Below are 72,089 nucleotides of genomic sequence, written 5' to 3'. Positions count from 1 at the left end.
TACGAGGATTAGACAAACATTTGGTGGGAAAGACACTGTTTATTACTGATTTTGTCTTGGGGTAGGAGGGTGGGGTAAAGGACTCCTTGAGGTATATTTCAGCCTATTTTATATCATTTTTCATGCTCAGAGCAGAAGGTGGTGGTGGGACAGGCTGTATGCATCCAGGGAAAGAATTTTCTCTCCAAGACCTATGAAGTGTTAGCTGTCTCTCAATCTCTTTGCATGCAAATAATGGATTCTAACTTACAGGTACCACATGTACAGTGTGTTATGTAGTGAACAGTGTTTCAGAATGATGCAATGAAAGATGAACTCTTTTCCATACTAATAAGCTTCAGATGCTGCTTGTTGCGCTGCTTGCAACACATTCCAACTTTGAACTGCTGAGGTCTACATAAATTCAAGTTATCCCTACAGCCGTGCGGAAAACCTCCAAGATGAGTTCTGTATTAATAGTAAAAAGGGTGAGTCAGTCAGCTAACTTAAATCTGGCCCATAATTTGAATTCATTGTAAGTTGTCTGTAAGCACCTCTGGGAACAGAGATCAAGCATGACCTTGACTTATAGTAGTATGAATTAAATCATCTTGTAATATTTCTGACACTCACTGTTGTCACACAAACAGTTCAGATTAGCAGAACAGCACAGTCGTCATCTTGTAGTACACTCAAGGTTCCTTTCAGTGTAGTCTTTCATTTCTTTCAAAGGATGCTCTTACCACTGTTTTTGATTTCCAGCATTAAAGAACTTAGAAGACCCTCTTAACAATGTTAAAGCTCACACAAGGGCAATGCATTTCAGATGTATTACTGTACTTGCATGAGGACTTTCCTTTTTATTCTATTACATAAAGATGTTTTCTGGTTATAAGGGATAACATGTGGCCTTGACACAAAGGGGGTAGGCAGTACCCAGTCCAGTATTCAAATACAGTCAGTTGTCCAGTCCTGTATTCAAATACAAAGAAAAAAACTTGTCTCTTTCTCCACATCTTAGCATTTGCTATTTATCCCCTGGACCCTGGTCACTATGGACATTTATCTATGTGATATGTTGTTCCTGTGACTAGTTAGGTTAAATCCAACCTCCCTGTTTCACACAACCAGTTCTTTGATGTACCTTATTTTTGTCAAGACAGTAATATTTCTTTCGCTGTATTTTTCTCGGCTTTTGGTCTTTTCTTTTTTCTGTTAGGTTGGAAGGTAGCTTTCAATGCTCTTTGCTCTTCTGTATTGATAGTCTTTTATCCATTTACTTTCAGAGCAAAGAAATGAAAACAAATAGAAATAAGAAGCAGAGTCTACTCCTCCCTTTAGAAGTAGAGGCTATTTCCTCTTTGTGAAACAAAAGGGCAGAGAATTAGGAAAGATAAAGTTTATAAACACTGAATGCATCCCCTTTTTTGAGAATGGTGTTCTGTTTTGCCTTTTTTGAGTTGTTTCTCTGCCATCTTGCTTGAACTAGTAGAAGATCTCCACAAAAGGGGATGAATTACTATTTTTTAGACCTATGACATCATCATACTGTATTGTATCAGAAGCCAGCATAACCTAATGAGTCACAAATGGAAGAGGTTTAGCCAATAAGTTAAAAGAAAAAAAAAAAAAAAACAACCCTTCTCCATAAGCTGCTTGAGATAGTCAGGAGAACAGCATATATGGTGTAAGTGGGTAATTTCAGTCGATGTAAGCATGTAATTTAAATTAATTACGATTTCTTTCTGTCTGCAAACACCTCATAACCTACACATTTCAACCAATACATTTGCTTGGCTCCACACAGCACACAGTGATTTAATTTCATTGTACTGCCTCTCTTTTTATAGATGCTTAAGAATGGAAGTGACATTAGTTTTGAAGGTTGCATAGTACAGAATTATATTAAAATATTTGACTGTTTCTTAACTGTAGGAAATTTTCAGTCTTCCAAACTGAAATTACTGTGTTTCTCTTAGGAATTGAAAAGACTTCTTAATTTTTAACATTTTCTTCAAGTCAAAAGTTCAGCACCATGATTTGGAGAAATATATTCCCTCCTTCCATTTTCATGGGTTAGTAAATAATGTCTCAAATTGCTGAGGAGCAATGTGGTACAGTATTGTCACCCGTAGCACACAGTCATTTGCAAAGAATATGTCTTCCATGTGCTGTTTGCAAAGAGAACGGGAAAAGAAAAAAAAAAAAAACAAACCACAGTGCCTATATTTCGACAGACTTCAGGGAACATCAAGCCAAATCTCACTGTAAGTTGACATCACCTCAGTGAAGAAATCTAGCTTCATGTTACTGTCAATAGGTATTGTAGCATACTTGGTGTCAGCTTCTTCATGGAACAGAGGATTTTACTTGCCTCTTTCTTCCCATCGTAGCATGTTAGTTATTCCCTGCACTTTGTCTGCTATGGACATTTATCTGCATGATATGCTGTTTCTGTGGCACGTTAGGTTAAAGCCAACCTGTTGTATTATAGCATACTTGCTGTCAGCCTCCTAGCACAATAGGAGACTTTGCTTGTATGAGTTTTTATGTGCATGCACACACAGACACGCACAAGCAAGTAATGCCGCACACAGTATGTATAGTGCACTTGTCAAATGTATAAACACAGAGTGGATACAGCTATCTGAAAGAGATAGTGTCAATCAGATCTATTAGAAGGGGAGGGCATTGTAGTAGATGGCATATCTGCTGAAAGCAGGTAATTTTAATTATCTAAGATAGTTTGAAGCTATGAATAATTTATTACCCATAGAAGTCTTTTTTAAGGCTTCTAATCCTGGTGAGCCTCTGATATTCAGATCAGAGTCCCTGATGCTTCCCTATTTGAACTGTTACTCTGGAGGCACTGGATGGAAACTATGTTTCTCTGTAGCTAGTCAGCATAGATTGAGTTGTTTTGACAGCCCAGCATGAGATGGTAATAGTCCAGCTAAAGATCTGAAAAATACAACACGCAGTGGAAAACAAAACATTTCTTTGGACAGTGATAACCACATCGAAGAATACAACACATTCCAGCACAAATAAAGGAGAGTTTGGGGGTCAGCTTTGGTTGATTGGGGCAGCTTTTCTCACAGCTATGAACACAGCAATGTTTTCTTATATGTTGATAACAATTAAGAGGAAAAATACTATTAGAGTACACTAGTTAGGAGTTCAACCACACCATTGCTCTGTTTGAACTCTTTTGAAGCCTGCAGTTTGTGTGTTTCCTGCAGATTTGCTAGAATTTAGCAGCTAATTTTCACCAAAAAACCCCCCTGTTTCTCTCTAAGCTGCCTGTGCTGAGTGGGACAGGATTGCAGTGTTGGCACGAGGGCAGGCCAAAGGCTTGAAAGCAGAGGTACCCGCTCTGCCATGCACTTAATCCACTTTTTTTTTTTTTTTAACAATTGCCTAAGCAGCAAAGAAAGTGGGGAGAATAAATAAGAATGAGGAGCAGGTTCTTGGAGGAAGAGGTGGGAAGTGAAAGACAGGAAAGCATCCAAGAGATGGGAAATGTGCGTGGTGTGTGGAGCACGTGTGTGTTGTGAGGTAGGCAGGATGGATGCGGAAAGAGAGTAGCTGAGGGAGCAGAGGAGGCTGACTTCATCGGCGTGGTTAAAAATAGGGCAGGCCTCCCTAGAGCTGCTGAGATGTCTTTTATGCTCAAGTCTTAAGTTCACAATGAAAAGCCAGGGGCTCCATTAAGCAAGGCACTCAAGCAAAAGCCTAACACTGGTGACATACCTAGGGATCTTAGTGAACCATGTCTACAGGCGAACCATGGCTTAAGTTCGTCTGTAAGCCTCTGCTGCATTTTGAGAGGCTGATGCATATGACAGAGCAGGATTTTCTGTCTGTATGGGTCCTTTTGAGGTGATGAATCTAGAAGCCTGGAAGAAGGTGTTCAGACATGGGGTTTGAGAGCTTAGAGGAAACCAGTGTGGCATGGAAGGGGACTGAGGAAACCCTAAAGTCTGTCAGATTCCCTTCTCTGCCCCGAGCCCCCAGCCCAGCCACGAACAGACTCAGGAAATGGGGAAGGTCTTACATCAAATGAGCAGTTCTTAGATCAAAAGCAAGCACAGGATAAAGCTAGGCCACAAAAGGCAGAGGATGATAATACATGGAGCATGGAGGTTAGGTGGAGAAGCTAAAGGAAATCTGTCCTATGTAATGCAACACAATCTATTACTGCTTTCCTTGTTAGATATATTCTGCCCCTTGTTAACTGTATTACTTTATTGTCTAATGCATATTGTAAAATGTGCAGGATTCACAAAGTGGCTGAGGTAATTTTGCTGTCGTAACTGTAATTGCTGAATTGTTTGATTTTTGCATGCTGTATTTCTCTAAAGCAGTAATGCAGTGTTGCTGTGTTGTACAGGCAACATGTATGTAAAAAAGACACAGAAGCATGTATGTACATAAACATCCCTCCCTGCACAACCCTGGTGAGGATTTTGCTGAATTTCCAGTTTATAATCTGACTTCAGTGCCAGCCTTGCCACCAAATTATTTTAAAATGAGTTGTAGAGAAAAGCCTCTTGAGGCAGTGAAACAGCAGGTGGCCTGCTTAGTTTGTTATGGTGGCACCTTATGAATAACTCAATTGATCTCCATATGCTTCCATTCACTCTTGCTCACAGCAATACTACCTTGAACACTGAGCACTCCAGCATCTGATAGCAAAGGTTTTATTCACACAAAAAACGACATACTGGAAGGAAAACATATTTCACTACAGACATTGCTTTGTCATCCAAACCCATTTTCAGTGCCAAAAGCTGACGCAAAGCTCAGGTACTGGAGCAGTGAAAAATGAAAACTGTATGACTTGCTTTGCAATGATATATTAAAATAGGCTCTAAGATCACATAAGAGGTGTCTGGTAGAAAAATTTGAAATTCACCTATATAGAATGCTTTGCTCCAGTTAGTGGTTTGTGAAGTCTCTGAGGCTAATTTTTTAACCTTGGAAAATAAGCCTGGAAGTTTGCATGTGGCGGATGCCCGTGTATTGTCCCTGTCCACCCACATGCAGCAGACTGTCAGTTAGGTATTAAGAAAGTAGGATCTTGTATTACCTGTGCACTGGAGTGTGATCTAGGTTTCAAAGCTAATGCTGACAGGAACAAGCATGTTCGCATGTCATGGTGATACTAATGTGGTTCTGGTCTCAGTGTCTGATACCAGCGCAGTAGCAACCTGTCCTCCTGAGTGATATGCCTTCCTCTTAGCAGAGTGTGTTTTTTTCAGCGCAATGCCACACTAGTTCTCCTCTGTCTCCTTCAGTTCAGAGCTAATATGACCACCACTCATTTAAGTGTAGCGTAGACCTGGTGTACTGAGGTGGCTGTGTGTCAAGGAAAAAGTAAAAATTGAAAGATTAAACAAAGCAAGCTGTACATCCTGCTCTGAGAGGCAAGCACCCAAGGACAACATATAATGCTATATGTCTTACTAAGTTTCAGTCACCACCTGCCTATGGAATAGGATCATAATAAAAACTTGATGACGTACAAAAGGGGAGGGAGGGATTTATATTTCCTAGGTTTGAGATACTTAGATACTTAGATACTTAGATACTTAGATACTTAACTTAGATGGTGAGTTGTCTTAATCTCCCTAGGTAGTTAGATGAGAAAGAAACTTCCCCAAGAACTGAAGCTTAAGTTTCTGTCTGAAATAATCCTGTGGAGAAGCCTTTCTCTTTCTCTGTTGTTAAAGTTGTTTGAATACTCTCCACTCTCGTGGGGTGATCCCTCCAGACTGTATCCAGACAGTGTGCCCAGGCGGCCAAGAAGGCCAATGGCATCCTGGCCTGTATCAGAAATAGTGTGGCCAGCAGGAGTAGGGAAGTGATCGTGCCCCTGTACTCGGCACTGGTGAGGCCGCACCTCGAATACTGTGTTCAGTTTTGGGCCCCTCACTACAAGAAGGACGTTGAGGTGCTGGAGCGTGTCCAGAGAAGGGCAACGAGGCTGGTGAGGGGTCTGGAGAACAAGTCTTATGAGGAGCGGCTGAGGGAACTGGGACTGTTCAGCCTGGAGAAAAGGAGGCTGAGGGGAGACCTCATCGCTCTCTACAACTACCTGAAAGGAGGTTGTAGCGAGGTGGGTGTTGGTCTTTTCTCCGAAGTAACAAGCGATAGGACGAGAGGAAATGGCCTCAAGTTGCGGCAGGGGAGGTTTAGATTGGATGTAAGGAAAAATTTCTTTACTGAAAGAGTGGTGAAACATTGGAACAGGCTGCCCAGGGAAGTGGTTGAGTCCCCATCCCTGGAGGTTTTTAAAAGACGTGTAGATGAGGCACTTAGGGACATGGTTTAGTGGGCATGGTGGTGTTGGGTTGACGGTTGGACTCGATGATCTTAGAGGTCTTTTCCAACCTCAATGATTCTATGATTCTATCCAGCATGGCAGTCCAAAAAGTGGCAAGAGACTCTCAAGTGACATGCGTGGGAAGTAACTATACATCAGGAAGTAAGGACTTAGCACAGTGGAACTGGGATCATTATTTTTTAATTCACAGCACTGTGCACATGTAGTTATCCCCAACCCTTGCATGATAGTTCACACCCAAGAAAACTAAAAGTGTGTGCACACTGCTTTTGCACCAAGCAGATAAACCTGAACAAAGTCACATGGTGCTGTAGCTGAGATGCTTCTGGTATCAGGGGTGATTCTGGGCTGTCAATGCATGGTAGTGGAAGATGCCTGTTGGTTGCACAGAATAGGGCATTGAGCCTTGGAAACAGGTGATATTAAAGGTGCAATCTTGTTCCTGATGTTTCCCTGTTGGCTAGTTTAGCCAAGAGTCTTTTCTAACATCTGATTTACATATCTTTTTCTTCTCACAAGCTCGGCATTAACAATGTAGGTTATAAATGTGCTGGCACAATGGATACAAAAATAAATCGGCCTCTGCACATCCAGTAATCAAATTTCTTGAATAACTCAGTTTAGATCACTGCATGTCTATATCTTTGTTTTCATGCTATAGCTTGTTATTGAGAAACCCTCTCTTAGTGCAGCCTCCTTTAGTGAGTGTAGTCACAGAATTATTGCATTGCTGTCTTTATATGCTACCCTGTTGACTCAAATTAATTCCAGATACACTTAGAACACTGAATTAAGTACGAAAATGTAGTTTTAAGATTAACAGTCATCACTAGATCATTTTAATGATCTATTTATCCTTTAAAATAATCTGCTTAAGTTATTTTTGTCTAGCTATGAAGTGGCTGAGTGATGCACTGAGTCAAGACTGGCCAGTTATTGCTACATATTGCATCTCAGTCTGATTTGTTGATGGATATGAAAGATGACAGTTTTTAAAGGGAATGTAATATATATATTTAATGGGATTTTTAGCTTTAGTACATACTTTGGTTTCATGGTATTTTCTGTATTTATGACATGATTTTTTGTTTCGTCTAAAATACTGATATTGGCCTGCAGCTCAGCTATGATTCATGGTAGCAAAAATATTTATTTTCAGAAGAAAATGTTCTCTAGTACTAGTAGGATGTGCTACAGACTATATAATAACTTTAGGAGAAAAATTCTCAGCATGTATTTAATTGTTCAGTTGATGTTACTCAGCATGCATGCTCTTTTTTTTTTTAATACTGTGCTATATTTTTCTTATATTATCCCCAAACTATTTGCAATCCAACCTTCCTTAACGAATCTAGCTTTAGGATTATTTTACTGTGTTCTCTGGGGAGACATCTTTCTAGTTTGAATACATACAAGATTACACTTAGAAAACTGTGCTAGGTAGGGAAAGGTCTTTAAGAGATCTCATCAGTTTTATATCTGTATCTGTCTACACCTATATCTCTACTAGAAAACAATTAATTCCTTCAATGTCCCTTACAGAATAAGTACTATGAAAATATTTAAAATAACAAACACTGTTATGAACAATAAGTAATGAAGGATAGAATATTAACAATAATAAGTCAATTCACTCCAAATAATTTGGTGCTTGGCTCTTGGTTTCAGAAAAGGTATATCAAGGACAACTGCTCTGTCCTGATGTAGTTGTCTTTTACACGGCCAATGCACATGAGCAGCACTAATTTCACTTCCACCCTTGATCTGGGTGATGAGGCCCAGTTGTGAGGAGCAAGTAATGTTGCTACTGCTTGCCTTCAGATTCTGCAGTGAAAGTCACTTTAAAACTTGTCTAAGGCATCTTTGCAGCCCATCTTACAAATACCACTAGTAGTTGTGCAGAATTGCTACGATGGTTCAGAGTACATACTTTCTTGGCCTATCTCAACAGTTTGCTTTCTTATCCACTTTAGCTACCTAAGGTGAACTTATGTGTTGCTTTTATGCATGATTCAGTTAACAAAATTTAGTCATGTCAATGCAAGGTGTTTGCATGTTTGTTTTTTTTTTTTTTTATTTTCCCTGTAGCCTGGATGGGTAGGTTATAGGACTACATGTTAATGGTGTGTGTGCATGAATCACTGACTGTGTCTGCATGTTGGAGAGAAGAAATTTCTGAGTCCCACCGCTTCTGGAGACACATCAATAAGAAGTCTACATTATCTATGTCACCTTGATTCCCCAGTACACTCAGTCACAGCTTCAGTCAGTTATTGCAGTTACTAGTAAAAAGCATGAGAAATCCCACAAAATCGATAAAACTCATTAATGATTTTATGAACAAATAATAACTTTAGATTCAAGGTGTTTTGACTTTTCTATGTATTTGGAGTGGGTGGGATCTCAAAATTACCAGATCCTCTAATAGCTGTTAACTCTTTATTTCACCAAAACGCAGATGTGTTGTGAATCTTCCCATGGGAATATGTTATTCCATATTATTGGAGGTATTTCAAAGTCCCAATGAAACAGAAAACTATAGTGTTGAGCTCTTTCCAGACAACACTATCTCCTGCTTGTCCCACTGCAACAACCCTACACCTTTTTCAAAGATATGCAGAGCAACAGCGGCCACTGACAGCCTGAGGCTATTTGCGCCTACATATTGCCCATCTCGTCCTCGGCCTGAGTCAAATCCAAAGAAGCACCTACTGTTATTTCCTTTCTTGTTTTAACCTCAGATTCAGTCAAGGTGGCTGTAAGTCCAGTATTAGTTCTCCCATCACCTCTTCAGTTACCTAAAAGACCCAGCTCTTGTAATTTCTGTGAGTGGGACCACAGTTCAGAGGCTCATTGTCCCTCTCCCCCTCAATGCCTGACTAATGAGCTGTGCACCTTTATGTTTGCATATAATCTTGCAGAGGTTGATTGTCTATATACACTTAGCGTGGCAAGCAGCTTCCATTCTAACACACTATTTTATGTCTACCTATAGCTTTGTCTTGGAAAATTAGACAGTGAAAGCACTGAAGCACAAGCTTAAATCTGTCTCTATGGAGGAAAGCACTCAGACATGTGCTTAAATGTAAATATGTGCTTAGATCCTATCATTAAGTCAAAGAGACTCAAGTGCATGCTTCAAGTTAAGCATATGCTTACATCCTTTTTGAATAGTGATGCTTTCCTGAATTGGCACCTTAACTTGGCCAGAAAATTGCCACATTTCCTATGAAAGAAAGGGAATATTTCTGCAAAGTCTAAAGGCACGTTGTCAGACTTTTTGAGTTATAGGTCATTTAAAAATATGCTGATTTGAAATTTGCATTTCTGTCTTAGCTTTTCTTTTCATCTGCCTAGCATAAAAATGATTTGTTAGCACTCAAGATTTTGAGACCAGTCATTTACAAGGCTACAGTTAATACCTTGAACTGTTATAATGAATGCTGAGTAAGTTTCTGGAAAAGCTCTAAAATCTGATTTTCATGTTTGATACCAATTGCTGACTCTTAAAGATCATGTATGAACTCAGTGTGGAGGCACAGTTTATCTGACATTTGCTTGCCAGGAGGTACTCATGCATTTAATTGGTGCTGCTCTTTGATGGAGGCATAGGACTGGACTAGATAGAGCTCTTAGCAGATCAGATATAACATATTCTCAGTTCCCAATCAGTTACACCTCCTTCAAAATAAATTAATTATCTATATTTGGAGGAAGTAGATGGTGATGAGGTTACGATCACATTAGTACAGATATCTGGGAACAGATCCAATTCATATGGTTCTATGCTGTTCATATTCATGTTGTTTAATCACTCCTACCAACTTGTAACTGTGTCAAAAGAGGGGTTTTTTTTTAGCACTGAGTTTGATGAGGATCAAAGAAGTCATCTGCTGTAGGTGTGAATATGTTGATTTCTGCTAATGGTTAGTATTAGAAGTACTAGAAGGATACTTTTATAGTATAGTATTTAAGAGCAAAGAAAGCTTACTTTGGATTGAGCAGGCTAGAGCAAGGTGAGCATGACACATACATAAGGACCTGTTTTGCTTTGCAGGCATCTCTGTGCAAGAAGTCAATGATATATGTAGCCTTCATCGCTACATCTTCTCTAGTGAATTTAATGATTCTGGGAAAGTTCTGGACTAATGAGCCCAACCAGTATAGAAATATTTGCTTCCACATAAAGAAACTCTCCTAGCCTCCAAACTCAGGTAGCTACATGTAAACTGCATCTTATGAATGGTCCTTGCCCGAGTTTAACTCCTGAACTGTAACTGGGCATCATTTAAGAAGGTATTAGTTAACAGACGCCAGATGTGTGCCAGGCACTGCTCTAACAGTCTGACAGCATAGACAATCGTGTTTCAGTGACTGTAAGTACTGCCTAGCAGGGTTTAGTTTACTAGCATGTTTGTAGCCAATAGGGCCAATTTTGTTGTCATAGCAATGCAGGAGACAATCCTTGTACTTTCCCAGATCAAACTGAGTGGACAATAGACCCTTGGAATGAAAACATGGAGACAAAATTTATTTTAAGTCCTATAGACTGCATAATGCTCAGGGCTCTTCCTCCATGGAGGAAGGGAAGTTCATGGCAGCTGATAAACTGTTCCTGTTCCAGAGTAACATTTTCTCTATTTGCCAAGGGGAAAAATGCAAAAGTTTTGAGTGTTAAAACTTGGGATCTTCTATAGGTTGTTCAGGCATGGCAGGCTTCCTGCAATCTAGCTCTTGGTTTGGTATAATAGCTGAAAAACAAGGGCAAAAGGGAGAAGGTGATTTACACAGTCAGTGGGCCTTCTCTCTTTTTAAGGTTGCATAGTATCTTGCCTGGCTATCTTTTCAATCCTCTAATTTACGCTCAGACTGCAGTGACTGACTTTTAGCCTCTCAGCCCCAAATGACTGGACTTCAGAGAACTTCTCCCATATTCCCCATTCTCTGCATCCCCAACATTTTCCCTACAACTGGGGCTCCAAGAGGAAAGCAGGGTAAGGTAGCTTCCCCTTACATTGAAGGTGTTCAGCACTGAGGATTGCATCCCTGACACCGGAGGAGCCACAAAAGGACAGAGGTTTGGATCAGAGGTGGTGGAATAAGATGGTAATTCAATTGCTGAGCTGAGCTGAAGAGTTAGAAATTGCTCCTGAACTCTCTCAGTGAATCAGGGATGCTGCTACCTTGCTAATTCAGAGACTTTATATGAGATGAAGTTCATTAATGCATGAGAGGTGTTTAGACAACACTGTGGTGAGTGGCAATGTGAAGTCAATGCCTCTATCAATAGTAGCTTGTGAACTGTTTTACAGTCTCTCCTATAGTGTTTTCTCTGTCTCAAATTATGTCATGTTTTTCTTTTAGAGAGATACCATCAGCAGGAGGCTCAGAAATGTCAACTGTAATTAAAAATGTAATTTTCAAAGGCATTTTGCAGTTTATTCACATGGTAAATGGTTTCCTACCCTCTGAACTTTCAGCCTGCTGAGCTGAGCTGAAGAGTTAGACATTTTCTTAAAATCCTTACATTCTCTCACAAGTGTAACAAGGCACTTGTCAGCTGAACAAGTTGGCAATGAAGAGTTCAGCTAATGGTGTAGAGCTTGAAAACATAAAAAAGAGGTTTGTTTGTTCACCAGAGTTTTCATCCCTGTCAAATTACTTACTGAAACTTCCATTCTGCTCTATTTTAATATTTTAGTCCTTTGTTTCTTCTCTCACTCCTTTTGTACTTCAGACGTGACTTTCTTGTTTCTCTATCCAAATGAAAATATAATCCTATTAACCTCTAGTCCCATCTAAATCTGTCTTTTCTCTGGTCTCTGATGCCCTAGGCCTGTTGGATAGCTGATTATACTGTAGATGGTTTCCTTTGCCTGGTATCTGAGCACCTAACAATCTAAAATATTTTTTCCTTGTGACATGTCTGTGAGGAAAGGAAGTGCTATTATTAAATACTCATTAAACAAGAGAGAGGCTGATTCCACGGCCCAGTGATTAGGGCAGTCACCAGGTTCATGGTAGCCTCAAGTCACTTTTCTATCATTACTCATGCAAAGTAATTGAGCAGTTGGTGGAACTGCCCTACTCAAAGAGAAGATCTGGTTTTGAGCTCTTCTGTGGGATGTGGAAGGTCTCAGTTCCAGTTTCTGCCCCACATTGCGGTCTGAATCCTTATTTAGGACTTCTCATTTAGTGCTAACTCCATCCCTACCTATTTTCCCTGTACTCCCAGCTGCCTGCTTGTAGGTTCAGTAAGGCTTTGCTCCCTGTTGCTGGTCTATCCTAGCTCTGCTGCCTAGATTGACAGATGACAAGTTTTAGGATATTCTCCTGACCATTGCGAGAATCCCTCTGTGAAGCTTTAGTTTGAGCCAGAACACTGAGCTGCTTAAGAGTTGTTGGGTGGTGTCAGTGGTTAGGTGGATTTGGCAATGCAGACTGGCAGCAATGCAGAGGTTTATGAGATTAGGTGGGAGCTAAGCAATGGTTTTGAGACCTGCCAAGGATTTACATGATAAATGGAGGTGCCTGCTACCTTGGAAGTGTAAGGTAAGTCTATCAGGCTAAATCTCTTACCTATCCTGGGGATTTATCTCATGGGTGAATTGTACAGAGAGGAGTTTTACATTGGGGGAAGAGAGAAATAAATGCAGTGCATTGTAACTTGGAGTAGCTGTTAAAGACAGTCAATTTAGTGCATTAACTAAATTAAAAATTTCTTTACAAAAGGAGAGTGGAGGGAGAAAGTCTGTAATTAACAAGCGCTACTGGCTATTACCATTAGGATTATTTGTTTATTGTTTCTCTTTTTCAGACTGTAATTTATCTTTGTCTTTTTAGACTTTACATTCTAGAGCAAAGATTGTCTTCCTTGTGCTTAGAAAATACACCACTGTAATGTAAATGAGTTTCTGTGAAACACAGACCATACACTTCCCCCTATCCTTAGTTTTTCATGTGAAAGGTTAACTAATACTCAAACCTCAGACATATAGTTGAGCATTCCCTTCTTTACAGAATTGTTATGAAAATTGTATCAGGCTATTCTCACATCAAGTAGAAAGCTTGGTGCTTCTTACGTGTGAAGCTCAGACTTTTTGTGGGAATACAACCCTGAGACTCCACCCCTGCAGTGTGCTGCAGGTACATAGTTTTGTACCTGAAGTCATGAGGGCTGCCCACACATACTGGAATATGCAGTGAAAGACTGCAGCATCATTGGAGCCTAAAAGTCAAGTTCCTTCAGAAATTTAGTATCCTGAGTTTTTCATATATGTGTGCTCTATTGTCCTCTGGAAGGGCGCAGTGCTTGAGGTTCACATCAATCACTGACTTTGCAGAGTGATTCAGATTTGCTCTGTGGCTATCAATCACTGTGGAGGTACCACTGGGCAGGGGTGGTGCAACCCATCGGTCAATGAACAGCCTCAGTTCATTAGCATACTATGTTAATCCACTAAGAACAAATACCAGCTACCACCATATTGTCTACTACCTCAAAAGGTCTGAAATGTAGCAGGTCAGCTAATTTTACTTGCTTTTTTTCTCTGGCAGACTTCCTTCTATCCTCCAGAGTAGTTCTGCACGAGATGCACTTTTGAGTATTGCACTTGGGAACTAACAATGTACCAGCCTGATTTCATGACAGTGATTTCATGACACTCACTTGCAGTAGCAATAAGCTAGGTTAAAGAAAACGTTGACAGACCATTTTGCCTTGGAAAATACCTTTCCTTCAAATTAACGTATCTAATTATGTTTATTTTCCCAAAGATTAGAGAAAAAAATAATAAGGTGAATATCTTCATAGTACTGCAGTGTTTTCTTTTAAGTACAACGTTTTAATTTTTCTTTTTGAAATGACTTCTGATTTTAAATGAGAATATAGAATGGGGAAAAAACAAATTCCTGTCAGAATTTTCTTTGGGAGAGAATTCTGCAATGTTTGGAGCTTTTTTCCTTGTCAGGATGAATCTAACTTTTAAAATCTTGAAATCCTCCCCAAATTGAATTTGAATTCTCTGTGCAGTTCTCATTAGCAATAGATAATTGCCTAAAACCACAAAAGGCACAAAAGGAATCACAGTATTTACTAATTGCATCTCAGGCACTTCTCCTGCCCTAGTTGGCAATGGCAGAGCTCTGCTTCCTCTTCATCTGTAATTTTTCTGCCTCCTCTGCCCAACTCCTTTACCTGCTGCCTGTATTCATGCTTTGCAAACTGTTCTTGTAAATTGCTAAGACTATGACAACAAAGCTGAAAAAAATGGTGCAGTAAATATAAGAACTGGCTACAAAAAGGGAACATAAAGGAAAATGTTGCCATATATTTAACAATTGTCAATGCAGTTTTAAAGTGCACTGAGACTGATTTAGATTTTGCATTGTTTTTGCACTTTAGTGTTTTATTCTTTATTTACATCAATGTACCAGAGAGAAGAATCCATTCCAATCTTTCTCCTAATCTATCTCCTAATAATGACTAGCTAAGAGGGCCTTTGAGGGCTTATCTTACCTCCTGCAATACCTTATATTTGATGCTTCAGAGGTCATGAAATTATTAAAAATTCAGCCAAGTCTGTTGTTTCAATGACACCCTCTGGCAAGCTGACTAAAGTGCTAGGGAAATATTTTATTAATTTGAAGCGAACAAGCAATTAATTTAATGTGTAGAACCCTTTTAGTACTGTTTGATAACCCAGAGGCTGGACCAGATAGTTTTCCTATAGACCCTCCTAATTTGAGGTACTTCAGTTGAGTCTCTGTAACACCTCTTTCCAGGAGAAACAGTGCTCTGTCTCCCAGTAACCTTGAATCTAAGTATCCATAGCTGTCCTCATTTGGACACACCAGCAAAGAGTTTGGAGGCTTCCCGTCAAGCACAGGAATCATTCATGATGACTAGGCTCACTAGCTGGGTTGAACTGCTTGATCTCTTTCACGATACTCAGTCTCAATGCATTTACTGCTCAGCAGGAGTCCTCTAATTCCAGTGTAGATAGACCACAATAAACTTCCAGAGGAGAAAGTAATATACTGACTTTTAAAAACAGTATTGATGTTTAAAATCTCATAACTGCAAGGCATTTAGCAGTGTTTGAACAATGAGATTGCTTAATCGACTGATTGTACTGAAACGTGTATTTCTATAGATCTCTCATTCACATTTCAGTTTTAGCAACAGTAAAGTCAGTTGACTTTCACTCATGCAAAGCTCATTTAAGAGTCTAATCTAATGACCACTGCATTCCACTAGGAAGTTTTTTGCCAGATCTTGTTTTTTCAGTAAATAAAAAAAAACAACAACAAAAAAATCTGTGCTAGAGGATGAAAGTCTGATTGGATTTACAAAGTGTGCACACTTAATTTATCAAATCCTGTGTAAAGAGGCATTTCCTCTGTAGGTTTGAAGAGTCTGGCCCAACACACAGCATATAAATGATAAAATCTGTCCTGTATTGTTTCACATTGGTGAGCTCTCTGAATGGCTCAAAATTTTCCTGAGAGGGAAGAAAATCAAAATAAAACTAAATATAATTACATAATTTCTGTTAGTTTGTCAGCTCTGCAATTGGAAACACATTTATACCATGCTCCCAGAGAACTTTGTTTTGTAATGGGTGTCTTTCTTCATAGTCTATGATGATTATTTTTTTTATTTTTAATTTTTTTACGTGAACCTCTTGCCCAAACAGCTTTTGAGTCCCTGTCCAATTAAAAGAGAGACACCCTTAAGACATCATACAAATTTGTCAGCAATGCATTGTCACTAAAATGCTTCAGTGTTAATCATGCAGTCTTTGTCTTGGGTTCGTTCAAATCTAAAAATAATGAGAAGAAAGGTGAGAGTTGTGCTTTTAGTGGCCCTTCAGTGCTGTAGCAAATTGCAGTCTGGCATATTTCCCCTCACAGGTCACATCCCTCCTTTAAAAATGTCCTCATCACTGCCATTTTGGGAAATCTTTGAACGTCTCGGCACAGCGTGCCTGTCACTGCAGTGCTTTGCTGGAAGCATTAATTCCCTGAAGAACAGTCAATGATAAATTTGTGCATTTGATGTGGGAAAGGATGAACAAGAGGGAAGGAGCTGAGGAAAGGGGGGGAGGCCGTTTGTCTCTAAGAAAATATAGAAATTATGCCTGTGTATTGGTTCATATCCTTTACATCTTGAGGATGTCATCCTACATCAACACAAAGGTTTGTTTACAGCGATTTTCAGTGAAGCATGGCTGTCTTTAAACAGATTGCTGAGGCTGAGAAGTAGTTTGGAAACTGGAATAGGACCAACGCAAGGAAAGGTCTGGTTAGGGGTACTGATAGGGGTTCTTGCATCATGGTCATGACAAAACAGCCACCTTGGTGTCCCACAGTGGAGTTCACTGACCTCAGCTTGGCAGTTTACCAGAGGAGGAGCTGAATGGGCAGTCCTTGACACAAGACTGAGTGACTGTCACTAGCACAACAGCTTCGCCTCCTCAAGACCCCATGGACTAATGTACCAAACCCCTGAGGCTCAGGCTGTCCTGGGAAGAAAAGCACAGCCCCTCCAGCACCGTTAGACTTGTACAGCTAGTGCTGAGGTAACAACCTATGCCCCGCATAGAAATGGATTAGTGAGAGGCAGTGTCTAGTGGCACTGTGTAAGTGTATACCCGTGAATGCTCTGGCTCATTAGTTTATCTTTACAACAACAGTTAGCAATGTCTTTGGAGCTGAGCCTCACTTGAAAAAAGTGGTAGTTTTGCATGTCTTTCCAAGCTCATCAGCAGCTGAAAACTGCTTCTGCTGTGACCTTCCCTTTAGCCTTTGCTTCACCCAGCACCCTTTGGATATCTCACTGTTTCATTTTGCAGCACTGCAAGCTCCCGGCACATGGTGCAGGGAGCCCATGCTGGTTGGGAACAGAGCAAGCCCAAGGCCAGAAGAGCTGGTTCATGTGGGTCCTGTGTGGTCCTTTGGTCCCATACAGGACTCACTTATCTTCCACAAGTGACTGATTTGATGTAATGGTTTTCAAATGCAGTACTTGTGGGTATCACTCCTGTCTACCTGTCGCAACAGTCTCTATTTCTGTCCAGGTGTCCTTGCAAAGCTGGAAGTGGGAATTAACTGCTGTAGCTTCTCATGGTGCACTTTTCCGAGGACAGCAGTCAAATGCTGCATGAAAAGGCTCTTTCATGAAAAACTGCTTCTCCTTCTTTTGCCATAGAAATGTTGAGAGTGTGAACTGTAGATACTTGTATCTCTGTTAATTGTAAGTGCAGGGGGTTGGCTGAGTATGAGGTACTGGGTCTGCTAAAACACAACTAAAAATATGTTTTCCCATGAGAGGAATATCTGGAGGGTAACTGTCATTATCTGACTAGGAGCTGAAGGGCAAGTGATCCTTGGGGAGAACAGGGGAGAACAGTGGGGACTTTTCTGAGATGGCCAGCCTGACAAGACATGTTTCACTCTAAGAAAAAAAAAGTTTATGTCCTGTTTTATATGGATATGTGTTATTTTTTTTAATACCCTGCCTATGAATCGAAACTGTATACTGCCTTGCCTGCATTTCCTTTTCGGCATTGTTTTTGCATAAGAAATATTCTTGTAGTTAAAACTTGAATCTCTGACTTGAATAAACAAAAGCCACTAAATCATGTTACCTTCACTTTAAAATACTGCTTCAAAAAATAAGAAGCATCTCTTTTTACAGCTTGCTATTGTAAACTGGACATCAAAACCTGTCTGAAATTGTTGTCTAAGATTTACCAGAAAACTGCAATTCTAAACAGAGCTTAAGATTTCTGTCACTCATCTGAAGAGAAAGCCTTGTCCCAGATGCAGTACATATCCATCTCACTATGTATAGTGAAGCGATGTGTGTTTATGGTAGACAGAGAAAGAGAAAGAAAGTGCAAAGGAGTTGTAGTTCTTCAGTTATAAAAGTTTTAAAACATATCCATCTTTTTTCACATATCATATTTACTACTTAAAACTGTTCCACTGCATATCAGCACTAAGTTTTACACCTGAATTTCAAATATGGCCAGATATTCAGCCAGTAAATGATGTAGCTTTTTTATTTCAAAGGAACTATGCTGATAAATACAAACAGAGGGTTGCCTGCATAGTATAATATAAAGCCTTTTGTCTTGATTCCTTTATGAACAATAAAATTTAGTGTGTATCCCTTTACACAGAAAAGGTGCTGAACCTTTAGGAGAAGTAGAGTCAAGAATGCTGAACAGCTTATGCAAGGCAAAAGTGTGAAATGCAATTCCGAAGTACCCTGTAAGAAATGTGGGAGAAAACCTGTGTGGGTGCCTTTCCACACTCTCAGCTGGTCTTCTTTCAAAAAAAATATCGCAGTGGGGTCTTCTATGTCGGGCTGGAGCATCCAGCACCTCACCCACCCCTGGTGAGGAGAGGGGAAAACTTCTCTGAATCAGTGTCCATATGTGTGGGAGGGGTATTTTTGCCTTCTGTTACTGGCACTGACCTGTTTGTTCTGTCCCTGAGTAGATGATAAAATGATGGGCATTGAAAACTGCATCCTTCTCACGGTAGTGTTGTCTACTTGTCCAAGCAGCAGGATAGAATAAAATGATCTTTTAGGATGGATTTCTTAATGTTAACAAGTAGAAACTGGGGGGAGGTGAGAGGGTGGGGAGGGCTGTGGAGTACTCAAGCAATCATCCTCTGTCTGTGTAACTGTGTGTCTGTCTGTATGTAGGCATTCGTTCTATCATTCTCCATTATTTTGCCCAATAAGGAGAAAGAACCTTCCAGAGTGCCTCCCTTGTTAGGCAGAGCTACCTCTGTCATGTCAGTCCAAGGGCTGAGGGTCTGTGCAAATATGGGGGACTGAGAGAAAACTACTTTACATTTTAGGGATGAGATACAGTATTATCTTGTCACTTCCCCTGCTAGAGGGACTAACATCCATAAATACTCCAGTGAACCATACAGGCTTTTGGAGGTCCTGGCTCTTTACAAAGCTGGATCTCTTTCTACAAGCATGGCTTTTTCTGTGTTGTCTGGGTCAGTTTTAGGTGTTGAGCCACTGGTGCTTTCTCAGGAGTTCTCCCATAAAAGCCAGGAAATTACATGGCCCTTGGGCCAGCCCTTCTGAGCCTCAAATTAATTCACACAATAGAGGAAGGTAGGAGAAATAATAAGGCAGAAGAGAGTGATGTGGGCACTGCCTTTGGCAAAAACATCTCCAGTAGTTTTGATGTGCATTTTCTTCAACAGGACTGATTTTTCTCTTGCTGAATTTATTCTATTGTTGTAGCTCTTTCAAATTAAAAAAAAAAAAAAGGAGAAAAAATGAAGCCTTTGATTAATATCTGATTTGATTTGAGCTTTGTCAGTGATGGATGCATTTAAATATTCCTGTCAGGGTGAGCAAGAGTGAGGTATTTCTATTAGGAGCACAGCATGCAGCCTTTTAAGGAAACACAAACCTTGCATCTTGAGTTCCAGAGCTGCTGAACCAACAGTAAGACCGGACATGAAAGTTTCCATCAGCTGGGAACTGTAAAATGAAGTAAAAAGCAGAAAGAAATTGTTCAACCTCTGACAAACCAAGATCGTATACATTGGGGATATTACAATAGCCTTTCCCTACTTAATGTTGCTGCTTTTTTTCTTTCATGATAGAAAAAAAAGATCAAACCTAAAACACAAGCAGAACATTACAGAGGTAGACTCCTGGTTATGGCTCTTTAAAACTTATGTACTGTAAACAGGACCCCAGATCTACAGGTAGGGAAAATTGAAACAGTTCCTCTGAAGGCAAAATCTCTGATTAAAAACTGAAGTCAGCTGAGTTACACCTGTGAACTCAACCTGAAGACCTAAGGCTTCATCGGACATTTTAAAATCTATCTTTCTTACTAAAGTAGGTTTTCTTTTTCTTTGTTTTTTTCCCTACTCATAACACTTTTTTTTTAGGCTTTGCAGGCGTTGCTCACCATAAATACAAATCAACGGTTTGCCCATTCCCAATTTACTCATCCACACACCAGGACAGCAAGTTAATTGCAAGAGTTCCCCATGGGGAATGCTGAACTTAAATATGCCTGGTGCATGTTGTTTAAGCAGCAGAATGAAGAAAGGCAGAAGTCCTGAAGAAAGGCACAGGAGTGGAGCTGGGAATGAAAAAGGATATAAAAAAAATCCTTCCTGTCACGAGCCAATTGACTTTGTAAATAATTGCCTTGTCCCCCCAGGGGGCTCAGGGGTAGGAAGGAATTTAAAGACTGTTTATTGCTTTAGGGCACGATCCACAGAGGGATTCTGGTGTTTTAGTGCTTTTTAGTGGAATCCACAGTCACTTAGGGTGACTCATAAATGGTCTTTATCTCGTAAAATGCCATGCTAGGCTCCCAGATCCAAAATCTATATTCTCATAAATGATTGCAACTGCTCCAGCCTTGGAGGTATCTAAAGAACGTAGAAACCAAAATTCCTGCCAGTAAAACTCACATTTGCTCTGCAGCCTGTGCATAAGTGCTTTGGTCTTGACATCACTGAGTGGCCTGGCATTTTTCTCAGGACTGTTCACCTGGTTAGTGTCTTGTCATCTCCAAAGCACGGGGCTTTGATTTCACAGACGCTCTCAAAAACAGGCTGTGCATAAAACATGGCTAACAGAACAGGAGCAACATATCCTTTTTAGCTGACGGCATGCCACGTTTAGCTCCTCCCACAGCCTGAGGGCATTTGAACCCAGCAGAATAATCCTGCTAGTAGCAGCATAATGCTATAGAAGCAAAACCCTCAATCTGTCCTATCAATGCACTTCAGCATGGTATGGAGCAATAACTTTGTTGATCTAGACAGTACCAGCCCTAGTGACAGGGACACTCAGCACAAGGGGGGAGCTTTTTTTCCAGTTTCTGCTCTGGGGACTTTTCTATTAGGCACTCAGTGCAACAAGACCTGGAGAGTCACGGCTTCTCTTTCTTTCCCCCTTCCTTTCTGTTAAATAACCAGTTATCGCACGCAGGGGACAAATCTCTTTTTTACATTCTTGTACACATTGAATGGTCTATGTTCTAGCAGCTAGGCACTGTGGAGGAGATGGGTGGTCAAATCTCTTCAGCCAGAGGGTGAACGTCAGCTCCGTCCTTCACCTGCTGGACACCAGCTGTGGAGCATTCGGGATGCAGTAATCATATTTGGATCTGAAATTAAGCTTGGCATGTGACATAGGCGAATCGTACCGTATATGTGAGTAGCATAGGATGAGTCTTGGGATGCTCTCGATGTATTCAAGGTGTGTCTTGCTGCAGACACTTACAGGTCTGTATCAATAATAAATTACATAGTTTGAACTGTAGCTAGTTCTAGGGATAGCTGGAAAATAAATATTTTCAAGATTTCTGTTCTGACTTTGAAAGCCTAAAGTGGTGCTTGGCAGCAGGTGTCATTTCATACATCTCTCCTTTACTATATATCTCAGTTCTTGAGTTGTACCCAAATTGTTGGCCTGAACAGGAGATTTGTCTTCTTCATACAATGATGAGATATGAAGTAATGATCATTTACTGTCTTATTGGTATCAAAGCCGTGGGAGCTGGGTCCTCATTTTGTTAGACAACAGTCAGTAAGGGAATGGCCACCTATGCCGATTGTCAGTAGAGGAGAGTTTGTTAGCTGTTATCAAAGCCCTAATGGCATACACAAAACCTGTCAGTAGAAAGGATACCAGGAAGGAGTGATGCAACTAACTAGTCAGTCTCTAAACAAATCAAGGGTTCGCTTTAACAGTCAGGTGTATAAAGGTCTGTATCTTTTTAAAAAAACCTTTGGGATCTGTGTTTGCGTGATTACTTCCGCAACCATGGGGGTGCAACACCTAAGATGTTACATAAGAAGGCTTCATTGCATATCCAGCAGTCTGTAACATCAAATATCAAGAGGCTTTCAATAAAACTACTGAAGTTGATAACACACAAGGCCAAAAACTCTTCTCCTTCTTGTGCACTTGGTTGTTTCCTGTCTGCTGCCCTTTGCATTGCATCAGAATCAGGGAATCACAGCAGCAGCTTACTCCCTGCCTCAGGCTACCGAGATCCTGAGTCACAGAGCCAGCAGGGAATCATTTTTACCTCCTCTGTGCAGGGCAGCCCACAAGGAAGGGATGGTCCACTGCTTTTGGCCCCGTGCCACAGCTGAGCTGCTCCAGGGGCCACTGCTCAGACTGTCCGTGCTGAGAGCAGACACTCTGCCTGCCCAGGGTGCAACCTTCAGGAATGGGAATAACAGTGGCATGAGGACTTTTGTGATAAGGTGGAAACTGAGTGGGCACCGTGGGGTGCTGGAGAGATTTAACTGCTAAAATTATTAATGGATCTCATCCTGTATATCTTCATTTCTTGTCTGTAAACCATGGAAAGTGACACTTCCACGGCTCATCAGGGCTCCGTGAAGATAGGCAGACTCTATGGCTGTGCTCAGTGGGGCTGGTAATAAGACAGATGCACCTAAGATATATAGAGCATTGTGTCACAGAGTACATTTGGCCTCTTCTATTGATCATGATCTAATGTGGCATTTTTAACTTGTCTTTATAAGTTATGCAAGGAGCACTTTTTTAAAAGGAAATTGTATTGTCCAGTTACAGATTTTCTTGGTGTTTTCCTCTGTTCAGGATTTGAGCAGATTCTGAGATTATCAAGGGGACTCAATTCTGTTCTGCAACAGCTATGCCTGCCCATACACAGTACCCTTTTTTTTCCCCCACTCTTTTAGTCCGTGTCTAAATATGGATTTACATGACAAATTGTAATGGTGCACTGCAAGCTGTTATAGCCTGGTGGGTAAATGATTAACATTTCAAATATATTTATAATTTAATTTCTAAATACTTACTCAAAGGACTATAATGGCTCTATTCTAATTTATCTTATATTCAATCCAATTTTTGTAACATTTATTAATTCCTTTTATTCCTGATTCAGAAGTATAACATGCCAATTAGAAACAGATTAAAAAGCCTATTTACTCCAAAACATTGCATGCCATCAAGTAAATACAACATTGTAAAAAAATCCCTGATTATGCGTAGTGTAATAAGCATGCTTACAATTACATACTTCTGTAGTAGACCATAATATTTAGCACATTCTCAGCTGGATTCATCACTCACTGGCTTCAACTGTGTATTTACTTTCTTTTACGCAACTCAAAAACTTTCTCAGGTGTTTCTACCCCAGCTTCCTGCAGGATTTCTAGCAACATAGAGCAGCTATAATTTGTGCTACCAGACTCCTGGTAAGGAAATATGTTGAACAGCAGCTTCCAGTTGCTCTGGCAAGAAACTTGCTAGCTGTAGCTGCATGGATTTTTTCACATATTCCATTCAGATTAAGAGCTCTCAGCATATTAAAGGACGTACATTTCTTATTTTTGGTAACATCCATAGCCCTACCGCCAGTCAGATTTCCATATCTTGGTTTTTTTTCCTTACAAAGCAAGAGAGGGATAAATAGTTCTTTGGTTTCACCAGAGAACAATACCAGAAGATAGAGGCCTTTAAATCACCCTTGTATTCTGCTAAACCAGCAGCTGGAAGAAGATGACTCTTGTTCTGTCCATTAATTTACAGCAGCCACATGGATGATCCAGTGAATTTACACATGGCTGGGAATGGTCCTATTCTAACTTCCAGCAATCAAATTCCAACAATAAGTTCCAAGCACCTCTATTTCAACACCCAGGAGTGCATGCTCTGCTGGGATTTAAGGAGCTTGGGGTAATTCTGCTTTCCATAACTCCAGGATAATGACTCAATTTTTACTCAAGTCAGGAGAAGAAATAGACGCAGCCTTTCCTTTTCCCGTAGTGCAGTGGTTGTTGGCAAATGCTGCCTTTTCCATGTGAGCTAAGGCACGGAAATTAAGGCCTATGTACTCTGTCATAGGATTATATTGCATATCAAGGCTTATACGGAGAAAGTAAGAATGTGCACACTTGTAGAACAGGCATGATTCTCTCCAGAGAAAGGAAGGAGCATGCTTAGATTAACAATTCTGACTGCTGGCTGTAGTAACCAAGAAGGCAAAAAGAAACCTCTGTGTTTTTGACCAGATGTATCAGAGGCTTCTCTCATGACTCCACACAATCATCTAGCCAGCCCACATCTTCTGCTATGACACGCTATAGGATAGCAACCAAGTGGAAACGTGCATTATTATGACAATACAGGAATATGAAATAATGTTGGCTGCCAGAAGCACTGGGCAACACTGTGACCTAAATCAACTCAACCAGAATCCATTAAATGATTTAATTTTTGTCCATCCAGCTATTGATTGTACTTGTAGGGCAAGAACAGCAGTGACAGCAGCAGTGCTGAGAGTCTGAACAGAATTATTAAAAGACACAGCTTGGCAAAGTGAATGGATGTCTGATAGGAAGGACTTAAAACAATAAACCTTTGACAACGCTGATTCTGTCTTTGTGAAATAACTAACTGATTGCCAGAGACTTTTAATGTCAAAACATCAGATTGTGCAGGTGCCTGAAAATAAGCATGCATTGTAATACTGGCGTCTTTTATTTTTTTCCCGGCAGTGAAGAAATGCTTTCAGGTGTTACAAAAGAGGATGTGTGATATGAAAAATGGGGATAACACAGACTACTGCTCAAAGGGGAATGCTAATTTGTTATTACGGGAATGATGATATACTCACTGTGCATTTGTGGTGCACTGGGTTTCTATACGCAGGTAAATGGTTAATTTGTCTCTCTAACACATGACCTATATCAATGGCACAACAGCCTACTAGCCACTGAGGTTGCTTCATAACAGGACACAAATCTCTTTTCAGGAGTCTGGGGCCTGGAAGATGCATATATTTAGCTGTGGATGCCTTCACTTTTGTCTTGCAGACTTTCTGGAGCATGAGGCCATGAGAGAGTGAGTTTGCCTCCCTCAGTTTGCCAATGGCATCATAGGGTTTGCAGGTATGGTTCAACTGCCTGTAAGTAAAGCCTTGCTGGTAGGCAGAAGCAATGAGGTGAATAAAGCACATACTTGTGCCTAATTTCAGTCTAAACATGTAGATAAGTAAGTTCATGTGGCTGCCTTCATGATTCAGAGTGTGGGTGAAGAGCGAAGAGGAATAGATGGAAAATTTGAACTGATCAGAGTTGCTGTGTGTGGCCAGCATAGCTCAACTGGCACAAAGAAAAGCTGAAATCCACTAGTGAAAGACAGCTTTATCCCACAGATAGGGATAGCAGGACTGACCCGTAGAGAACCAGAGCACTTTGTCATGGCCCTGAGGGCACCACCACCCTGGCTGCTGGCCCTGACCTGCCTGCATGGTGCCTCCCACAGCCCTGCCCGCGGCCCAGGAGCCCCAGTTCTGCCCAGCCTGGGGTCACCCGTCCTGGTTGCTATCTCCAGGTGCTCAGGCAGTGCAAGAGAGTGCCCTGGCAGGAACGGCACTGCCTGTTCAGTGGTTGCCCTCAGCTCCTCGCTCATCCTTCCCTGCAGAGCAGCACTGTTCCTGCTGCTCCCTGGTGCATTTGTTGGAGCAGCCTCATCCTCTAGGAGCAGCAGGACTTGCACGTGGGCAATACATCAAATCTGGTTGGTGCAGACCATGGGGAAGAGGAGCGTAGGGCTGTATGCACCTGACTTTCTAAGCATGCAGTAAACTGTGCCAAAAGTTGCTGCAACTCTAAGACTATCAGATCTCAAGAGCTCAGGTGCCTGTAAGGTGTTGAAGAATCCTCTAGAATTATTGCAGAACAGGCTTGCAAAAGGCAGAAGAGAAATGAGCTGAAAGCTAATTTCCAGCTTTTGTTAGGATATAAACAGGGGAATAAAAACAATCACGTTACTGTACAATATGCCTTTGTCCTTAATGTTCTGTACCAATGCATAAGAAACATGTACTGCAGTGTCTTTGAGATGGATTGTTTGTACTAGATGTTAAGAAATTTCAGTGCAGGCTTACACGAAGAGCAGTGCTAGAGGTGGCCTGAGAGTTAGAGGTGGGAGTGGGGAAGCCCAAGAAGGCATGGGGCAAGAGAAGGAAGTAATTTGGGAACGGGCGAGGAGGTAGCTATTCTTCCAAAGAGGCTCTTCACCAAGCTGAGAGAGACAGAATAGTAAGGGCAAAATATAGTGAATACTGTTAAAATGTAAAAAACCTGTTAAAATGAATACTGTTAAAATGAATACTGTTAAAATGTAAAAATAACAAGATTCTTTATGAGCATGCTTGGACTTTCCCCTGTGCCAGCTTTCACTGCTCCTTAGCAGACCACGAAGGGCCTGCTTATGTCCTGATTTACTACAAGCATTTTGGGGAAAATTGCCAGCTGTATTCCTCAGAGGCAGAGGAGAGGAGCAGAGCAAAGAGACAATGGCAAGTTCACAGTTTGACAGAGTGTCCCTCTGGACATTAGTTAGTAGCAATGCCGATGCAGTCTTGATTGGGCTTTAATTGTCAGTCTTCAAAAGACTCTTTTGTGGTAGTGGGAAAACCACAAGACAGACCTCTCTCTCTTCCCTTACATGCTGCAGTAGCAGAGGTGGAGGAAGGGGTGTGTTCTTCCTTTTTCAGATCCCTTTTACCACATTCCAGAAACCATTAACAGAAGAGATGTAGACCCTTCCCTTCTCGATACCAGCCCCGTTGCATCAGATCCTGCTGCAGTAAGGAACATCTCTCTTGATCCTTGCTAGGTTCAAAGACTGTAAACAAAGGTTGATGTTCCTTTTCTGCCAAAAGGAAGTCCCATGTGGTTAGAGTACATTTTAGTGTACAAACCATAGTTACAGCACTAATGACTGGCTGTTTGAAACAGTGTTGTTTTTGCAAGAGGCTTGAAAGGTTTTGCACTGTATTTAGCATGCACAGTTGCCATGTAAGACGTTGCTAGTGCTATTTTTATACCTCTCCTTTGGAAGTGTGGCTTTACAATTTTGAATGCAGAAAGAAAATAAATGCTTCACCACAAGCTGTGGTTTACATTTTGCCTAACATTTTCTTGACAAATTTCATAAGACATGTTTGTGGGGAAAAAAAAAAAACAAACAAATGTCATGATCACTCCAAGGGAAATGCATAGTACTTATACATTACCTTAATAACAATTTATTTAAGGAAATATACAGGAAACAAATTTCTGTCACTTGGAGTAAGTTCTTTGCTCAGATGTTTCATTATCCACTCCCTCCACTGTACATAAATAAGCCTTGTTGAATAGCCACATCTGGCTCTTGTTACATTTACACAGTTATAGTAGTGTGTAAGGCTGGACCCAGACATCATAGATTCTGCTGAAATCCGGGTAGTTAGACTAAGGGGAAAAAAACTTCTTTTTTTATGTTACAATACATAAAAGAAAAACCTTTGTTAGAGCAGAAAACAAATATGAAAATGAGAATTAAGACTGTGTTTAAAATGCAGGATTTAATGTGTCTAAGAGTTATTACTGAAACTCCTGCTGAAATCAATAGCAAGATTTAGCAAGATTTAACTATCTGCAGCATTCATGTTTGATCAGATGCTGAAGTGGAGCTGTGCCTATTGCAAATTGTTCCTTTTATGCTCTGAAATCCAAGAAGATAAACTCTGTGACACAGAATAATATATGAATGTATGTTTTCTTCCATTGTTGGGGGGCTTCAAAGCAGCACAATACTGCACTGTCTAATCTTGAAATCCTTGTTTTAATGAAAGCTGTTCTGCCCTCTCAAAGATGTGCTCTTGTTAAAAGCACAGAAGAGAATCACAGTCATGAGCTTACACGTATATATACACACATATATACATATACACACACATATATATGTATGAATGTATATGGTTATCTATATGGGGGGCATTGGCTGTGATGGCAAACATACAATTTTAATCCTTTTCCACTTAGTTTTCATTATATAAAAATTCCAATGACATGATAATGAGTGCCATCTCTGGTCTTTGCAAGATAAAATCTCACCATTTTACAGTGCTGAGTTCCTCGATGGCAGTTGCCTGTGATTTAGAGGAAATGAGCAATTCTACCAAACTTGCTGTTTAAAATATTGTAGGTAGTGTGCAGTCCCTGTCTCAGATGTGGTAAGCATGATGACTAGGCTATGATACGTTATGTGGAAAGGCTGATGGAGGAAAGGTGAAGTCGTCTTGGTCCCTATCTGCAAAAACTGAACCCTTACATCTTGATAGAGTCATCTTCCAGGTATACTGTCAAACCATGGAGAAAAGCATGCCATGCTCTTGTAGCACATTCATACCTGGCACTTAGGAGGACATTAGAGCCCAAAAGCTAATAAATGGAATCATTTAATAGTGGAGGTACAACATGTTTTTCTGTCAAGCATCACTTTAGCATTTAGAAACACAGGGATGGCAATCCTGGGTCAGATGGATGGTCCATCTGGTCTGGTTACCCAGAGAAAGCTCAAAAAGTCAGTGAAGCAAAAATACCTGCTTCTGAAGAAGTTCCTCCTTGATTCCTTACTACCTTTTGCCCTTACATGTATTTGTTCTTATTCCTTCCAGAATCCTCTGTGTGTGCTTGCTCCAGGTGCTTCCTGAAGGTAGACCCAAGTACACCCTGTGGATGAGACTGACAGGCGACAGCCTGAGCTGGCACACATCCTTGGGGGCAAGGGTACTGGAGGTTTCCTTCAGCGTGACAGGTTCTAAGAGCCCAAGTGCGGCCAGCAGATTTGATGCCAATTGACATTTTCAAATAGACTGTTGAAAGGCAATGCAGTCATCAGCAAAGCAGGCATGTGCCTGGGCCATGGCTGGAGGGGAGGATGTGCTGGGCTCACAGACGCTCCAGGGTCTGCTGTTTCACCTTATTGGAACTGCAAGCGTTGTCATTATCTGTGGAAAAGTATAATCCCTGGCTGAATCTCAGTTTATTCTTGGTCTCCAGTAATCTCCTTTAGCAATAAATTCCATAGGTTATGTAGTTTGATATCTGTTATATATTCATGGTGTATTTCTGAACCTGTCATTGAATATCACTTGGTTCCTCTTTTAAGGAGGATAAATAAGAACTCTTCTTTCTTCACTCCTACTATTATTTTTTATACTCTTATCTAGTCCCTTCTGTAAGACTATTCCAGTCTGTTGAATTCAGCGACAGACTCCCAACAATGCAAATGATGTGAACTTTAAGGAAAGATCGAGTAGGGGATACTGTGAATAAAGGCTGCACATCAACCTAAGACGCCTACAGCAGTTTTTGTAAAGCTAAACAGGAACACTAAGGATGTGTAATATGTTCCTCCTTTGTTCTTGTCCACCTCCACTAAGAAGAACTTTGAGAGGAATGAGAATCATTGAACAGCCAAAACCACCAAATACTGTTGCAGCTCAGGATATCACCTGCTGCCTGTGAAATTCTCTCTGAAGGAAGTTTCATTTCTGAATCACCAGTTCAGAAGAAGCCAAAGTGATAGAATTTAGCACTAATGTTTAACTAAAAGATCTCTCCATGCTCAAATAGTGAGAAGCGTCAGTATTTATGTCCTTAATGTATCAGTATGAAATGAATATATGAACTGAAAAGTGGTGTTTTGTAAAAAAAAAAAAAAAAAAAAAAAAAAAAGAAAAGAAAAGAAAAGAAAAAAAGACTGCATGTTCTCAGGATGGACTTTGGTTTCAGAATCAGAATGGAGCTTTATGCCTTGCTTTACCCCTGGTCTGGCTAGCTTCTTAGGCTCAGTCGTTTCACATCTCTGTGTCTCAGTTCCTCAGCCTACCTTTCTCACGCTGGCAGTGTGTACTGTGGCAAGGTGAGGTAGCTTTCACATGTGTGTATATATGAAGTCAGAGCTTGACATTGGGCACTAGCATAAAAGAGTGTATATATTGTCTGAATGTTCTGAACAATCCCAAATCTTCAGATGTTGAGTTTGATGATAGGAAACCACAAGGTTTTCTGTGGACTACTTAAATATTTTGAGGTTCTTTTTTCTTCTGGGTTGTGAGACTTTAGAGTGTGTTTGCTTCTTTTTTTTGTCCTCTCCTTCTGAAAGATGAAGATGGAAAAATACTTAAGAAAATCTGGGATACCCACAGATTTAGTTGTTAAGGACGTAACATAAACCTCAAATATCACAATAAAATTGTGAGAGTTGCAAACACTGCATACAATTAAAATCATACTGAACAGTAGGAATTCAGAGTCATGGCATTAAGGGAATGACCATGAACAAACACATACTTGTTTTTCAGATGGTTCACCACCACTTAAACATATCAAGGGAAGGGGGTGAGGATTACCTAGTTAAAGTTTTCACAGTGGTTTGAAGAAAAGTGCTAGTTAACTTTTAATCTTTATTATTTTATTATGAAGTCCTCCAAATCTTGTCTAGTTTGGGACTTCATTACAAACTCCAAATTCAGCCCAGTTTCAGTGAAAGGTTTATGTACCTTTCAAGAGCTATTAGGTAATTTGCAGTTAGCAAATAATAGAAACTTTGTTAAGAATTTGCTGTTAATCCAGTTAGGACTAAATCACAGGAAATGTGATTTGCAAGATACTTAGGTTGGTCTTTTGTGTGTGTGTCTGTTGATTGCACTCAACTAAACTAAATCTTTCATATTTCTCATTAAATGGAAATTTCAGAAAATATATTTTGGAAACAGAAAAAAAATAATTAAAATAAAATATGCTCCCTGGGGCCTTAACGTTGCTGAGTAAAACAGAGGCATTCTTGCCAGTCTCACCTCTGATGGCAGGTTCTTTCAGCAGCTGGTGTGATCTCTGGATATGGGACAGCATAGCTTTGCTGAGGGCACTGTCCCAAGCCAGGGACCCAGATTCTCCACACTGCCCTTGACTCACTCAGTCCTTGTCAGGACTAATGCTATTTTTTTTTATTTTTTTTTTTTTAAGAATTCAGGGATGCCTCTTCCCTCATCCCATTGCAAAAAGGAAAAAAAAGATGAAGAGTGAGGAAAAGCCTCTGTCAGCTAAAATATTCAAGTTTGTAGACTGAGGCCAGAAGAGACCATTTGGAGGAGCTATTCTGACCTCTTGCATAACACAGGGCAAAAAGCCTCCACAAGTAATTTCTGCATTAAGCCTATTATTTCTGCTTGAACTGCAGCATGCTCTCCACTCTCATTAGTGGTGTCTCTTCCTAATTATTATAAGAAATGCTTTTATACTAATAAAGTTATTTATGTAGGTTGTAAATATTCAGCATTTAGCAGGATATAAAATATGATGCCAGCTTTGAACAATTTAGTGTCTAACCTTTCTTTGTTATGTTGTCTGACATTCTCTGGACTCTTTTCTGCAGTGTAATACTTTTTATTTAATGAATAACATTTGGCAACAGACTGTGTCTCTTTTTCCTCATTTTTCTTTATTTTTTTTCCTTTTTTCCAAGCTGTCTGGACTCATCTAGTGATCTTTGTTTGTTTGTTTCTTTTTGGGGGGGAGGGAGGGTTGTTTTTGTTTGGGGTTTTTTAATATATCTATAAACATTTGTATTATTTATAAGCTGTTTATCTCTTCCTTAACTTTTAAAATGATCCTTTGCTTTATAATAAGACTCACCTGGGACAGCGAGCCAAACAACTCAGAGCTCTTTCACTTAAAAAGAGAAGAAAAGCTCAGCATTTACTCTCTAGGCAGATTTCCTGGAGCTTGTCCAGCTCTAGCTTAAATTATCTTCATGAGGCTGTTGTTAGCAGTTGCACTGTTGCATTATGCATGATTCCTGACTGCTCCTAGTACGAACAAACCACACAGTGTTTGGTTAGTGGTTTTCAATTTTTATGCTAAGCTGTACAATTTGTTGGTGTTATTTAGGTTAATATGCTATTATTTTGCATATTTATAACTCTCCCATTACATTTTTATTAATAATGATGTCATGTTTGGTAGCAAGGATCAATAAGACTTCTAGTGTGTAATGTTTACATATTTATATTATTACAGTATAATAAGTCTCTTAGACAGCTCTCTGCATTGGAATCACTTTATAGATGCATCTTTCAGGTAATTTCATGTCTACAGTGGCTGCTTGAATAGCAGTGATACACTGTGCTGAGATGAAATCTAGCCCGCAACTAGTGTACAGGTATCAGAACAGGCAATCTATCTTCAATGTCTGCATCAGAAAATAAATGTTGATGCATTACATCCATTTCCACTTCCACTGGATGGATTCTCTTTTACCTGTTGTGTTGCTTTTGCCCTTCCACAAGTGGTATTTTCTTTGGCATAACTCTGAAGAGCACTTCTGCACTCTTTACCCCAGTCACCTCTTCTAGATAGATATATTGAGCTTGTGGATACAGCACCTCTTGGAGGAAAAACTTCAGGCTCTTCCTTATAAAATTTCCCTTTCTGCTCCCCAGATGCTTTATTTACTTCTCTTTGCACTGGCAGAAGGTTTCTTTCATTGATGCTATCCCCTGCAAAACAGCAGCAATACCATGAAGAAAATGTTTCCCCTGTTAGTAACTAAACCGCTTGCCTGATCCTTTTGCATACCAGAAGGCTCATCAGTGACCCTGACCCAGTGGTTGAAGTAAGGGGGTGCAGACCGGCAGCTGGCTGTCATGACTGAGACCCTTTGGGCAAAAAGGTTTGCTTGCCGATCTCCCACTATGCTGCTTATTCTCGCTAATAATAGTGATCACTGTAGCGTGAATGAGTATCACTGACAAATTATATAGAGCTAGATTACATCCTGTTAATTCCTTAATGGGTGCAAGAAGCACTCCCTCTCGCCTGTTCATCTGCCTGTGTGTTTGTGCAGGAGCATGCAAAAGCACAGTGGTGCACCGGAGCATGCAGAGACTTTTCCTGTGGTGCTGTCTAGGTGAAGGTGGCTGGGAAAAGCTGGAGTCACCTCTTCTTCAATGGTTCTCTACCCTGCCCTTTCCCCACAGGCACATCCTGACCCCCCTGACCCAAACTAGAGCCTCCTGAACAAGAACCTAACATCCTCTTTCAGGTTGTGGAGAGGATACACACTGGTATGCTGTGAAGTCTGCAACAGTGTCAAAAGATCATGCAATATAGATGACTGGCATTGCCAAATCAAGTGTCAGAAAGTGGCAGAATATCACAGGAAGCAGAGCAAGGTTGTAAAAAAAAAAAACAACCAAAAACCAAACCACTTGAATGTGATTGAAAAAAGCAAAATAGAAATAAGTTTTTTATTTAATATTGCAGAATAAGAAACAAGTCAATAAGGATAGCATTTCATAAAATTTCACTCTTGTATTCCTTCCAAAGGCATCATGCTGGATCACAACGGACTCCTATTTCTCTGTGAAAATGCTCCTGCTTTATGATGTTTTATCTCAAAGGAAGAAATGTTATACAGGTTGTTCTTACTCAGACCCCAGAGTAGGGGTGAAAAGCTGGAGCATAGGCAATTTATCTAACCAGATAGACTCTCCTCTTTCCACTCATCATTCTTTAGGTTCTTCCCTTTATTGCACTTAAATTTAAGATCTCATGGCTTGAAAATTATGAGAATAAAAATTAATCATTTTTTTCCCCTTTATGATTTTAAGCACTTAGTACTAGCAGTTTCTAGGCTTTTCCCTGTTACCAGAAACTTACTTTTTCCTTTCTTTAATAAAGGTAGAAACTATTCCTTGTTTAAGAAAGACATGGGGGAAGAGTGCCTGGAAAGCTGCCTGTCGGAAAAGGACCTGGGGGTGTTGGTCGACAGCCGGCTGAACATGAGCCGGCAGTGTGTCCAGGCGGCCAAGAAGGCCAATGGCATCCTGGCCTGTATCAGAACTAGTGTGGCCAGCAGGAGTAGGGAAGTGATCGTGCCCCTGTACTCGGCACTGGTGAGGCCGCACCTCGAATCCTGTGTTCAGTTTTGGGCCCCTCACTACAAGAAGGACGTTGAGGTGCTGGAGCGTGTCCAGAGAAGGGCAACGAGGCTGGTGAGGGGTCTGGAGAACAAGTCTTATGAGGAGCGGCTGAGGGAACTGGGACTGTTTGGCCTGGAGAAAAGGAGGCTGAGGGGAGACCTCATTGCTCTCTACGACTATCTGAAAGGAGGTTGTAGCAAGGTGGGTGTCGGTCTCTTCTCCCAAGTAACAAGTGATAGGACGAGAGGAAATGGCCTCAAGTTGCGGCAGGGGAGGTTTAGATTGGACATGAGGAAAAATTTCTTTACTGAAAGAGTGGTGAAACATTGGAACAGGCTGCCCAGGGAAGTGGTGGAGTCCCCATCCCTGGAGATATTTAAAAGACGTGTAGATGAGGCGCTTAGGGACATGGTTTAGTGGGCATGGTGGTGTTGGGTTGACGGTTGGACTCGATGATCTTAGAGGTCTCTTCCAACCTTAATGATTCTATGATTCTATGATTCTATGTCATAGCACAAGACTTACAACACAACTCTGAGCAAAGCTGAACTTAGTTCGGTGATCTGGCCCATGGCGAACAGCCTGAGCCACGTCCGACACAAATGCAGATCAAAAAACCTTCACCACTAGCAAAAGTCCACCAGGAATTGTACCTACAGATACATCAGTGCCTCCTGGAGCAATAACCTAAGCATACACATGAATCTGCTCTCTCTCCTCTACCCTTCTTCCTCCCAAAAGTCACCCTCCGATCAGAGCCGTGCCCTCTAGCAGAGACCTCACAGGAAGCCAGCGGTTCAGAAGGTCTCTGAAAGGCCGGGGTGTACATCCTCATCTAGCAAATGACAGTTCAGTGTCTGAGGTCATTTTTCAATTTCAATTCAAAGAAAAATCAAATTTACACAATGTTCTTAACATTTGTAACTGTTAGAGGGAAGAACAGCACACAAATAAACTATTACTGCAGGCTTTTTTTATGATGTGTTATTAATGAGTCAAACACCAGTGACTAATTCCTGCAAAGAATAAAAAAATGCTTGAATGTGGACTTGCATAAAGCTGTCCATTCACATGCACAAACTCTGAGTTTGGGTCTAAAATGCATTTCTCCCTTTCATTCCTGAAAAAGGCAATGCTCGTTGTAGTCAGCTGGTTTACTTCTTTCAAACTGTGTTGACATCTGCTGGTCCCCAGGCTTTAGGCTGGGACTTTGACTCTTTCCCATGGCACTTCACAATGACACGGTTCCGTTGGTTTGGTGTGGATGCTCGCATTTCTATTATTTATTATTAAAAAAGTAGGTTTGTGCTTATGGCATTAGGCTAAGGTTTGGCCACCATTCCCCACCAATGTCATTTCAGGGTGTTGTACACATATTGTTTAGGAAATGCTGTGGTATCCTTCAGGCTACAAATTCATAAAAACAGGCTACAAATTTTTAGCTCCATTTGGTGCTGCTGAGGAGCAAAGTAGTTTATAATTTGTCTCTGCACCTTTCTGCTTTTAATTACTGTACTGCTGGTTTATTTTTCTGCTGTTAGTGTGATTTAAGTAGCACAGCACCTAGTATTCATACCAATATCCTAAATATAAGGCTTTTTACAGAGCAGCAGGTCACATTTGAATCTGGTGCGTGAGTCTGGTCTTGAGTTTTAGCTTCATTTGAACCGACAAAGCTGCAGCTGTTTGCACCCTTGCTGAAGTTACCAGTTCCATAAATCATGTGAACTAATTGTTATAATACTAAAGTCATACGAAGAACTTGAATAAACAGTGTTCTTCCAATACCTAATCATGTGTATGTCTGAAGTCTCTGGTTAAGCATTTTCAGTACTGTATTTCTATTGCAGCTAGTACGCTCCACTCACAGAAGAATACCTACACGTAAGCAGCCATGACATACTTCAGTGGGTAAAACTAATACATATTGTTTTGCATTCAGATGGTCAGAGAAAGCAAAAAGCCTTAGATTGCGCATAGAGATGAAAAACCCTGCTCTCTGCTTTCTCTACAGTTCAGAAGTACACTTGCAATGCTCGGGAGACATGTACAAGTGAGCACAGGCACCAGAGGCACATATAGAGCCAGTTTCTTATTCTGATGAGGCCAAATGTCATTTTTCTGTATTCAGCCTCTGAGACTGGCTATAAAAACAGCAGACATTGATTCTGTTCTTATTTTGTTTACAGACCATAAGAGAAGCTTATGAAAATGTCAAGTTCAGATCACTGAAAAATGAAATCCTCTGTTTATTTTAATTTTGGCCTCATCCACACACTTTTATTCTGCCTACATCTCCATCTATATGGAAATTTTTTTCCTCATATTGCCATAGAGTGGATTCAAAATGAAAAAGATGTCTAGAATACTGTTTAAAAACTTGTGCGCAGAAACGTACATACAAAAATTCATACCTGTTTTAGCATCCATATTATAACCTCAGAGATTGTAAGCTAGGGACCTTATTCTCAAAAAAATCAGTTTACATGTGTGATTGTCCTATCTTTTACACCGGATCTATTTTGCTTTATCTGAGTTGTCCTGACTAGGATATGGCTGATGTAACAGAATGTGAAATCCAGTCAGTCAAACACATAAATACCCACTTTGGAAAGCCATTGTAGCAGCTGTGTGTTAAAATTAGGAATTTAAGTACTGTGACATTTTTTGTGTGAGCAATTGGATGACTGACCTTTTAAAAATGTGAGGCTCAGGCTAGCCCATTGCCTTCATCCTGCTTGTGAGACAGAAGTTACTGCTTAAAGTGTATTTATGAATGTCCTGAAACACTCACTTTTCTCATCCTTCTTACTGTTGCCAAATCCTGCTGTACTCGGCTGTCCATCACAATCAGTGCAGGCTGGTATCACAGTGCAGCTTTGGGCCTTGTGTTCCCAAAGACTCACCCTTTGGGGCTCCCACTATACTGGAAAGGATACTCTGCAGTCTGGACCACAGTGTTTAGACAGCTTACTGGTGTCCTGTTTATCCTAATTAAGACCCCCACAGTAATTATTTTCACACTGGGACATTTTGATAAAATGACACATTTGTTTTTAGAGACAAGTCCTGGTTTAGTCTACTCCTCCAAGTCTTGCTTTTAAGTGGGGTTTCTTCACAACTTTACTTTGGAACCTACAAAAATAATACAAATAGTTGTTTTTATTTTAATACTATACAGGCACACACAAATATATATTTCATATATATACACATCTATATTTTCACAGTATCTATTATACATAAAACATATGCAGTTGCTGGTTCAAGTTCTTATTTGCTGCATGGTCAAGAATCTGCTTAGCAACAAAATCTAGAGTGATATAATTTCAGTCTACTATTTCAGAAACATTTCAAGAAAGTAATTTCTAATCTTTTTTCTGTTTTGGGGTTGGGGTAGGGTGAGGTGGGGTGTGTTATTATACTGTATGCAATGAAACACCTCCTGGTTTAACCAGATTAACAAAACTGAGGCCACAGTATCTCCCAGGAAGATATTTAACAAAAATATTATCGGACATAACAGGGGAAGAATAAGAATCGAAGTTAATCCCACAAAGTTCAGAGATTCTTACTTCTTTTTTTTTTTTTTTTTTACAGGACCCATTTTTATAAAAATACCTTGTTGGTTTTAGAGGGACAGAGACAATTTCTGATGGATAGCACAGTGGTGTTTTACAGAAAAATTCTGCATGGGTGCTGAACTCTTCCTTCACCTTTCTCAATCACCCGAAAACAAATTGGAAAAGTGGAAATAGCAAGGTCAGGTCAGGTGAGTGCATACTTAAACATTTCATAGGGAGCAGGGTGCAGAGCAGTGATCTGCTCTCATGTTCCATTAATTCAGAGACAGCTGTCATTTATCTTTTGATGGAAGCTAGAGGTTGAAATGCTTGACACAACATATCAGGCCTAAAATGGCAAGATAAGAGCAATGTGGGCTCACTTCTGTAAGAGTGAGTTACCATGCAAAGAGGTTTTGTAATTCCCCTACTGACGTTTAACAGAGAACTTTGGCCACATTTCAGCAAATACAAATTGCCCAGCTATAGTTAAAAAAAAAAAAAGTCAAAGGATTGCATGGGGAATTAACCACATAATTTCTATTAGAGACTATATGAATTGCATGGCTAAATCCTTGTGAAGCTTCTCAAATGCTTAAGAGCTGTATGTCCATAAAAAATCTTAAAGATAGCTTTCGAAATGCAGGTAGGTAGGCAAAAGTTAAATAAATTGGTGGGGAAGCACTCCTTTTTGCCTCTGGAAAAACTGACTATACAATGACAACTCAGACATACCTGCTTCTTTAGTTGTCAAAGTATTAGCATCTGCAAGTCAATTTGGTGGGAAATACCATTAAGAAGATAAAAGAGAGCAAAACCAAAAACAATTTCAGTAAAGACTTGCTCAATAGTGCTGTAGATCCAAGAGAATAAAAGTGCTTTCTATAAAAATCAAAGTGTGTGTGGAGAGTTGACAGTAAGACACAAAAACGAACCTCTAAAAATCTCATTTAATACAAGAAACTACACTATATGCAATAGAAATAGCAGAGAAAATCAGCACAGCACGCTGCTGACTCAAGAAGAAATCTTATCTGTGGCACGGGGTTTAGGAGCTAGTGAGCTGATGCTTGTACAACCCTATATCTTACCCCTTTCTTGTTTTAAGAATGAAAAGGACTTTCCACCACCTCTCACAATTCAGGTGGGACTATTAAGGTGAACAGCGTTAAATCCAGTTGGCGGCCGGTCACAAGTGGTGTTCCCCAGGGCTCAGTATTGCAGCCAGACCTGTTCAATATCTTTATCAATGATCTGGATGAGGGGATCGAGTGCACCCTCAGTAAGTTTGCAGACGACACCAAGTTGGGCGGGAGTGTTGATCTGCTCGAGGGTAGGAAGGCTCTGCAGAGGGACCTGGACAGGCTGGATTGATGGGTCGAGGCCAATTGAATGAGGTTCAACAAGGCCAAGTGCCGGGTCCTGCACTTGGATCACAACAACGCCATGCAGCGCTACAGGCTTGGGGAAGAGTGGCTGGAAAGCTGCCTGTCGGAAAAGGACCTTGGGGTGTTGGTCGACAGCCGGCTGAACATGAGCCGGCAGTGTGCCCAGGCAGCCAAGAAGGCCAGTGGCATCCTGGCCTGTATCAGAAATAGTGTGGCCAGCAGGAGTAGGGAAGTGATCGTGCCCCTGTACTCGGCACTGGTGAGGCCGCACCTTGAATCCTGTGTTCAGTTTTGGGCCTCTCACTACAAGAAGGACATTGAGGTGCTGGAGCGTGTCCAGAGAAGGGCAACGAGGCTGGTGAGGGGTCTGGAGATCAAGTCTTATGAGGAGCAGCTGAGGGAACTGGGACTGTTTAGCCTGGAGAAAAGGAGGCTGAGGGGAGACCTCATCGCTCTCTACAACTACCTGAAAGGAGGTTGTAGCGAGGTGGGTGTTGGTCTCTTTTCCCAAGTAACAAGTGATAGGACGAGAGGAAATGGCCTCAAGTTGCACCAGGGGAGGTTTAGATTGGATATTAGAAAAAATGTCTTCACCAAGTGGGTTATCAAGCATTGGAACAGGCTGCCCAGGGAAGTCACCATCCCTGGAGGTATTTAAAAGATGTGTAGGTGTGGTGCTTAAGGACATGGTTCAGTGGTTTGCACTCGATGATCTTAAAGGTCTTTTCCAACCTAAATGATTCTATGATTCTGTGATTAAGGATACTGGGGCTAAGCATGTTCTTCATGCTTCTGGATGCTGAAAATTCACAGATTACACCACTATGAAGACAGTATCTCACCGGCACCTTTACCCTTCTATTTACAGTTGCGTGCATCTTACCCTTCCTCACATGTATGAATAGATAATATTAACAACTTGGAAAAGAGGTGTTGGGAAGATGTGTATGTGCCTTTGCACTGTTTATGGGTAATAGCAAACAGGCCAAAGCATCACCCTGTATTTTACAGCGGAAAGCTCCAGGGACCACCCGGTTTCACTGATCCAATTTTGGGAACCACAACTTTCTATTTACAGTGTGACACTTTGTTCTTGGTAATCTGTAGTGATACAGAGAATAGGTGAGTCCAGACTTTCAGTGGTCAGATATAGGTTATGAATTGCTGGTCCTAACTCCTCCTGCTCATGACTTGCACTTACAGTTTGTCCAGCCTGACATATTCTAATCATGTTGTCTTGATGAAGGTCTGAATTTAAATTTGGAATTGCTGCCTCCTGAACTGAAAAGCTCAAGGTCTAGATATTTTCATCCAGTCCTGTCTCTGGCAGGAGAGCAGGAGCAGCAGAAATTGCTGACATACTTTCAATTCAGCTTCTCATGACTTTTAGAAACTTATTCTGCCAAAGCAGAAAAGTTCTGTGCTTGTCATTGCCAGTGTGATTTTTTTTTTAACTTTGCTTGAGTGTAACCATTTTTGAGTCTGAAGAGAATAGAGGTAAAACGTTTTTCCCTTGATAAAGAAAAGTTGCTTAAAATATTTTCCTGCCAAAGCAAAAAAGAAATGAGAGTAGAAAACAAAAGAAAAGCTCTGTATCAAGAATTGCTTTGACTGCAATAGAGAAAAGTGGTTTTAATTGGTTCAAGATGCCTATCTTCTTTTTTTTTTTTTTCTTTTTTAAATCACATACTGAGGATTAATAGTTTGGTTGGCTTTCTGAGAAATTCTTCCCCTTTGGCTTTTTTTTTTAAGTATTATGAAATACATTGTTTCAAAATACTAGGGACATCCAGTGCTGTGGTAAAATGTCCTGTGATTCTTGTAAGATGTCAAGGAGCTGTAGAGAGCTTCAGTATACTCATAGGAAAAAAAAAAACACCCGTATGATTCAATATCACATTATTTGAGGAATGTGTCTTACTGGGCTATTTTGATGCTACTCGATGAAATATGATGTTACTTGGAGTAAGCAAGATAAATGAATCTGCCCATAACAGCTATTTCCCTTCAGCTGCAAAAAATCCTGGGTGGGGCATTCAGATTTTATGAGCTGTTTTCAGGTGGAAAAGTAATGGAAGGTGCTGAGAGGGAGGTGAGGGGCCAGGAGCCTCCTTTTCCCTGGACTCTGCACCTCATGTGTAAATTCTGTTACTCTACTCACGCGAAAGAAAGGAATATGCATTTATATATTTCAAAGACACAGGCAGCATCCTAAAACAATTAAGAAGGGAGAAACGAGAGAGGCTCTTTGTGTTCATTGCTATGGCTCAGTCACGCTGGGTTGCAGCATGGGGTCCCGGTGCGTTTGAGGGACGTAGCAGCAGGCATGGTATTAGGCGCCTGGAAAGGGCTGGACAGACTGCTGCTGGGTGCCCTTCCAGCGGGTCTGTTCCTCTACACAGCAGTGATGCCTTAGTGCCGTCACTGAATCTCCCTGTCTCTCAGAGCATCAGCCCGACTCTCCTCACCCGCAAAGCAGCTGCTGCCAGAGGCACACAGTGTTTTGCAGCACGGTGTGTTCAGTGATTCTGCGTTCACTGGTAACATGCCTCTGCAAAACAAACACGGCTCTGCTCTTGACATCGCTCCAGTTATGGAGTCAGTGTTGCAGTTTGAAGTGCTGAGCCAACCTGGTGTTTTAAATCAAATTTCATATGAGATGTCTTTGATCCTCCTTGGAAAGGAGGAGGCAAGGAAAATAATCACCATCTTTAGGGTTCCTTTACACTTCTTGAGAATATAGATCAAGGCTAGGGAGGCAACAGTTTTCTTGAGTAAAAATTAAAGTAAAAATGTGAAAAATGTAGATTTTCTTGGAACAATCTTAAGCCCTTTATGTAGGTCAAAGTCATGATGACTAAATAAACGAGATACAAAGTTCCCTGTGCTATTGTATGACCTCCTTAGATCTTTCTTAGGTTCACTCCACAGAGGAAAGCAGGAGCTTCCCACCCTGCTCTGAGCAGGAAGGGACTGCAGTGAGTAGGAAGTTACCAAGTGTTAACAACTGAACTGATGCAGAGGAGGTGGCGTGCATCCCACATTGTAAGGCTGGAGCAGATTGTGGCCTTCCTGTTCTAGGGGAGAAGTAATTCCTTTGCAATTATATTTGTTGGGTAGTCGCAAGACCTTTATCTAGAGGCATAATCTGTTCCTTAGGGCTTCTACTGAATTCAGTTAGAGCTGGGTTGTTGTTTTTTTCTGTCTGTTTTTCTAAAGCAAGCACTGAATAATGATCTGAGATCACCTCTAGACTGGGGGTTTGACAACAGTCCCATACTCCACTTTGGTAAAATAGAATTGGCACCTAGCGCAGGATATATACAATAGCTTTGAAATGTTTATAGTCATATTAGATTGGGTAGAGAGATATGACTTTGTCCTCCCCTTCCCCATACTTCTCTATTTTTCTCACCGCAAGAACAGTTATTTTTGTTTCAGACTGTTCAGGTTTAAGGAAACCACTAATTTATATAGGGCATGCTCAGAGGTTTAGCACAATCATTCCTGGAGTAACATGACTGTTTCCATTAGCATAATTATGCCCATACTCATTACATGATTCATATTCTTATAATTTTTTTAGGAGTCACAATTCCACACTTTATTAGATTTGTCTTTTCTGAATAATTGTTCAATTTTTTTAATCATCCCGTGTTTTTCAATTTAACTTTTAAAGGTGAAATGGGAAATTTCGTTTCTTTCTGAGTAACTTCCCTGAGCTGAGACTGTGACCTGAGTCACTATAAGTTATGTGAGGAGAAACTAGAACTGAATTCTATGGCTCTTAAAAGCTGTGCCTACCTGATTTTCCTATCACGTTTGCCTTTCATTTTTGGTTCCTAAGAGATAGGACTAGAGTTGCATTCTGTTCTGTACTCTGTGCACTCCCACTGTTTCCTTCTAGTTGTTAAAGGATCATATCACCCCTACACCTTCCTAACTGAATCAGGAAATACATATTCCAGTTTCAAATGCTGCAACGTGGGTGAGTGCGTATAGACCTAAACAGAAGCTGAATGGACCATTTAGCAGACAGCAGTTTCCTGTATCCAACTGCTTACACACAGAAACCCAATAGGACTTATCTGACACAAACTATGATGGGTTTCTTCAGACTTAAAGAGGTTGCCATATCCTATTTTAGAACAGCTGCTACATAACCCTTGGTCATATGGCAGCCTTTAGGAAACTGTCCTGTAAGGGAAAAAAACCCCATGTTTTAGAAGTCTCATATATATATATAAAATATATATTTTTTAAATCATTTGAGCTTTCAGGATGATTTCTCCAAAGAAATTCTCTTGATTTGCACGCCAATGAAAATCCTGTGTCCCAAGAAACAAAGTTAAACAATATGATTATGTTTCCTACACCCAAGACTGGATTTTTAAGGGGGAGGGAAGGAGGAGAGAGACAGTGGAAATGCAAAGCTGCGGTATTTCTTTAATTACTTCTTACTCGTGGGGAACTGATCCCAGGAAAACAATGTCCCACTTTCTATATTCCATATGCAAAATACCATTATGTTTGCAGCTTTGTGTCACTGAAATATGATGGATCTTCTTTTCCCCAGTGCTAGCACATTTCAGTGTGTTGCTCCTGTTTTTACATGGACAGAGACGTGACAGAGTTTTCACTTTCCCAGTTGGAATAATGCATGTTTTCTGGCAGTTCCCTGGTTAGGAGAAGGGGCTGGGAGCTGGGTTCCTCGGCTCAGAGTGACTCTCCGAGTGTGTTTTTTTGGTCAAAATCACCAGCTGATTTGAACATGGTCTGGAGAACTGGCCTCTGGTCTCAGGAAGTCCACATTAATACTCACTGATGCTGAATGACTGTCAACACTCAACTACAAGGGGAGAATGAAGATTCACGGTGTTTAACTTCAGACAACTAAGTCAGGTTGGAAATCTATACTCCATACAAAGGGATTCATTCATCTGGAGCTCTGAATTAACTAACTGAAAGGAGGATGCTTAGGTGGAGTGACTACTCTCCTTTGCCAAAACAATCCATACCTCTGCCTCAGTTGGTGAAAGTCCAAACAGTTCCACTGAAGCTGATGGATCCTCACTCCATCTTCACCATTGCACAACTCCTCGTATCCCTTTTTCCAACATGTTCAAAAAGCAGAAATACACCTACAAGGGTAAGAAGTGGCTTTTATCAGAAAGCTTGCGGTTTATTCCAGCTCAGTGTGACAAATTGCTGAGCAGATGTCTTTGAAGAGTTGGGCTTGGAGCTTCAAACTATTTCATCATCCAGCCATTTACTTTTTTTTTCCCCTCAGATTTTTTTGAAGTCTGTGAATGTATAATTTACGATGCTTCCCTCTGTCTTGTGACAATGAATGCCAATTGGCTTCTTGAAGCAGAAGCTTAATCTTTGAGAAGCACCTAACTGAAGAGCTCACTTAAACTGCAGTCATCCTCTATTCTACCTTCAGGATCCACAAATTTGGTGGCACCTGCAAAAATTTCCCTTATAGTGAAATTTTGGAGAAATACAGTCCTAGTGAAGCTGCTGATCTCTCTTTGAGTCCTTAAACTTTCTCACTATATGAGCTACTTCCTCCTGGCAATACTGTTTTGCTGACATTATCTTTTTCTTTGACATTCAGGCTGGCTACTTTTCTTGTCCATCAGAGCTAAACAGAGTTCATACACAGCAGCTGGGGTAACAATGCCAGGTTTTGTTCTTTGTTTCATTTTTTTCTGCCACCAGCACGGGTATCATTCTCTAGGATCTTTCCAGTCTCATCAGAAGGCCCTTCCCATGTAAAAAAATGGGGGTGAGAATGTCCCTATGTTGTGACACTCATGGCTTTAAAAAAACATTGTGTTGGGATTGAGGTGACTACTACTCCATGAGGAATTGCTCAAAGGTATGGCCTTGTTAAGTCCTTTGTATTACCTAAACATAACGAAGGTTGGGAATGTAGCCCTTCTAAGGTCCCTTCTATTGTCAGTTGAACAGAAACACACTGCTAGATAATGATGTAGTCCACCTAAAGTCTGGGGTTACATCTCTGTCCCTCCATGCATGATAAGAGAGAATACAGTTGTTTTAATTAAGTGAGACAACTCCAGGTCTGAGTATCGAGAACAGAATAAAAATTTGCTGAAGAACTAATACCCATCACTGACTCATACTGCTTCTCAGAAAGGACATTCAAAGTCTGTATGCTTGTTTCTTCTCTTTTTTTTTTTTTTTTTAATTCGGTAGTTTTTTCAAATAAACCCAAGAGTGCAATGGATTATGCATTATTCTCCCTTTGGAAAAATAAATAATTACTGCTTTATTTATCTTTATTTACTATTATATGGATGTTCAGGACCAGCTATAGTTTGATTTTCAAATGTTCTTTATGTTGAGGAGGATATTAAGAGTGAAGCTCCTCACAGAATCAAATAACGTAGGTTGGACTACAGGTCACCTATCCCAAATGCTTGCTCAAAGCAGCTCATCCAGTCAGATCAGATGCTCAGGGCCATGCCTAGTCAGGTTTTGAACATCTCCAAGGACGAAAATTCCACAGCCTCTCTGTGCAACCTGTTCCAGTGTTTGACCACCCTTTTGGCGGTTTGGGTTTTTTTTCCCCTTATACCAAATTGGAATTTCCCATGTTCCAGCTTATGTCTGTTGCCTTTCATCCTGCCCAGAGAAGTTGTGGGTGCCCCATCATTGGAAGTGTTCAAGGTCAGGTTGGATGGGGCTTTGAGCAACCCGATCTAGTGAAAGATGTGCCTGCCCATGGCAGGGGGTGGTTAGACTAGATGATCTTTAAAGGTCCCTTCCAACTCTTCCATACCACTCTGTGATTCTATGATTCTATGAACCTTCCTCTGTGCACTGCTGAGAAGAACCTGCCTTAGTCTTCTCTACCCCAACTTGTAACATTGTCACACATAGCAATAAGGTGTCTCCCCAGCCTTCCCTTCTTCAGGCTGGACAAACCCAGCTCTCCCAGCCTCTCTTTGCACACTATGGGCTTCAGCCTCCAACCACCTTGGTGGTCCTCTGATGGACTTGCTCCAAGTCTGTGGACAAGTGTCTGTCTTGTACTGTGGAGCTCAAAACTGGACACAGCAGCCCAGTACCCCCAGGTCCTTTTTTGCAAAGCTGCTTGCCAGCTGGTTGGACCTCTGCCTGTACTGATGCATGGGGTTATATCTCCTCAATAGAAGGACTTGGCATTTACTTTTGGTCATCTTCATGAGTTTCCCATCAGCCCATTTTTCCAGCTGGCCTATATCCCTTTGAATAGCAACCCTGTCCTTCAGGGATTGATCAGTTTGATATTGTCCAGAAGCTTGCTGAGAGTGTACTCTGTCCCGTCATCCAATGTCATTAATAAAGACACTGAATATTACTGGGGCTTGTATTAATCCCAGAAGGACACCACTGGTAACTGACTGTCAGTTGGACTTCATACTGCTTTGTACCATACTTTGAGCCCAATGATCCAGCCAACTTTCCAGCTATGTTTTTGTCCACTTCCCCAGTCACTTCCTAGGCCCATCTACCTGGAAAAAATATTTTGCACTGAGAAGGCAAAGTCTCTGCTTTGGTCATTCAGAAACTTTATGTACAATAAAAAACTTTATTTTGCTACTATTTCATGCAAAGTTTTCTTTATTAAATAAAAATCAACATCTGAAACATTTTTATTTTGGATTATTAGTATCTTTGATGCAAAGGGCCCATTTTAATATAGGTACGGTTTAACATTTCATGGAAACCCACAAAGGGAAGTAGATAAAGTTGAAAACTACATGGATTAAGCTTATTTTATTTTATTTTATTTTAAAATTATATTTTTTTTTCATGCATCTCTTGTAATAATATGTGCCATCTCCAAGGTGAAGCATATTTGAGATCTTTGGATGAAAAGTACTCAGTAGCAACAATGACCTCTTCCCAGTGTGATGAAGAAAATTATTTTTTTCCCTATGTTATTCTAATACTTCTTTAACAGAGAGAAAACAAATAAATAGCTGGACTCCTGAAAGGTTGCCTCTACTCTCATAAACTGAAAATCTCTTATTTCTTTTCTGTGACAAGTGCACTTTAAAAAAACCAAAGAACATGAGCTACTTTCCCATCCATTTAGCTGTGAACAAGTCCCATGACAAATGAATACCCTGGGGAGACTCTGGAGTTAGTCACCAGATGACTTCATTTTTATTATTGCATAGCAGGACTATAATGCCACAGTGACTGAGTAAAGCACACAACAAATTCTTTACTCCCCATACATACTGAGACAAAGTGTGATGTAACTCTGTTATGTATGAGATATCACTTGCTTGTGACCATGCTGAGGTACCTCCCTGGACTCCAGGCCTCTTATCCTTACAGTGCAAGTAACCCCTTTTTGGTCAGTGAAATGAATGAGTAAAATTCAGCCTACATATAAGTAAGTGCTTGCAGCACTGGGGCCTGACTCTGTAGTATTTGCAAGGAAGCACTTGATGACAAAGGTGCAGTTCATCTGATACCTGGCTAGGTCAAGGCTAAGCAATGATGTTATTTGAGTACATTTTGATCACTGCCACGTGAACATGAAAACATGTGGTGGTGTTGTATGCATGTTTATCATAATGTAACAAACAGAGCCACCCATTAATCAGCAAAATAGAGACTGCCATACTGAAACAGTTCAGAAGTCCTTGTCCCGTGTCCATTTCTTGTGTACGCTAATACTGGTTGCTTTGGAGGAAAGCAAAAGTAACCTTGCAGAACAATTATGCCATACATTGGCCTAGGAAATGTCCCTCTTAGTGACCACCAGATAGCTAGATTATTCCCTGAAATATGGTGGGGGGTAAATTCTAGAAAGCGGAATTTAATCTTAAAAATGTGGATTTGAGTACTGAGTATCTTTGCTGCCTACACTTTTGTGTAGCTTTTTCTGAGTCCTGTAACCTGCCTTGATGTTGCAACATGCTGATAATGAAAAACGTGGAGGGAGCAGAAGGAGAAGAGAGAGGGTATATTCACATCACTTACCTTCTAACTAGGTAATGGACTTGTATCAGTTAAGAGGTTTGTTTCCCTGGGCTCCCTGTATTGTTAATGGAGACAAATGAATTCCTCCAGAGAGGGGCTCATGGTGGAAGACCCACTTTCGTGCTCTGACTCCTAGGGTGGAGTTGTCCTTTCTCTCTCTCTGCTGATTGCACAGCCAGCACAGAAACTGCCTGAAGCTGTCACTCCCACAGGTGGCAACGGCTTCCACTGTGCAATATCCTTTTCCAGTTTCCTTTGTGTATGCGTAAGAACCAGGGCTATGGTCTGAATTTTTTCTATATCCACAAAGGGCCTTTGGAGGATGAGGAGTAAGGGTAGCAAGGTGAAGGGCAAATGCTAAGAAACAACATCTGGAAGTGAAGCCACATTGTACTTATTTGAGTTGACTGCTTACATTGCAACTCTGTTTTCCAGGTTTCAATAACAATCCCATATGGCTGTGGCTGAACCATCTCATGCTATACTTTTACTGACTTTTTACTATCTAACAAAATGCTTTGAATCAATATATCCAATAGGGTGTCTCGATGATGTTGTATAAGGTAATGAATGATTAAATAAATGTAGAGCTAAAAATGGATTTTTTAAAGATTTTTAATATTATCCCCTTTCTGTTGGTAGATTTGTGCTGTTACAGATTGAGCAGCCAGTGGCCGTTTAGAAGTATGGTGCATACAAGCCCATGTTATAGTGATAGCTGGGCCCACATATGCTCAGCTTTGTGTGTTGGCTTAGTATGATTAATAACAGCACAGAATACTTCCACAGCTGGAATCCTATGGATAACCCTGGCCGGTTGTATACCTGCCTTAACCTGTTGAAAATGACTGCAGAAAATGTTAGGTAATGGGCTTGTGAGCCCACAGTGTTTTGATTCATTTTAATAGCCGGATGTAGATGGATTGCTGAAAATGAGCTAAGTACAAAAATAAAGTAAGCAAGCCAGTCTGGGGCAGAGCCAGCATTTAACGGTCCTTATCTATATGAGCACATAATTGTTGGTGCTAATCTCAGCTCCTGCCTTAAGTAAAAGTGAGCTGTCAGAATTTTTCCAGGGGAAGTAGCCCTTGAAGAATTTATCCATTGCTAAGGGTGAAACAGTTACAAGTTCATTAATGGTGTGCTCATAGCTGCTTGTATTAAGACTGATGAATGTGAAAACCCTAGCTGCAGCTCCTGTGAGAATTGGAGGCAGACGGGGGACCTCAAAGAACGTAAAAGGATGTGTGATTCCTAACAAACAGCTTTCCCCATCACACCTGTTTTCGTGTTTATTCCTTCAACAGATTTGTATCCTCTTTGTCCATTCAGGGAAATTTGCCTGTTCTAGAGAATGTAAACCCAACCCTACTTGGTCATTTGGAAAAGTGCTGTTTCAATGGGGGAGTGCAGCCCACCAGCTAAATCAGAACCTCCATATTAAGCTCTGTCTTTCTGGATAACCTTCTGCTCAGTTTCAACCAATGCCAACCTGGCTTCACTAAACCCCTTAGTGAATTGTTTTCTATTTCTACATGTGCCATATTTAAGGAATGGGTGTAGAGAAGTCCAGAGAGCAAAGAAAAACACATATTTATTTGAATGTCTGCTCTTACAGCACATGGTGGCCACTACTTTTTTTGAGCTCCAGAGCCCTCTGCTTTTATCATCTTTCCTACTCCTGCTGTCCTTTTTAAGTGGCTTGCCTAACCAGCCAGCTTCCTCACCCTTTCTATAGCACCAGAATCCCCAGGGTCATCCGTGTCATTAGAAAGAAAGCACTCTCACCTTTTTCTCAGCATAAAAGGGGAACGCCTCTGTAGCCAAGCTTATCTTAAGGTCCAAAGGCACCCCACAAAAGCAGAGCCATAGAGGAGTTCAGTGGCTATAGTGCCTTATGTCTGCAGCCATTGAATTCCAACCTCCATTTCACCCTGTGAGCAATGCAGGGGAGGGGATATCTCTGTGCTCTCAAATCTCCATAAGTTTGTTTGGATGGCATTGTCTGTGAATATGACTACAAATGGCAGCATTTATGCAATTCTGATTGAACCGTAAGTATATTAGACTGAATCAGAAACATCCTGAGAAAAATGGAGAAATATTTATTTTCAAAGATACACATGAAACTTCTGTTCTGTAGAGCATTTTATGACTCATTCAGAGAGATCTTTTTTTCTCACACATCACCTCATTCTCTAACTTTCCAAGTTGTTTGCCGCCGTCTTGTTTTTCAGAAGATTTTCCTCTCTGAATTGTGATTAGGTTCCTCATCATCATCAATGCAAGAATCCAGACTGAATGGTGATGGAATTTTGCACAAACACAGATTTCTGTCTGAACCTTCACATTGTCTATGTTGCATTCAATTTTTTGAATAAAATAAGTGCAAAGAAACAGTAGTAAAGAATTTTCTTAAAAGTTGCTTTTGCTTTATAATTGTAAACCTTACTAACATTACTGTTGCCTGTTATACCAGAAAGGGTAGTCTTGGGCGAAGACTATAAAGAAAGTTGCTCCAGTAACAGATGCTTTCTTCTCTTCAAATTGCCTTGTGCTGTATTACGGTGTTTGTTCCTATAAATAGAAATCCAAATCTGTAGGACTACTTTCAAATACGATATTCCAGCACAGTAAGTTTTACTAGAAACTTTCTACTGGTGAAATGAGGTGAAGAATGAATGCCATTTGCCAAAAGTCAGCAGAGGGATTCAGTTCAGAAATTTGCAACTTCTAACTTGGATGACTGTGCTCACACCACACCTGTGTCTTAAGTTATGATAATAATAATGCCTTTTTTCCCCCCCCCAGTTGTGCCTTTGAGTAATTGCCAGGAATCTCACTCTGCGGTCTGGAGACAACAGAGACTGTGCTCTGCGATTAAAAGTTAGGGAGTTTTTAATGAGAGCTCCAAGGCTGATTCATAGTTCAAAGTTATGCAGAAGGTTTCTTCTTCTCTTTCTCTTTCTCTTTCTCTTTCTCTTTCTCTTTCTCTTTCTCTTTCTCTTTCTCTTTCTCTTTTTCTTTTTCTTTTTCTTTTTCTTTTTCTTTTTCTTTTTCTAATCAAAAGCAGATAATTCATTTTTATCTCAAAAATATGATAATGGCTAATTCATTGGAATTAGGGAGTTAATTCATAGGAATGTAGGGAGTTACTGATAGAGTTTAAATAAAAAAATTTTAGAGGTCTAATATTTTATTTCATTTCAGAAATGTAATAAATCTTATAAAAGGCCTTACACAACTTCTCCTTGAAGATATTGCACTGTGATAATGATACCATGCCCTTGCCAGCCAATTTTGTGATTTGTTCAGGTTATTCCAATAATATCTACATTTCATGGGAGAGTATTTACATTCAAATCTTCCCTGAGATTTGTCATGCCCTGTTGTCATCATGTTTTCTCCTGTGTCACCTTCAAGGACTGATAGGGCATGAGAATCCGTAGGAATAAACAGGACTTGAAATCCCCAGTGAAAGAAGCTGTGCCTTAGCCCTGTGGGGAACTGAGCTTCTTCACTCCCACTGATGTCATTAGCGCTCCAGGAGACTCAGCGTTTTGGAGAGGATGCTCAGTGCCTAGCAGAATTAGGATGTAATTAATTGCCAATTTCAAGCCTATGTACAGAACCGTGTCTCGGGCCAGGAGATGGGAAGAAAGTAGCAAGCTGGTTACAGAAAGTCATACGTAAACATCACTGGTTGCTTTTGTAGAAGTAGTTGTCCCTTTGGAGAGATACTTTTTCATTTCTAAAGACTCCTACACTGTAGTAATATACTGAAGGTTACTGAAAAAGAAGCACAGCTAATCTCCAAGAAACACATATTCTCTCTAGCTAACGTGTTTGATTCCTGGAAATGGGAGTGCAGGAAATAAAAATGGCTGTGTTTAACCAGTTTAAATGGATATCTTATTAGTTATTCCACCTAACCGGAATCTTTCACAGACTGAAAGAATTGACCTCTAGAATAACGGGGAAACTGGGAGTTTGTTGCTGAGATTGGGGCTAATGGGGAAAATTTACATGATAAAGACAGGTTTGGGACAGGTATGAGAGACTAAGAAGACAGTGATTGGAAATTACAGCGTAACGGATCCACTGACAAGGGATAAATAATTTAGGTCTGTCTTTATAGTCAGGGGCAGTTGCATTCAGGACAGTTTTTGTTTGCTTATTAACCAGCCAGATCAGACCATGGACTGGCAAGATGCCTGAAATATCTTTTAAAGAAAATGTAAACTTTAAGGAAACTATTTTGCAACCTGAATACTCAGTTTGTGGGGGTGGGAGATAAGTGTGTAGGCGTGATAGGCTATGAAAGTGGAGAAATAGATCCTTAAAGGGGTGGGTTTTTTTCTGAGTTGGGCTTTTTTGTTTCAGAATCTTAAAAAATATTTTATATTTGAAAGCAAAACCATTTCTGGTCAAAGCAAAACATGTGGAGATAAAAATACGTAGGATTTCCTCATTCCCTCAAATAATCTTATAAATTTATCATGCTTTCAAGATAGCAATAGTATACAGAAGGATGGGGTATGTGCCTAGTTTTGTGGTTAATCGGCGTTTTCCATTCGTAATAGTGTAATGAATGTGCTTTGTTTATAATTAATGCACGATAAATCACCCCCCATCTATCACTGAACAAGAGTTGAAACAACTGTTAAAACATATAGTGGTTTAGACATCCAAAAAGTACTGTCTTCAACAGCAATGCTCATTAGAGCTGTGCTGTGGCCCACACGTAGCACTGACCTCCATCCATAGCCATAACTCTCACTGACATCACTCTGAGTATTGCTGCACATTTGGGCATAACCTTACACTATGTCTGCATGGAGAATGCAAGTGTATTTTTTTGATGAATGCCAGAGTCCATCAGGAAATAACTACATGGACTTACATGAAATTGTGACAAGTGTAACCACAGGCAAGGAAAGATCCCTGAGTCGAGCCCTGTGATTTTTTCCATTCTTAGTTTGCAAGCCTGGTTTCCCTGCTGCTCCTCATAAACTGTGCTCAGCGCAAAGTTGCCACTATGAGAAAGGAGGGACTCAGTACCCTACAGACAACAGCCACCCCTTCCCAGCTAGCCCCCCGCCCCAGAAGGAAAAGATGTTGTCATTGTAATGTCGTCATGGCAGTGACAAACATTGTGAGTGCAAGTACAGCTATATGGGCTGTTCACACTGCCTGCAGCTGTCTGTGCATACATCTGGGCACTAAGGCTGGTCTGTACTGCTAAGTGGTGCGCAAGTCCTGGAGCAGACCTACGAACATGGAGCCCCCCTTGACGTGCACATTTTCCTTCCTTTCTAGGCAGCTGGATGCAGTACGGCTTGATCCAGAAGCATGCTGGAGGTCCTTGCGAAGTTGGGTCCTACAACGTGAGCTTTCCACTGCAGGAGCGCTCAAGGACAGACCCCCCCCGTCTGTGTCTGAGTGGGCACCCGGGCACCAACACTGAGGGCGGGTGGTAGGCTGAGTCGCTGCAGATACCTGAACCATGCTCGTTTCTTGATGGCACCGTACAAGACGGTGTTTAAAAGTAACCTATGGTCAGAATTAGCAAATGCAATTTACACAGCCCCAGCACCGGACTGCTTGTCAAAAATTCCCTCTGGTGGGCATTCCTTGCTCAATTTGTTCAAAGAGACAGAGCCAGTCTTTGCCAGCTAGGTGGTGTTACACATCCCAACATTAGTATATTTCTATTAAAACATATGTTATTTTGTTCAATTATGACATGTTTCTTTGTTCTTAGCCTGAAGCGATATTTGAGGTATCACCCCAATACTCCGTAATTATAAAGATATATCCTATACATTGCACTGAAAAATGGTATAGACTTGAAGAGCATACAGACTACTCAGGCATTCTATTCTTTGAATACAGTATAGAGAATAATTATGGTTTCTCATATTCTCCGAGTAATTAATTTGAAGAATTTAATTATATTTTTCATATTAATTATTAATGTATTATTCACCCAGCATAGTCAGTTCATAATTCATAGATGTATTAGTCAAGTAATTTAGTTGATGAATTTCATAGTTTTGAATAAGTTATTCAATTTTTTTTTAATTATTCACTCAGCTCTAGGAGTATCTTTTGACTCTTGAATATTAGCTGTAGTATGGTAACTTCTTTTTTTGCGGGGTCTTGTGAAAACCTGATATTAAAACCAAAAGCTGGTGAAATGCTGTCCAGCCCTGAAATGGGTATTTATGTAAGCCTGCTTTACAAATAAATGGCAGTTTAATCTGATTAGCAAATTCAGATTTGGGATCTTTATGCCTATTTAAATGTAAACTTCAGTTTTCTTACAGTATTTTCTCATAAATGAAGGGGTTTTTTTGCTGCATTTTCCCCTCATTTAAACTTATAGAGGAACCTATGGCAAAATCCAGTCCTCACATTTACCTTTCACTAATGCTAGAATTACATCCATGATGATGCACCTATTCATTAGTCTATGAGTTTTGTCATCGGTTTTATGCTCGGATAATTCTGTTTATATCAGGAAACTTCTAACCAGGGTAGAAGAGAATAGAAATAAGGTTTCTACAGTATGCTGCCAGTTCATTAGGATACTTTAGCTTAGCCTAAACAATAAGTATATAAGTGGCCTAGACAATTTCCAAGGAAAATAATCTCATCATACTGGGAGCAGCACCGCCGGATGTATATCAGGTAAAAATTTTGTTATGGCAGAGGAATAACACACAGGATGAGTTATCAAATCTTTCCATATCTAGATTTAGTGATTGTATCACATAACTGGGGTCCATAATGCTGGTGGAAAACCAGAGGAGAATGCATATACATATGTGTGGTTTTATGTGTTTTTTTAGACAGAGGATGTCGTGTGTGTGAGTATATAACATAATAGTCAATACTGGGAAATAAGAGCAAGTGAAAAGCTCTGAGTGAAATATACTTTATTCATAACGTTTCTGGGTCCCTTATTCTGCTAAACAAAGTGATTTCCATTAATTATTTTTTTTTACAATCACATCTTTTTGTCTAAGAAAAAGTTGTCCTGTACTCTAAAAAAAATTGCAATAACTTTAATAATGTAATCAAATGATGCTTGGAAAGGTTTTAATGGTAAGCATAACACTGTAACACTGATCTTTGGAATGCAATGCATAGTTTGAGATTTTCTTCCCTGTACAGACCTCAGGGAGGTTTCTTTTTAGCAGCTCTAAAAACAATAAAATCAGTTTTTCAAAAGAACCCTGTATTTAGAATACATTGGTTCCAAGTTCTCTGCATATTAATGTTATCACATTTACCATTTGTGTATTGCTGTTTCATACAGCCTCAGGGTCCATGTTAAATCCAAAACACAGAGGTATATGCCAAATCTTTCATGATTTCCAAATCCGTGATTACGATACAATATTCTAAAAGAAAAGTCTCCAGCTACAGGTTGCTTCTTTCACTGCGGAAGGTGTTTCTGTTTTGGGTTGTTACCTCACTAGCAGGCAGTCCATATGGTGCTAAATCCTGTAAACTAACTATAACTAGGTATAAAATTCATAGGGAAAAAATGTAATTTATCACAAGTGCACAGCTGGTGTCTGCTTCTAAGTGGTTGTTTCCTAATCTGATACCAACCTGTTCACAGCTCTAGTATGTTATTGAGCTATAAAACCAATAACAAATAGCATGCATGATCCCCTGAGCGATTAACCATTTATTCCAGCTGTGAAGAACAAATGAAGGTTAAAGCAAAGGAGCTGCTTTAAGAAAGGTGCGTGCATGTTTATAGATGTGTGTGCGCGTGAAATGAAACAAAATAAGCCTCTTTTAGATTAATTGATAACTACAGTAACAACATAGAGTGGTTTGTTTGTTTTTTATTATGGTGGTTGTTTTAAGCAGCTGATTTTCAAGCTCAGATTTACATGCAGTTTGCTTTCTGTGTGCTCCCAAAAGTGCTTGATATGTGATTTATGTTTGTTCTTTTCCCCAAATGCTTTGGTATTATTTTGCTCTTTAATCACAACTAATATCTCAGGGAGTACTGCCTGGGGCAAACTGAGCATAAGCACCGAAAGCTGCAATGGTAAAAAATATAGTGGACAAAATTGTCATGCCCTTTCTTCCTGGCTCACAGCTGTAAAAGCTGTGGATGTTTTAATGTGTGCATGTGCAACGGGAAGCAAGTGAGAGATCAGTCGTGGTGAGCAGCGGCAAGGGTGAGAAATGAGTAGAAGGAGGGAAAGGGGGGAGCTGACCAGCTCCGGGTGGACAGAGGGGCACAGGGGGTGACCAAGGGACCTGGTGGGGCATTGGGGGAGAGATGCAGGTGGTGTGTGTGGCATGCTGGCCTGTGAAAAGGGGACCGGGGACAAGTGGAACTGCCACAGGATTTTGCAGTATTCCTAGGGAATGGTTGTGCTGGCAGCATCTAAAACCTCATTCTTTGAGTAAAATACAGGTCTTAGCCTTAGATGTGGCAGAGCCAAACTGAAAGCAGCAGTTCCAAAGGGAAAAAAGCCTCCTTCTGAGTCAAATTCCTTGCTGTTTGATGTGCAAAGATATCTGATATAATCTTAACACCAAGAGTCTGTCTGTATCCCTGCACAGCAGATAGAAAGATGCTATTACCATTTTAATCAAATTAAGCATTCCTCCTGTGATCCTTGGATTTTTTCAACCCTCTGCATGACAGTGCTTAGCCCTTGTACCAGTTGGTCTGCCTCCCTTATCTCTGAGTTGGTTGCAATTCATCGTTTTGCATTGTATATAGTTTGTAAGCACTTTACAATGAAAGACGCTTGCGGTGATTTTACTTTAGCCTAATTCCATCAACTGCAGAAGTGCTGTTCCTAGTTTTGCCGAAACAAGGTCAGGATTAGACCCCAGTGAGAACAGTATTATTTATACTTATTTTGTAGCAGGATAAATTGAAACACTGGGTTTAAGTGACTTGCCTGAAGGCATGAAGCTTCTCAGTGCCATAGCAGAGACTCGAACGCATGAATCCAGATGCCAATGTCCTTGCTCTAAATGACAGATGAACTCTGCAATCAGGATTGTGCTCAGATGGAAAAATCTACTAACATCCATGGACTTATAAAACCAATTTAAGCCAGGGAAGAGTCAGACCTCTGCCTACTTTCCAGGAGCAGAAAAGCAGTGCTGGACCGCTTCTTTTCCTGCAAGTGTGACAGCTGCTTATGGGATGGGGAAAATCCTCTTTGAAAAGCTGAGTTCTGCAGGTTTGGAGACTGTCCTGTAACAGAAAGCAAATTCTTTCCTTCTCAACTCTGTGGAGAGTACAGTTTAAAAAAAAAAAGAAATAAAAGAGAACTCCCAAAGAAAAACATATGCCAAGTTTAATTTCATAATTTTCTTTTTTTCACTATTTGTAATTTAATGCTTTAATTAAAAAGGTTTATTATAACATTGTAATTGTTTATTCATCGATCTGAGACACTCAGTGGAATTCCTTCACTGGGAACATTGCAGTAAAATTACAACACACAGGAGACAGATCAAGCTTGTAACATTGGCAGTCTCGTGGGTACTAAATATCTTCAAAGTCAACACATTTGCTGATGGGCAATAAGAGAGAAGACAAAAAGTAACTTCTTCTCCAGCCCTCTGCTATTTTTAGTGCCTCTGTGGCTGTCTATATACTTTTTTTTTTTTTGTGTAGTCTGCTCTATCATTCATGAAACTAACTCAGCTCAGCTCCAGCCTTGGTGGCATTATCTCAGGCTGTCATATGGATACACTGTCATCAGAAATGCTGCATACCCATTGTGAATGATGGGCAGCAGAGACAGAGCAATATGGGGGTAATACCATGTCTGAGTTTTATACTGCTTATTCCCTTTACAGATGTAACATCAGAAGTTTGATGCACTTTAAAGATTATGCTGGATTTTGTGAACTGTTTTGCAGTAAGAAATTTGATGCAGTGGATACTGAGAAGAGCTGACAAAGAAATTATTTGATGTTCCTTTTAAGCCTGTGGAAAGCCTGCTCTCAGACTGTAATTTCCTGGAATTTATTACTCACAATTATTCACTGTATTTTGTTTTGGCAAATCTTTTTAACTCTGTTTTGATCATGCACAGTCTTCCATGAATAATCATCATTTCAGACTGGAGCTGTTGTGATAGGTCAAAAGAGAGATATGGCACTGTCATGTTTGTGACTGGAAATGGAAGAAACCACTTCTAGTGCAGCATTTGCAAATGTGGATATAAAATTTGGCACCTGTAAATATTGATGTACATACACTTGAAACTATGCTCTGGGCTTGATCCAAAGACACTAGAGGTAACAGAAAGAATGAATATTCATCTTAGTAAAACTTAATTCCTAGATGGTTCACTGAAAGCAAACATAAAGAGAAAGTAATATACGCAAAAATGCATTAATGCCACTAAGTATTCACGGGAAAAAAGGTCCTACTTATTACATTCAAATACTGGTGGGGTTTTTTTTTTGCATATATGTTAATGAAATAACACACATGCACACAAACATGATTATGGTCTCCCTTTTAGCACTGTCTTTCCAAACCACAGAAGCTCTGCCATTTAACAAAGAGAGGCTAGGAAAAAGCTAGAAGTTCAAAACATGTGAAACTGGTTCAGCAGAAAGGAAGCACATCTTTTTTTTTTTTTTTTTTTTTTTCCTTTCTGTATATAACAGGAAACTGAAACAGTTGGAAAGTTTTATTTGATTTAGCATACTTTTCCACAAGGCTTAATACACAATACAAGCAGGAGCTAGCAGTTTCACTGTGGACTTGTGAAGCTTTCATTTTCTCTTAGGACATGCACCTAATTTTCCACATATGTGAAATTTCAGTCCCCCAAACTGAGCAACAGAGCAGAGCAACATAAACAAAGAGGGCATCTGATAGGTTTGAGTCAGCTGTTACTATTTTGTTTATTTTTTAATACTTTTTTTCTCTAACAGAAAGGTAGAAAATTATTTTAAGAGAGAAATTATCTTGAATGAGTCTAAAGAGGCAAATGCACACCTAGAATGCAGAAATTTCCCAGCCAGGCAGAGGCTGAATGTGGGAGATGCAGTCATTTGAAGCTGACATTGGTTTTGCTTGAATTGTGTTCATTTGATGGCATATAGTCAACTTCACGCAACACTGCTATGGGGAAGGCTTCAGCTGTCAGCCTCCCAAACTCTACCCGTAAGTCAAGCTCAGGTCATTCATGAGTAAATAAGGTGTTATATATAATATGACTCATAGTAGACCATAGATCTTTATACTTTACAAAAATCTATCACCCATGTGATTAGACAATTAACAGAATTGGTGCTTATAGTGTTATACATCCTCATAATTTGCACAATATCAAGCTGAATGGATGGGTTCACGTGTTTGCATTTGCCTGTCTAGCAAAACATCACTATGTACAGTCAGGACAATACATTTTTAATGCAGAATAACCTGTCATTCTGTAGTCCAAACGTATGGGTTCTATTGTCAGCTGGTATAAATGTCCCACTGCCACTTAAAAAGAGCTGTGTTGCCTTAGCCTGAGCTCTCATTTCTTTACAGGCTGCTTAGAGCATGAGAATAACCAGCAAGGTAAGTAACAGGGCACCATTTCATACCCTTTGCTTTCAAAGTCCAAGGGTACTTAATGGTACACTGGTATGTACAGGGAGGGTTTGCCTGGTGTTATAAAAGAAGAGACTGAACACCAAATACCTCAAAAAATTCTATCGCAAAAATGATCAATCTCCTGCTGTAAGGAAAGGAAACATCCATGAATGAGGGAAAAAAATAGATACAAAACTAATTCTTCTGCCAATGGGATAGTTTGTACTCAGCACAGAGTATTCAGAGTCTCTAAGTCAGACTCCACAAGACTGAGCTTTGCACCTGAGCCACCCTGTTTCAACTTCCAGATGTGAAGAATAATGTCCAATGTTGCCACAGGATCAGATGGCTGCAATTAGACAGTGACAGTAGCTCTGCAAGTCTGGAGGAACAGTCTCCTCATTTGCACTCCAGCTGTAGGGCTCTGGAAGTGTTTAGAGAAGAAGGCAGATTTTCTTTTCCCTGTCACTACATCCACCACTAGCTTTATAAATTGGCTGACAGCATTTTTTCAGAATATTTTGGTAGCTTCTCTTCAAACAGGTGTTGTTTTGCCTTGGTAAATCTGAAGGTCAGCACTGGGCAGGTGTGAAACTGCAAGGGGAATAATTGCTGTAACTGTCAGCAAGGAAAGCAGCTCTTCAGTATGGATCCTGATTAGAAAGAAACATTTTGTATAAACCATGAACAATTGTAATGAATTCTAAATAACACGAAATGAATTTTTGGTTCTCCTAAAGCCCTTGGAGTTTGAGGTGAGAGGAAGAGCTACCTGGAATTCCTAGTCTTCATTCTAGTTCAGAAACATCTTTCATCTCAAATTGGGACAAAATGATGCAATTGCTTACAAGATGCCATTTCCAAATCATTTCACTTCAGAAATATCTAAGTAGCCCCATGACTTGCTTCATTTTATTAAGAGTAAAGCATTTCTTTTTGACTTGTTCTGACTTTTCTATTATTAACTACGGGATAATAAGGTTTTTGTTGGATGTGATAAATGTTCATAAAATCACAAATCAAAACAGTCACTGAAACAAGGTTCTTTGACCTTGTCAAAATGAAGTATTTCAAAAAACTTGTGTAAAAATTTTTTGTTTATCTCTACATTCCAGAAAATATTTAATGTAACTGAACCAGCATTCTCCAACGGAAAACTGTTCTATCTGTAAAAATAGTAGATCAGCTTTAATCACAAGGCAAAAGCAAAGAAATAAGGAGATGGTGAAAAAAACCTTAAGTGAAAAACAGTCATTGTGCAAGATATTCAGAGGGCCTGAGAGATACAGGAGGTCAAACTAGAATATCACTGAAACTGGTGGGAATTCTGTCAATTACTTTAACGTGACTAGTGTTCTACCTTGTATCTTACGAAAATTCAACATTATCTACTTGAAGGCCCGGAGAACAGCAGACGTTTCTTGAGACTGTAACTGTCAGAAGCCAGTCCCTTTGATTTCTTTGGTGAATAAATAGGGGTGTGTGTGTGTGTGTGTGGGTGTGTGTGTGTGTATGTATATATAAATGTACATAGTCAACTGGGGATGCCGTACACCGAAGTGCAGCAGCTGAGACTGTGGATATTGGAGTCCAAACACATAATGAAACTCCAGTATTTGTATTTGAAGCCCATCATGATAAACTATAAACTAAGTCTGATGGGCAATGCCCCTTTATGGGTACTTTGGATGCACAGTGGGTGGATCAGAATGAGATGCTGATTTCTTTGGATTTCTGCCCTTACGTCCACAGGACTGCAGTTTTGGCATTGTTTGCCTTTGCTGCAAAGTTCATTTCTGTTTCAGCATCTGTTCATGGACAGGAGTCTGCTTCTGCTTCTTTTATGGTGCATCTATTGCTGTTTCACCACTATACATTGCTTGTTTGTTTGCTGCTCCTGCTTGTTTTCTGCAACAGCTACGCTCTTTCTTCTCATGTCTGCTGTGCCAAACCCCTATCAACATGTAGCCAGACCTCCGCCTCAAGCCTTTGATTTGTCCTAGCAAGGATGGTCTTCATTTCGATTCTAAATTAATCTACTTCTCACACAGATCTATTGTGATAATCCTACATTTTCTGCTGTAACGTATTTAAATCACAAATGCAGGACCAGGAAAATAAGGTAAGAAGAAAGGTTACATACAATAAGATAAATTAATTTCCTAGCATTTTAAGACTTTTTTTTTTTTTTTTTTAATCTACTTTTGGGGAGAGGAAGGTTGAGGGGGGAAGTTTCTTGTTTCCTATTTAATGTCCATTCATCTGGCATTTGTAAGTATTTGTAAAGGTTTTCACAAGGATTTAGCTGCATATCACAAATCCTACTGATAATAATAAGAATTATATAATTAAATCTTTGCACAAATATTTGAAAATATAAGAACAAAATATCTATTTTTCAGTGTCATTTTCCCTCCTTTTTACTCTTTTTTTTTTTTTTTTACTTGTTCATTTTGTGATTAGAAATTATCTCCTACAGCTTCCAGATCAATATCAGAGAATTAAGAGTTTTTCTGTAGGAAACATTCTGTAAACTGCTCAAAGACAACTTTTAAGTCTTTCCAGAATACTTTCTCCAGGGTTTTGTTGCTAGAGAAGCTGTTTGTTACTGCAAGGTGCTATGCTGTTGAACAGGTAAGCTTTCATCCAGTATCAGATGCTTCAAGTGTACCTGCAACTCCAAGTGCATCTGAGGTTAGCTCCAAGAGATGATAGAAGTGCACCAACCATGATCATCTCTTTCAACAGCCCCTGCTCACAGATAACATCTGAGATAACAAATCAGTGTCAGAGATCACATTGTAAACCAAAGAAATAACCTCTTGGGTTGAAAGCTGCTTAGTCATGCAAAGCATGATGTTCAGATAAATTCCTGAGTCATCTGCTGACCTTATTGGCACTAAAAAACCATGTTGGGATGTTGTGGCTACATCTATGCTAGTAAACTGAACAGTGCTAGGGCTTGTTTTCTTGTTCTCAGGTTAGCTGGCACAGTCTGAATCCCTTCCTATTGCTAAGTTCTCTTGTTTTGAAGGCAGGCTGCTAACAACTAAGCTACCAACTGGGGACAAGTGGAGAACACTCCTTGCTTTGTGTTGACTCTCAATTTGTGCCCAAGAAATCTTTGGGAAAGGCCTCATTTGCTGGGTCAAAACTATGCTGATGACTGGTCAATTCTGAACAGAATATGAACAATGAAATTCCTAAGAGCATTATTTAGTTTACTAGTATATATGTTCCCTATGATTATATCCTAAATTAAAAGGTATGTTTTCAAGGAAGAAGGTGTTATTTAGCATAAGCACTCCTTTCCAAAACTCACCTTTTACAGTAGCATTTTCCTCTTTATATGGTGTCCGCAGAGAGCAAATAGCAATAAGTTCACTGTGAAGAACATTGCACTTACTATTCCTTATAATATGCTATATGAAATGTGCAATTTTACCTATGCATCTTTAGAGGCTTCTGCAAAAGAAAAGCAGCCTGAAGTCTATGCTGGGAATATGTTAATTAAGAGATGTGATTGAAATGTTAATCAAGATATTCTAAAGCTGACAAAGGAAGGAGATGTCTTAATCTTCCACATTGCCATGAGGTCTTCCATTACCCAGTCACAGCAGAGAAAAGCAAAAGAAATTGAGGTGGAGGGAGACCCCGCCCATCGTAGGCTAAGAGTTTGCTCTGCATCTCTAATATTTGCAGTCAACAATGGCAGAAAGCTAAAACACAGCTCTGAGATTTCTTCTGAGCATGCCAGATCAGGGACAGACTTTCGAGGCTAATTAGTGAACCTCAAACTCTTGCAAAGATTAATTGTTAGCACCAGCCTTAGTAATTTATTTTTCATTTAAGCTGTTTGTAGCTTTGTTCTGCTACTGCAGATCTCTGTTTTAAGTAAACATGACATTTAACTCTTGTCTAGTAATAAAGTGGATGCTGAATAACCTGACAAGACATTGCACTTTTAACAATATGTTGAACTCAAAACTGTCTGAAAGGATTAGACCTCTTTTGTGGTGTCCAGTACCTGAAAGCATTTATGCACAGCAGTCATGGCAAAAAAGATGCACCTCCACTGAGTTACACGAGTTTAGGAGCTGATAATGTGGTTTTGTGGTAGAGGATCTGCTTGAAATCAGTGCTAGCCAGGCAAGTTTCTTTGGCAGCAGGATCTTAGTGAGAGTTTTCAGATATATTGATGGCTTAAAAAAATGCACTTAAGTTAATTTGTCTGTGCAACAGCTGTTCTTGCAAATATTATGTATTGGGTTGCTATGTGGCTTTGGGAGGACTTGCCATTTTGTATTCATGAAATTTGAGGAAGACAAAAGTTTATTTGCTGCTGGTGAGCTCCTGAAGTTGTTTTAAAGATCCCTTTTTTTCCTTTGCTCTTTTTTCCTCTGAGCCATGTCAACAAATACTTTCCTGTCCTAGCAGTCTTCAACTACATCTTTATAGATTGGATCTCTGAAGAGAACCTGTTAGTGTTGAGAATTCAAGGTCCATACTACACATGTTTTTTAGGGAAGGAATGTTATTTCAGACTACACCTAGTGTGGTCCCATGGACTAAAAGCCCACTAGCATTTGGACCAGTTTAGTTGTGCTCTTGGTGTTCATCTTCCAGTTTAATTTCATCCAAAAAGGATATTGTTCATGCACTCTTAGACTGCTACATGGTGTGAAAAAAATTATGTGGTACGTGGGAATGATTGAGCTATTTGCTTCAAAAGCACACTCCTGATCTGGACTAAAACACCAATATGAACACATTGTGTTCTGGAAGTGTTGTGAAAATAGAGTTTCAAAACTTATCAGAGATATCAGGGTGATTTTGATGGCACTATTCATTGAAATGAACAGGAAGAGGGCATCTAAATCCTTTAGAAAATCATCCTGAACCATAATGTCCTTTGCAGTTTTAAATCTCTCTTTGGAACACTCCAAATATCAAGTAAAATATGAACAGAAAAAAAATCCAACGATGCAGTACTACAATTACAGAAAAAACATTAAAAGCAAATACAGTCAAACTAATATGCATATACATGTCATTTAAAATTAGTTGGCACTGGTACTTGTTTGGAGCATTGGGATTTTTGGTTCATTGAGTTGAGTGTAAATTTTTGTTGCTCTTCTTTGCTTTTAATTCTTTATGTAGTTGACCTTTCTGGCACAGCAGTTTGGGACCACCACTGATGAAAAGTTATTAATATCTTAGCACAGCTACATTAATAATCCAAAGGAAACACAGCGAAACATGCTCTTTCCAACTTGCTCAGTGACTTAGCACCAATGGTGTGCACAGCTGGTGCAGGTGACCTGTTTTCAGCAGGAGCCCTGGATACCCTCATTCCCTGTGGTGAAGAGAAGGTGATCCTGTTGGCTGCATCATCTTGGACTGACACTGTATTCAAAGCAGAAGCTGTTTCTTAGTACAACTTTTGTGAGCTCAGGGTAGCTGACTTTGCTGGAACACCGGTTGCAGTGGATGCTCAGTGCTTCTGAAAACTCAGTGTTAGATTTATTCGGACCCCAGAACCAAAACACAGACATCTGAGTGACTAGGCAGTTTAGAAGATGCAACGAAAGAGATCTGCTTAAAACTGCATGCAGATTCTCTGGCAAGGCCGGGAAGACAGCGCTGAGCTTTCTGCCTTCCAGTCCTCTGTCCAGATAACAGGACGGATTGCTTCATCTGAATAGCTCATATGAACTCTTAATATTATTAGCATTTATTAACCCCTCCTGCAGACTGTTAATTAAATAATGCAGTCAAACCTTAATTCCTTTGGTGTGGACTAGATACCTCTTCCACTTGACACAATTTCATTTACCATTACCCTGTGTCCCTTGTGTTTAATTTTCAGATGAACTAAATGCCTGCATTTGATATTTAAGATACCACATTAAAAGTGGCTGCAAACATAACAAACATAAGCAGTGTTACCAGAAGTTGGCATGGTGAAGCCAATAAACAAACGTGACTGTAGGAAATTGCATCCTCAAAAGTGTGAGGAAAGAACCTTGAGTAAGTCTGTCTTTTATTTTACACTTATGAAGAATAGTAGTTAATAAGCCTTTGCTGAAATGTGACAATGTTCTCCACGTGTGACAGGTTTAAGTTTACACATAAATGCTGGAGGGAGTGGATGAGCTGATTGCCCAAAATGTGATCCTAAGTTATGGTTACCCTTTACCCCAGCTTGACTTTTTATTATATCATGTGGCTGTGAGGCATACCAGAACTAAAGGAATGACTTGATGAATGTGCTTTTAAAGCAGTTAAGCTAACACTCCCATAAAACTCCGGGAAGTATGCAAATTAATGTCCTCTTCTGGATACTGATAAAAGGCACTATTTATAAATACAAAATAATTGTTTGGCAAGCAAAAGAACCTTTTTCATGGTTGGTGTTATACAATAAACAATATCAGAAGTTTCAAAACCCTGGCAACAAGAGCACTGGGAGAGTGGTGCTTCTCCCACTGGAATTTTGTATTGATTTCCAGAGCTGACTCAAAAGATAGGCTGTGGTTAAGAAAGAGAAGACTGGTTCCAGGATAAATAAAATCTGCCTCCTAGCTGATCACCCTCACAGCTATCCTTTGTTAGGTCTGTCTTTTTCATATCCATTTTGCCCCAGCAATGGTACCTGGGGCCATGATTTTCTGTACCAAGGGTGAAAGTGGTGGAGAGAAAACAGATAGCGGGTAGTGCTCATCCAACAGGGCAGAAGGCTGTCATGAAGCAAACATTTACCAAACTTATGCTTTTCTTTCACAAACATTACTGAGGAAGGCTTCCCCACCCCAAAAGTAAAAATACATGTGGTGAAATACTGAGAAAGGTACTGCACAAGAGCAGTGCTTGTTGCATTGGTGTATCTTACAATTCAAGATGGAAAAGGGCAGAGAAGACTTCTTCATCTCTATAAACAACATGCTGCTTTCTATCTGTGTTAAAAGATTTACAGAATCCTTTCTTTTGGCACTTGATCGCTCTAGCTGGCAGTATGAACATAGGAACTCCATGAACACAGGAAATCAGAGAAGAAAAATGACTGTGCAATCCTACTGGGGTTCCTCAAACCATGGCAGTCGGGCCTCTCACACATTAGATATTGTTTCCTGATTTTTTTCCCTTTACTGCCAACACTAGCACAGTGAGGACAGAGTGCAGGAAAGGCAACCAAGTGTTCAGAAATTAAGGAGAAATGAAGTTCTGACCCATGAGTTATCTAGACCTTGCCTTAGCAGTTCTAGTCAATCCCAAATTGCTCCAGTTGTCTGCATGAAAGGTCTTACAGTTACTGAAATGGTGGCAAAATAAAACAGATCCTGTGGACAGAAGAACAAGTGCACTGCTACATGAATTGCCATATTTACTACCAAAGGCACAGATTTGATATTAGAACTGATAGCAACATTTTAAAATTACTTTCCTATAAAATTTCAAAATGTTGTTTTTAAATTAAAAAATACCTTTCAGAAAAATGCAACAATAAAATCCAAAACATTTTTTAATTTTGTCTTTCATTTTTTAAATTTTGACTCCTTCCTTCCCTTTACTGAATCCCACACCCTTTTCATTAGCAGAACTCAATAAGGTATACAATATCACAGGAAGGGAAGGGAAGGGAAGGGAAGGGAAGGGAAGGGAAGGGAAGGGAAGGGAAGGGAAGGGAAGGGAAGGGAAGGGAAGGGAAGGGAAGGGAAGGGAAGGGAAGGGAAGGGAAGGGAAGGGAAGGGAAGGGAAGGGAAGGGATATTCAAAGGAACAGTTTCAGCCATCATAAAGGCTGCAAAAATTCCTATTATTAAAAAAAAAATGTTTTTGAAGATAAATCATGTAAACTTTTCCCAATTACAGTGATCCTAGAGTTTTATGAACTTCACTTAATTCTGTGATCTAAGCTGGCTATCCTGGTTGTTCCCAGGCTATATTTTAGCCAGATTTGATGCTTTTAATAACAAGATTAAAATTTTAATGTTCCTTTACTCTCTACTATAGCTGCTTTCTAACAAATTTTATTGGAAGTCATATTAACAGATACCCTTTTCTACTATAATTTTTTAAATTTAAATATTATATGACAGTCATGCTGATTCGTATGATTGCATACATGGGAAAAGATATGAAAATGAATGAGACCATGTCTTTATCAATAACTGAAAAATATTTTTCTCTTACGCAGAATTGATACATGGTATATATTACTCACATATTTTATAATTCACTCTGTTCAACTGAATGTTTTTTTATCAAATTCCAGTTGCGAAGGCTGTCCACAGAGTACATGACTGATCCATGCTGACTGGATGTGCCTGTAAATCGATCATATAGGGAAGAAATGTGTGCCTTAATTAAAACTGACAGTGAAATAATACCACTTTACCTATAGTGAATGCAATCATGAGGTCTCCCTCTCCATTTCTTTTTATCAGCTTTCTGAACTTCTCTTTTTCTATGGATTTTTGTATTTCCATAAAATAAACTTCCTCTAATGTGCACATTATTGTACAATTTATTTTTTAGTCATTGTATCCAAACACCCCATGTTAGATATGAAAATAAGAAAATCCCATAGTTCTGTCAATGCATTTTCTAGGAATTCAGCAGGCACTAAGTGGTCTCACTGACACTCCACATGGGCTGCACAGCACTTTACACCAGATGGCAAGTGTGTCCCTGTCGGTAAGTAACAACAGGGGACTTCAATGGTTGCAGAAAAGGGACTCCCACCTTCACTGTGGACATAGTACTGCATCTTTCGCTGTCCCCTTAAACAGAGCTAACCTGGCAGCAGGGAAAATGAGTTCAGCAGGGATAACATGGGAAACAAGGCTAAAACAGAACAGGAGCAGCCTGTTCAGCCAGCAAACATGCCTGGGAAGGGAGTGGGGCTGGGAGTGCTAGGAAATGGGACTGCTGCTTATGAGACAGTTTCTGTGTCATCAAACAAAATTATTTCACCTTTATTTGGGCTGAAAGACCTGCCCATGTCTTTTGGAGAAAATATGGTTAAGTTAGTGGTTCCATGGAATCTCACTGTTTCCAGCACAACAGGGCACTATTATTTCAGTATTACACAGCCATGAATATATGCTTTTGAGAAATCATACATTTTTGGACACAAAGTCTTGCTAAGATTGTCTGGTGTAAATGTTGGAGCTATGCTGATTTACACCAGCTGAGATCTTAGTCTTTCTATTATTATTATTTTTATTTTTCAAACTATCAGTACATTTAATTCAAGTATCCTGACAAGAAAACTGAACTTTATCCTCACAATTCTTACTTTTGTAGTCACTCTTATGTCTTGGCTCTCTCTGCACTTGAAGAAACAATAACAAGGTTTACATAGCCAAAAATATGATGCTTTCATGCTTACTTTGCCAAGATTAGTCTTTATTGTAAACTTTTAAAATTAAATACCCTGGATTTCTTATTTAAAAATGAACATTGTTTAATATAAGCAGATGACAAGACTTCAAAAGATTATTGTTAGCAAAAGGAGTAAACAGAATTTTTAAAATTATTAGAAAAATGGCCTTACAAATGTTCTTTTCAAGTACTGTTAACATACTAATGTCACTGGATACATTCCACTGTCTGGGACTTATTCCATTTAAGTCAATGAAGTATATACAATTTTTCTTTGATAGAAGTTAAGAGAAACTTACAGCTTGTTCAGGTGGTTTTGGTATGATTACAGACTTTTACTGGGTGTCTTGTTTAAGCACCTGCTGGTGTGATGACTGTCTTATTGCCTACCTGCTAAAGTGATTTTTAATATTACTGACTTGCGTTCTGTAGGATTGAGTCTAATGCTAGATATTAATTTTTGTTAACTTTGTCTCGCTGCCTACATTAAAGATAAGTAGAGTACGAAAACTGGCCATTCCAGCTTATACAAGCAAAACTCAGTTGGTTAATCATGACAGTCCAAAAAAAAAAAAAAAAAGGCAAGAAAACAGAGTAAACTCAGAGATATCTAAAGCAATTTTTAAAACAAATAGTTTAAATGACTCATGCTAACAAGCTCGCTCAATGTGAAGTGATCAAGTTATTGCTGTGACACTTGTTTCAGTGAACATGTTTTACTTGGTGGCTGGGCTGAGGGCACAGAGCAATGGATGGTTCTGCAAACAGCTGAGTCAGTGGAAGACACTGCAGTTGCTGATCATGGCCCCCCTAGCGCTGGTGGTGCCATCCCTCAAAGACTTGCCACTTGAGCTGCTTGTCTCAGTGCTCCTCTCTGTTTCGGTCTGAATGAGCTAGTTTGGCTTAAAGAGTTAAAATAGCAAGTCCCAAAGCTGGCAGAGTGGACTAGGCAGTAACCTCTGGTGGAGGGCAGTTCACAGCAGGATCCCCTTTCCTTGATTTACTGGATACAGCAGAAGACCTTGTGTGCAGTCTTAATCTTGTATTTGGGCAGCTGCCACGTTAATGCATGGTTACTCATTGAGCCCCAGTAACTGAAATGTTTTGGAGAAAAACAAAAATAATAAGAAAAATAATTTCAGAAATTTGGTCATAGGTGCTGTTTCACAACTAGTTATGGATGAAAATTCTGCAGTTCAAAGAAGAAACCAGAATATTGACACATTACTGTGCTAGTAACTGTATTGTGCTTATACAGTACCCCCAAAATTGCAACAGAATTTTATACCATGGAATTAGAATAAGCCTGGAGCTAGCTGTACAGTGATGAATCAAGTCCCACAAAATGCTTATCCGGAGCCATCTCTTTGCTTTTCAGTATTTTGGCAAAACGCTTCTCCGTGGTTTCAAGCAGGTTAGAGCTATTGTGAAAATCATCTTTCTTTTGCTACTTCAGCATTTTTGTTCTTACAACTGGTAATGAAAATTTACAAGAAATGAAAAAAAGAGAAGTAATTAAAGGCTTCCTTATCTTTCTTCCTTGATTCTGAAAGTTGGAAGAAATGAACAAATACTTGGAGATAATTTTATTTCTATCTATTTTCTTTCAGTCACCAAAATTCTTCTGAAAACATGAGGGAAAAGATTGTAGAAAATGTTAATTTTGATCTAGCAGACTGTGATGTTTTTGTGGCGTGCTTATTTAGGGAATAAAGAGAAGGTAATTCTAAGTATTTTGGCTGTATTTTTAAAACAGTTTTTTGTGCTTTGGTTTTTGGAGTTTTTTGAGATAATTAGGTCACAAAACATAGCAGTATGATCAAGACCTCCATTTGGATGCAGTTAGAGCCTAGTGTAAAGTCTTGTAAAGGTACAGAGGATATGTTTTCCAGAACACAAGTTTATGCAAATAGCACTGTACACATGCATTTTTTAATAATAAGGCAGTAGGTCTGTAATTTTAGCAGCAGAAATAAGAACTGTACATATAATGCTAAAAACGCTACCTTTCAAAGATGGTTTCCTTTGGTCCTGAACTCTGAGCCTGAAATTGTGCATGTTAAGAGTTTAATATTTAAGGTTTTATTTTTTATATTTTTAAATTTTCTGGACAGTGTATCTCAGGAGCATGTAACTTTGAAATGTTACATCAATTGATGTAACATGTTTCATGACATTTAGAAATATAAACAGAAAATTTGGTTCCACTTAGCTCTCTCTAGCTGGTATCTGAGGGATACCGTATGCTACACAATCAGGCCCTGATGACAGCACTAGAAAGAAATCCCCAAAGCGGTTGTTGGGTTTGGATTTGTTTTTTGGTTTTTTTTGGGGGGAACTAGTTTCATCAAAAGTGAAACTTTCCATGTTAAAATGCTGATACCCTTTTCCTTAACATCTACAATTTTCAATCACAAAAGCCAAAACGTTTTTAAAAAAGTAACATTAATGTGACCCTGAGATTTTGCAGCATCTTACAGGTGCTGCGGTTTTTATATTTAATGCTCCCGTTTTACTCTTTGACTCATGCTTGTGGGTAAGTCCATTTCCCCTTGTACAGCTCAGCCTCTTCCCAGGTTGAATGTTGATGCACACTGCAGAGCTGATGGTGGTGTAGATGGCAGCAACCTTGTGGCAGTCAGTGACGGGTTGCACACCATAACACACTGGCAGCAAGCATTAGCTGCACCCAAGCCAGTAAGGCAAAGCTGAGTTACTCTTAGATCCAGAGCCGGTACAGTCACCAATGTGCAGTGCATGTGCATCTCAAATCACTCCTGTCTGTGAGAGTTCAGGTTAAGGAAAACTATCACTGAAATTTTTAGAAATAAAACACAGCAAATTTTAAGCACTGGTTTTGGCTTTTTTCTTATTTATGTACTATATGTGGCTAGCTGATTTTCCCATGAAAATGTAAGGTGAAGGTCGAATTATTTATAATTTCCCAAGCAATGGACTTGGGGATTTTTGAAGA

The sequence above is a fragment of the Aptenodytes patagonicus genome, chromosome 2 (genome assembly GCF_965638725.1).
Source record: "Aptenodytes patagonicus chromosome 2, bAptPat1.pri.cur, whole genome shotgun sequence".
In the NCBI taxonomy this organism is placed as follows: Eukaryota; Metazoa; Chordata; class Aves; order Sphenisciformes; family Spheniscidae; genus Aptenodytes; species Aptenodytes patagonicus.
Note: the sequence above shows the minus strand (reverse complement) of the source record.